Source organism: Dama dama, chromosome 4, assembly GCF_033118175.1.
Source record: "Dama dama isolate Ldn47 chromosome 4, ASM3311817v1, whole genome shotgun sequence".
Lineage (NCBI taxonomy): Eukaryota > Metazoa > Chordata > Mammalia > Artiodactyla > Cervidae > Dama > Dama dama.
Genome location: NC_083684.1, coordinates 63351942 through 63424030, shown reverse-complemented (window position 1 = coordinate 63424030; position 72089 = coordinate 63351942). Strand labels below are relative to the sequence as shown.

Here is a 72089-nt window from a genome sequence, read left to right as displayed (position 1 = left end):
GATACTGAGACAACACAATCACAGCACATAAACACATGTATATGCACACAGACACACGTACATCAAAGCTCAAGTATACACACTCACAGATGCTGTGTACAGATGCGTGCACACACAGACACATGCATACTCAAACACAGAAGTGCACATGTGCAGATACAGACACACACAAAGCTGTGCACACACACACACACACACAGACATGTGTAAACATGGCACACACATACATGTTCACAGTGAACGCACACACAGAGATTCAAAAGTACACACCCACACAAAACATACACGGGGGCACATACACATATTCACAGCCCCACGAGTACACACTCATATACACAGATGTATGTTCAGATGTAACAGACAGGTACACACATGTACACATTAATTCAGAAATACATGGAAAGACAGGCTGCAGGCAGATACTCAACACCCACATGTGTGCACACAGACGCCCAGACACACAAATGCAAGCACGCACACAAACACGGATGTGCGCGAATATTCACGTGCACACACATCTATCACAGACGCCCAGGACGCCCTCTGGCATGGTGTAGAGACCCCCGCGTGCACACAGACTGCCCCATGTGCCCAGGCCCAGCGGGGCACGCTCTGGCGGGCGCATGCCCACTCCTGCCTGCCCGCTCCAGTGCCCCGGCGCCTGGCAGAACCCCCGCCCCCACCCATTCATCTCTCCGTGGACCGTGGCCAGAGGCTGGACCGGGGCCAGGGAGTGGGGGCTGGGCCCGCGGAGGCGGCGGATGCAGACAGCACCGGGCGGGGGAGAGGAAGAGGCCGGGTGACCTTGGACGCCTGGGGAGGCTCGGCCCCGCGCAGGGCTGCCCTGGACCCCGCCCCGGGATGAGGAACTGATTAATCTGATGAATTAATTGCCCGCGCCGCCCCGATGACTCCCGGAGGCCCTCTCCATCAGCAGCCCCTCTGGATGCGGCTGGGGCAGAGCCAGGGCGGTGGGCTCGCCAGGCCCTGGGGTTTGGGGCCTAGGCCCTGCAGCCCTCACCCCCGGCTCATCCGCGCGGGAGTCACTCTGGTCATTTGATGAGCCCTGGAGGGGGTGAAGGGACTCACCCGCCCTGAGCCTGGTGGAGAGGATGCACCAGGACAGCCCTAGGAAGAGGAGGGGGCGGCCAGGGGATGGACAGACAGACACACACAGTCACCAGGGCCCGGGAGGATGCACAGAGTCAGCCCCGGGGACAGGAAATAGTCCCACCCATGACAAGCGGGTCCCGTTGGGGGACAGAGGCATACACACCTAGGCTGACGCACACAGCCCGGGACACACCCCCGGGAGAAGGTCAGTTAGAAGAGACAGCTCTTTCCCAGAAGAACGCGGGTTGGCCACCAGCCCCCCAGACATAAACAGATGCACACGGTTACACACACTCAGGTGCAAAGTCTACACACGGTCACAGCCCTGCCCGAGGACTCTCTCTCACACACACACATACAGGCTTCATCGGTCACAGTGACCTCCCAGCCAGAGGGCTATGCTCATCCCCACCCCTCCACCCCGGAGAGTCGTGCATGAAGCTACAGCCTGAAACAGCAACACAGGCTCTCCAATACAAAGCGAACGCCCTGGACCAAGAGTCGGGCATATACAGCCACGCTGTCACCTACAATCAGATCACACACAGCCATGCACACACACACACACACACACACACGCACACCCCATAGATCTGTGATACTCCTGGTCACACACATCCCAGACCAAGATTTCTCCATCTCGGCACCATTGACGTTGGGGGGCCAGATGATTCTTCATCGTGGGGCCATCCTGTGCAGTGTAGAGTGTTTGAGAGCTTCGCAGATTTGACCCCCCAGATGCCAGGAGCTCCCCCACCCCAACCAAAAATGCCGGCATCGCTAGATGCCTCCTGGGAGCCAAAATCACCCTGCCCCCCAACCCCACACCTCCCCAGCCCTCGGACAGAAACTGTCCTAGGTTCATGGAGGCCTGCCCTAGGCAGGGGGTTGAAGAGGGAGCTGTCCAAGGTGCCCCCGAAGCCTCAGGGTAGAGCCAAGGGCTCCTGAGCTCAGCCTCAGGCCCTGGGGTACGGTGTGGACCTCACAAAAGAGGGCAGGATCTTAATCACATGTCCCAGGAGACAGAGAAACAGATGGACAGACAGACACATGCTGTTTGCTAGAAGGATCTTTCCAACACTCAGAGCGACCTCCAGGACGAAGTCCCCGCCCCTCAGCCTGGCATCCAGGGCCCTGACATCGCTGTCTCCTGCCTCCTCTCCCCTAGTGCGACCCAGCACCGCATTTCCCATTTTTCTTTCCCCTCTCTCCCTCCCACTATTCCCCATCAAAACGCTTCTCCTTCTCCAGGCACCTGGTATATGGGGCCTCTCGGAGGAGAGATGGCCCATCCAAGCCAACACAGCCTCTCGCTCTTTTCCCAGGGCTCCGTGGATCAGAGGCGTCTGCCTCCCCCACCTGCTCCTCCAGGGCAGGGCCCAGCTCAGACCATCTGCGTCCCCAGCACGCCCAGCTGAGCCCTGGCTGAGGGCGGTCTCGGGAGATGAATGATGAAGTTATCTCCAGTGGGTCTTGGATGCCTGGTCTGTGTGTCTATAAATTTGGATGTCTGCCTATCTGTCTCTTGCAGTTCCCAGACTCCAGGCTCAGGAGGACCCTGTGTGCTGTGTGATCTTGGTAAGTCCCTTCCCCTCTCTGGGTGTCAGTAAATGGAGGAGAGGGTCAGGTTAGCTGGGCCTCTCCCTCTCCCTCTGTCTTAGTCCCAGTCACCGCCCCTCCCTCTTAGTCGCGATCACCTGGACTGTGTCTCAGTCTGCTTTCCTCACCAGATGGGAGCCTCTCAGGGTGGAGCCTGGGTCTCCTCACCTGCAGCATCACCCCATCCACAGTCTGACCCATAGGCGGCCTCAAAACATGTTTAATACCTAAAGAAACAAGCTAGTGCACACGAGGTCCCCTCTGCTTGGAAAATGCTGAATCCCTACTCTTTCTAGTCCTCTTTTGTTTTCCCACAATGCCTGCACTACCTCCCTTAGAGCTCAGATCACACTATGGTGACTGTGTCTGTCTCCCCTATCAGACTATAAGTTTCTTGAGGGCAGAGTCTGAGTCTGACTCAGGTTTGTGTCCCCAGCATCTCCCAGCACTGGGCCTGGCCTGGAAGGCCTTGGGAAATATTTGTTGAATGAGTGAATGTAAATAGATGCCCACAACATGCTTTGCCAACTCTTGAACTCCTATGCATTCTTCAAAACCCCAGCTCAAATGCCCCCTCCTCCAGAAGTACTTCCCTGATTGTTCGAGGTGGACAGTTCCCACTGTCTCTGCTGGGTACCCTCTGACTCAGCTGTGACAGCGTCCAGGTGTGTCTCCCCTTCCTGACCAGGAGTTCTCCAAAGGCCTGAATCTTGGTTGTGTCCCCCAGAGTTGGACTTAGTGCAGAGAACTGTTGGTGGGGGGGCTTGATATGTCTAGAGATTGGATAAGAAAGCCCTAAGGAGCCTGAACTGATAGATCAAATGTCTGTCCCATCATTTCCTGACTGGGTGACCCCTGGCCAGTCTAAGCCTCAGTTTCCTCAACGGTAGAAAGGAGAAAAATGGTATTTCTTTCCTCAGCAGGTTTTTGTCAGGGATTCCATGAGGACATGCAAGCAAAATGTTTAACTCAGCGCTTAGCAGCCAGAAATGCTTGCTGCTCTTAAGAGCACCTTCTTTTTAAAGAAACATCTATTGTTATCCCAGGTTCGGTGACGGTCAGGGTGGGGGAAGGGCGGGGCAGGTCTGGGTTGTAGGTTGCTCTATGCCCAGCACCTACCCCTGAGTCCGGGACTCAGCATCTGTTCTGCTACTACTAAGCCAGCATAACCAGGCTGCTAAATGAACAGACTGGGGAGCCTGGCTGCTTAGGTTCAAATCCCAGCTGTGCCACCGAGCTGCACGAGTTACTTCCTCCACCTGGGACTCAGTTTCCCCACCTCTAAATGGGGCCCATCGGGGACCGTCATCATGCCTCACTCACTGGCTTGAGGGAGAGAGGATGAAAGAAGGTCACCCAAGCAAGCAGGCTCTATATGGCTCCTGCTAGTCAAGCGCCTGCAAACAGCTCTACTTGTGTTGGCTGGTGGGATGGTTATGGGGCAGGGACCAGCCTGGAGGTGAATCTAGTGGTGATGGGAGGGACTATGCGGGTCTCTGCTATTCCAGATGGGTGACCTTCATGTGCTGCGCTAGGGCGCTTCAGTCATGTCCAACTCTTTGCAACCCTATGGACTGTAGCCTGCCAGGCTTCTCTGTCCATGGGATTCTCCAGGCAAGAATACTGGAGTGGATAGCCATGCTTTCCTCCAGGGAATGTTCCCGAACCAGGGATCAAACCAGTGTCTCTTAAGTCTCCTTCATTGGCAGGTGGGTTCTTTACCCACTGAGCCACCTGGGAAGCCCAAGAAAGGGCTAGTCTAACTGCCACTGCAGAGCCCCCAGACCCCTCTCCCTCTTGGCTGACCTTCCAAATCCTTATCACTGATGTCCGGTGTCTGTATGCTGAGCCTAGAGCCCTGAAACTTTCCATGTGCTGGCTGTTCATTTCCACTGGTCCCTTGTGGCTCAGCTGGCAAAGAACCCACCTGCAATGTGGGAGACCTGGGTTCAAACTCTGGGTTGGGAAGATCCCCTGGAGAAGGGAAAGGCTACCCACTCCAGTATTCTGGCCTGGAGAATTCCATGGACTGTATAGTCCATGGGGTTGCAAAGAGTTGGACACAACTGCATGACTTTCACTTTTCCACCGCAGGGCCTTTGCTTCTGCTGTTCCCAGGGGGATCTTTCCAAGGCTGACTCCTCCCCTCCTTTCAGTCTGAACTCCACTCGGCGGCTCAGATGTTACCTGAGCTCCCAAGGCCAAGTCTTCTGCCTGCCGAGTCATTCTCGTTTCTTCTGTGCTCATCACTCTCTAAAATCACCCGTTTACTTTTTAGGTTTTGTTTTAGTTGGTGGATCTCTCTCCATCCCACTAGAATGTAAGCTCCAGGAGGGCAGGGACTCCACTGCTGTGTTTATAGATTCCCAGTGTTTAGAACAGCGACTGTGTACCCAGTAAATACGTGTTAGATGAGCTAACAAGGGAGCGCCCACAGTCTAGACAGACTGGGTGCTTGAGGGACCCCCTAGAGAAGGGTCCCCATGCCTGTGTTCATCCTGCCCCTGCTTCATCCAATACGGCAAAGGAACCACCCCCAAATCACCAGCTGCAGCTATTTTTCTAAGTGGATGTGGGGATGTGTGTGTGTGTGTGTGTGTTGGCATAAAGAATTTAGGGGGGAAAAAAGTAAAGACAGAGCAATATCTACAGATGCCAGGGAAGTAGAGTTAAGTGGAAGAAAGCCAGTTGCAGAGAAATGGCTTTTCTTTGTTTCTATCTTGGGAGAAACATCAACAAACTAACCAATCCTTTACAGATGCTGAACTCTGGGCATCTGACTGCAAGTGAGAGGCGACTGGGGAGGCTGAGGACCCTGGCTCTCTCTGGAGACTGGAAGGTGGGGGCGAGACGTGGCGGGGTTTGCTTTTATGCATTCTTGTGGCGGATGGTTCACTGGTATGCTCTCCTCCCGTAATCTGGAAACCATCAAATGAATGAAAGAGAGGAGGAGATGCAATCTGGTGTGACTTCCACTGGCTTTTTCTCAGCCTCAGCCGTCAAGCAAGCGGTGGTGGGTAGGTGGGGCTGTCTTTCCAACCCTCTAATCCTGTCTCAGCTCAGCGGCCAGCCACTCTGCTCTGTCCCTCTGGTCGCAGTTCTCTGATGGGACAAAAGGCCCAGAGGTGGGAATGGACTTGACCTAGGTCACAGACCACCTCCTGGTAACACCAAGCTCCCAGCCCTGCATGTGTGAACAACAGTGATTTCTAGGGTTCTGAAGAGTCAAAGTAGAAGGCAAGTGGGAAGTGATCTTGAGAGTAAAGGAAGAGAGAGAGGAAAATGGAGAGGTGAAGAGAGAAGGCCAGAGACAATTCAAAGGACAAGGAGGAGAATGAGTAACCTGGGATGGGGCGTGAGTTCCCAGAAGCGGGTGAGGATCAAGGCACCGTGTGAGGGGCTGGAAAGAGACAGAGACACACGGGGTGTGACAGGGACAAGCAGTTCCAGAGGCCGAGCGGGCCAGCTGTGGAATTGTGCTGAGCCCAGCAGCGATGGAGAGCCGGCGACCCAGCCACGGAGATCAACGGGATGTCACCCCGAGCCACGGAGCCTCCGGAAATGGCCGAGACGTGAGAGAGCCCGAGAGAGACAGGCGACAGAGACAGAGAGACACAGACAGGCAGGCAGAAAGTCAGACACGGATTCAGACGGGCCAGGTGGGAGGGGGTGATCCCCGCCCCCCGCCCCCGCCGCCAGCATCCCGTGTGACTCTGGCTGTCTGCAGGTGTGGCTCCGGGTCGGACCGGGTGACAGGTGTTTATGTGGCTGTGCCTGCCTGGCGTTGTGTGGGTGGGAGGCTGAGAGCCGCTGTCTCGCTGAGACTGTCGGGGGTTCTAGGATGTTCCCGACTGTGTGTCCCTGCCTCTGTGATTCTGGGTCAGGGGAGGGCCTGGGGGTGATTCTCCAGAAGCACTAAATGAACCCTGGCCCCTGCCTCCAGCCTCCTAGCTCTCCCCTCCCCTCCTTAGGGGGTCATCTCTTGGACCACCCCCAGGTCGCCTGCCTGCTGGGAGATACAAGGTCCAGCTACACAGCTTCTAAACAGAGACTGCCAAGTTCACCACCCCCCTCCCAGCCTCTCCCCTTCCATTCTTCCCTTCCAGCCCTACAAAAGACCAGCCCCCAGCCCCCCTGCTCAACTAGGAAGACTGACATTAACCCTTTGACCCCGGGTTAACCCTTCCCCTCCCGCGGTCCTCAGTCTCCCTCTGTCTTGCCGGGAACCCAAATATTCAGCCAGGGCTTTCCACATCTGGAGTCCCCAGCCCAGCACCCCAACTTCTTGGATCTTCAGCCCCATCTCCCCTTACACATAAATGCCACCCTCCAAATACTAACACTTTCTCCCAACCTAGACGACCCAGCTGGGGAATTTCAGTCCCTTCCCAGCTGAGAGACCAGCCCCACCCCCTTCTTATGCCTGTCTGGGACGGAGGTCTCTGGACACCCCTGCCCCCACCTCTTACTGACCCTGGGAACCTGGGAAGATATCATCCTCCCAACCTTCCCCCAGAAACACCGACCCCAGCCCGCAGGCCGGGACCCCCAGGGGACCTTCCCAGGCAGAGATGAAGACCCCCGACGGGGCATCCCTCTGCCTACCCCCCACCAACTCAGTTCAAAGATCCTGCCCAGGGACCCTTACTTAGCGTCTGATCTCCTCCCCACCTCCCCCTCACCACGATCCCGAGCCGCAGACTCCCGCCCCCAGGCCGGGACCAGGTGTCCGCGACCCTCTCGCCGACCCGGAGAAGCAGACCTCCGCCCCTAGGCCCAGGATCGGGCCCCAGGACGCGGACCCCTGCCCCCGGGCATGGAGCCAGACGTCCGAGGACCCCTCTCCCAGCCAGAGGATGCTGCCCCCGCCCCCCGGGCCCAGACCTCGGCGTCCGGGGGCCTCCTCCCCCCCGCCCGGGGATGCTCTGTCCCCCGCCCGGGACCCTAGAGTCCCGGCCGAGCCCCCCGCCCCCGGCGCTGCGGTACCTCGGCTGATGACGGCCAGGCCGGCCAGGGCGGCGGCGGCGAGAAGCCGGAGCCGGGCCCCGGGCGCAGGGGGGGGCATCGCGGCAGCGGCGGCGCGAAGGGGGAGGGGAAAGGGGGGGCCGGTCCGGGGCGCGCGAGGCCTGGGGGGAGAGGGGGGAGGGGGAGGGGGACCCCGCCTGCGGCTGCACCGGCCCGGGGGGCGGCGGGGGCGGGGGGAGGGGGCTGGGGGGGCGCGACGAGGCGGCCGGAGCTGCTGCAGACCCGGGGAGGGGGCGGCGCTGACGGGCAGGAAGGCCGACCAATCAGGGCAGGCGGGGGGCCGGGGAGGCGGGGCCGAGGGGGGGCGCTTGTTGGAGGGAGAGGCCTTTGTTACTGCGGCCCGGCCCCTACCCCCTCCCGCCCCGGCCGTCCCCGCGGCTTCCCTGCCTCGGATCCCTAGGACCCCAGGCCGGGACACTCCCTGGAGCCCACCTTCCTCCTGCTTCAGGCCCCAGCCTCCTCCTCCCGCAGACCCAGAAATCCCGGCCCCCCAGACCCTGGGGACTGTTCCCCCGGTCCTCGCTGCCCAGACCCAGGAACCAGAGCCCCTAGTCCCTTCCCCAACCCACACCCTAAGAGTCCTGGTCCTCAGCCCCCTTCTCCCCAAGCCCCAGGAGTTCTGACTCCCAGCCCCCCTAGACCCTGCAGTCTGGTCCCTTAGTCCTCACTGCTTCCCCCAGACCCAGGAACCAGAGCCCTCCAACCCAGACCCAGAAATCCTGGCCCCAGCCCCAGGAGTGCTGGCACCCAACGCCTCCAAATCCAGGAGTCTGCTTCCCCAGTCTCCCCTCCCCCAGACCCAGGAACTGGAGTCCCCGGTGCCCTCCCCCACGCAGACCCAGGAATCCTGGTCCCCAGCCCCCTTCTCCCCTAGCCCCTCAGGAGTCTGGGCTCCCATGCCCCCCAGACTCTGGAGTCTGGTCCGCTAGTCGTCAGGGCCCCCAGACCCAGGAATTGGAGCCTCCTGTCCCCGTCTTCTTGTGGAAAAGTGTTCTGCTTCTCTCTCTACTTTCATGAATAACAGAGACTCTGGGGTGAAATTTCCTTTGGTTCCCCGCGACTCCCCCCAATCCCTCATCCCCAGGATAACAAGGGAATGGCGAGAGACTGGGGGACCTGACCTTGGGAGGTGGTGACTCAAGGTTTAGGGATGAAAAAGCCCCACTTCTCATTGTTTCACTTCCTTGGCTGTATGACCTTGGAACAGTCCCTTCTTTTCCCAGAATCTCGGTGTCTTCCCTGTGAGATGGAGTCTTTACATCTCAAGGTTATTGAGAAGAACAAGAGAGATCCTGGGAGGTGCTGGCTCTCCCTGGAGCCCCAAAAACCTGTAGTTAGTTCTTTCCTCCTGGTTCCACTATGCATCCATTTACTAGGCGCAGTCCTCTCTCTTGTCTACCAGGTGAGGTGTTCCAGTCCCTGTACCCCCTACAGGCTCTGAGGCAAGAGAACCACCCCTGAGCCTACCATCTGTCTGGGGCACTTGGAGGCAGGAGTTATTGAAGTCACCCTCTAGGGGCTGTTTTACCACAAAAGCAGGAAAAGTGAAAGTGTAAGCCGCTCAGTCGTGTCCAACCCCTTGCGACCCCATGGATTGTAGCCCACTAGTCTCCTCCACATATGGAGTTCTCCAGGCAAGAATATTGGAGTGGGTTGCCATTCCCTTCTCCGGGGAAATCTTCCAATCCTCTGTTCCTCCCTGATCCCCCCCACATCCAATCTGTCTGCAGGAGCAGCTGGCTCGGCCTCCAGAACGGATCTCTGCTGTGTCCTCTTCTCCCCACTTTGCCCTGCTCTGGGCTGTCACCTCTCCCCTGGATGGCTGCTCTGACAGCAGCAGCCAATGCCCCGGTCTCCTGGCCTGCACCTCTGTCTCCAACCTCAGGTCAACAAGCACGGAACACGCAAACCGCCTGATGCTACCGCCCTGCCTCACCCGCTCGCTCAGCTTCAGCTGCTCTGCCGTTCACTCTGCTGCTTGAACAAGCCCATCTCGTTCCAACCCCAGGGACTTTGCACTTGCTGTTTCCTCTGTTGGAAGGCTCTTCTCATCAAACTGGCCTAAGACTCTTTCTTAGCGTTCGGGTCTCACCCTTAAGCAGCTTTGGTTGATCCTGCTATCCAAAGTAACCCCCTGCTCCCAATGCACCCGCTCTCTGCCACACCGGTTTGGTTTTTCTTCCTGGCCTTTGCCATTCCTTTATGTCGTGTGTTCACTTGTTTGTTTCTAGTCACTTCCCCTCCCCACTCCTGTCTCTCACTTCCAGAATGTAAGCTTTGCTAAGGCAGAGTTTTGTAGTTTTGTTTGTTTCATTGAGGTATAGTTGATTTACAATATTATATTAGTTTCAAGTGTACAACATAGTGATTCAAAGTTTTTATAGATTATACTCCATTTAAAGTTATAAAATATTGGTTATATTCCCTGCGCTGAACAATATAATCTCGCAGCTTATTTCTTTTATACATAGTAGTTTATATCTCTTAATTCTCCACCCCTATCTTGCCGCTCCCTTTTTCTCTCCCCTACTTCCCACAAGAAACCACTAGAGAACTACTTGTTCTCTGTATCTGAGTCTGTTTCTCCTTCATTATACTCATCTGTTTGTTTTATTTTTTAGGCTTCACATATAAGTGATAACATAAAGTATTTGTCTTTCTCTGTCTGACTTATTTCACTAAGTGCAATACCCTCTAGGTCCATCCATGTTTTTGCAATAGGCAAAATTTCATTCTTTTTTTATGACTGAGTAGTAGTCATATATATACATACATACATACACACATATATATGTGTGTGTGTGTGTGTGTATATATATATATATGTTTCCCCAATGGCTCAATGGGTAAAGAATACGCCTGCCAATGCAGGAGACACAGGAGACTCAGGTTTGATCCCTGGGTCGAGAAGATGCCCTGGAGAAGGAAACAGCAACCCACTCCAGTATTCTTGCCTGAAATATCCCATGGGCAGAGGATCCTGGGGAGCTGCATATCCAAAGGGTCACAAAGAGTCGGACACGACTGAGTGACTAAGCACACATACATATACACGAATCTATATATATCTTCATCTTCTTTATCCATTCATGTGTTGATGGATGCTTAGGTTGCTACCATATCTTGACTATTGTAAATAATGGTACTATATATATTGGGTGTACATATCTTTTCGGATTAGTGTTTTTTGTTTTCTTTGCGTATTTCCTGAGGAGTGGAATTGCTGGATCACATGGTTGTTCTTTATTTTTTTGAGGAACCTCCAGACTGTTTTCCATGGTGGCTGCCCCAGTTTACATTCCCCCCAATAGCGTGAAAGGGTTCTCTTTTCTCCACACCCTCTTCAACATTTATTATTTGTAGTTTTTTTTTTTTTTAAATGATGGTCATTCTGACTGCTGATTTTTATTATTATTCACAGAGTGTCACTGTTGTGCTAGGGGGTTCACAGTCAAGACCTGAAGCTCCCTGAAGATGATGCTTAGAAGTCTCAGGGGTATGGAAGATGCTCCATTTCAGCCCTAACAAGTGAAATAAAAATTCTGATGGCCACAGGTATCATCTTTTCATCCATCAAATGGGCAAAGTTCAAAGGACCCAGGAATGCACCAGGTTGGCAATGACAGTTGTTGACAGAGTGAAATCAGTCCCCTTTCTCTGGAGGACAAGGTGGCATTACCCCTGAAAACTACGTACATGACCCTTGACCTTGAAAGTAAACATCCAGAATTTTCTCCTGCAAAAGTATTCTTGTACACGCCCAACAGCTAAGGGACTGGATCATCAGTGTAATGTTGGCTGCAGTTCTCAGAGGACAAACTAAATACTCCACAAGGGGCTGGTTCGATACATTACTGCATTGATGGGAAGCTGTTAGAAGACTGACATTGATGACACAGACTGTGTGGCATTCTGCAAGCGAAGGGAAACAAAGTACATAATGCAAAAATGTAACACACAAGTTTATATGTCCATCCTAGTCCTCTAGAATAGGCTTTTTTTTTTAAGTTTTTTTTTTTTTTTTTGATGTGGATCATTTTTTAAAAGTCTTCATTGAATTTGTTACAATATTGCTTCTGTTTTTTTTTTTTTTTTTTTATGTTTTGTTTTTTTGGGGGCCATGAGGTATGTGGGATTTTAGCTCCCTGACCAGAGATCAAACCTGAGTCCCCTGCATGGGAAGGAGAAGTCTTAACCACTGGTATACCAAGGAGGAAGTCCCTAGAATACAGGCTCTCTTAATCTTGGTATCACTGATATTTGGGGGCTGGGTGAGTCTTCATGGTGGGGGCCCCCCCTGTGTGTTTCAGGGTGGTGAGCAGCGTGTACGGACCCCACCCTCTAGATGTGGGTAACACGCCTTCTGCCAAAGTCATGACAACCCAGAGAAGGGTAACCTGGCTCCCAGTTGAGATCCACCCTTCTGGGAGGAAACACCAGACACCAGAACAGCGTTTGTCTATGGTGGGGGCCGGGGCGGGGGCGGGGGTGGGGGTGGGGCTGCACTCCAAATGAAGAGAAGGGATCCTGATGGGGTCCACTCCCAGGGCAGGCAGGAGAGGGCAGATGCCCCTCGGGCTGTGACCCCCTGGGAAGGACCCTCCCTTTTTCTGAACCTGAGCATCCTCATCCTCAAGGGTAAGGATGGGGGACCAGCTCCCATCTCACAAGATTGCTGTGTGACGGCAGGGAGGCTTCTGAACCTCTCTGGTCCTCAGTTCACTCCTCTGGCAAAGGGGCGCAATGACTGGGGCACAGGGCTGCTGGGCTGAATGAAGGACGGCTGAGGGCGTGGAAGGCACTCCGTCCTGGCTGGCATCATTGTCACAGTTGCTGCCATCACCTCCTGAAGGGACAGAGGAAGTGCATGCAAACCTGCCTCACCATGTTCTCCCCTTCCTCTCCTTCTGGGCATCTCCCCTTCATCCTCCTGTCTCTGGTTTATGTCCTTGTCTCCGCCTCCTTGTCATCCTCCACCACGGTCACCATCCGGCTCTCTCTCTCCTCCTTCCTTTCTGTCTCTCCCTCACTGTTTCTCAGTCCTTCCTTCTGTCGCTCATCTAGCAAATGTTTTCCCAAGCCCCCTGGCTGCCACACTCCGTGCTGAGCACTGCAGGGACCTGGAGATGAGACAGGCCTCTCCCAGTCCAGACAGTCCTCTCCAAATTAACCCGGGGCGTGGGGTGGGGGCAGGGCAGGGCTCAGAGGTGGGCACTGAACAGCCTAAACCACCGAGACCCATCATCCCTCAGAGGAAGATGCTCTAGTCCCTGTCTGGACTCACCTGCATCTCCTGCACTCCCAGCTGGCCTCAGGACAGGTGTGCAGTGAAGGGTTAACTCAGTAGGCCTGAGTTGTCCAAACCCTGCCCACCCCAAACAGAGGACTGGCTCTTTATAGGCTCCTGGGAGGGAACCTCTAAGCCCTTGGAATGTCCGGCTAGGAGTGTCTTTGTTTATCTGGGGGCCTCAGGTCACACCAGATAATCTATGCTAACAGTGTGATTTATGGAGGATGCCTTGGGTCATGTGCTATCAGCTTGACCTCCTGGGAAGGGTGGTGATGCTGAAAACTAAGGGCTACATAACCAACGTCCAATAAAAAAAAACCTTGGATATCAAGACTCAGGTGAGCCCCTGGTTGATGACACCCTGTGCCTGTTGTCACATATTGCTGCTGGGAGATCACGCAGACTCCCGACTCTGCTGGGACAGGACCACTGGGGGCTCCTGCCTCTTTGGGACTCTGCCTGTGTGCTTTTATCCTGTGGTTAGTTTTAATCTTTTGGCTACAATAAACCATAACAGCTTTGCCAAATCCTTTCAGTGAATCTCGAAAACCCAGTGAACATCAGCAAATGTCTGCTCAGAAGGAGGTGAGCTGTAGGCTCCTGGGGGCCTCTTCGTGGGCACCGCCCCCCCCCCCCCCCCCCCCCGACCATGAACTTCATGACTACACTTCAAGCTTCTGATTTTTTAAAATTTTTTAACATTTATTTGGCTGCTCAGGGTTTTAGTTGCAGCATGTGTGATCTAGTTCCCTGACCAGGGACTGAACCTGGTCCCCCCTGCATTGGGAGCGTGGATTCCTAGCCACTGGACCACCAGAGAAGTTGAAGCACTTGATTCTTATCCTGGTTCAGAGAGGCTGTGCCTGGCCCCGTGGCACGCAGCGTGGGATTGAAGCCCTGTCTGTCTGACCCCTTAGCACCCTCTCATGTCTCTCCCTTGACTCTGGAGGAAGAAGTCCGCCTCGTAACCTCTTCTTGGAAGATGATCCACTTTCCAACCTTGTCTTGATTCATGGAGCTGCTACGGCCCTGCTCACCATGCCACCCACCCATGGGGACTTTTCTCTTTTCCTGAACTTGATCTCCGTGTCTCCACGATGCCCTCACCGGTGGGATACGGAGTCTGTGAGGTCCAGCTCAAGGGTGTTGCCACGTGTGTTGTTACGATGAGAAAAACAACTTTTGAGGAAAACAATTTTGTTTTCCCCAGCTGCTGCCTGGCCATTTTACAGTACGATAACCCTGCTCACATCCGGAGTCTGAACATTAGATAAGGACTTGAGTGTAGGCTGCTCGCTGTAAGTTCACGCTTTGTTTTTCCCCAGACACCTTTTAAAATAACCACATAGAGTCGGACCAGAACCAGTTAGTGACCTAGTGACCTGGCCCCAGTTGCCTTGGGAGTAATGGGCGCTCCTACCTTGCCATCTGGGGCTCGCAGATGCCCTGGGACGGGGACTGCCCCTCCAGGCTCAGCCGCGCCCCCTCAGGGCTGGGATCTGTAAGTTACCATAAATCCCGAGCCGCTACTCGCTGGGTGCGGGTGATGCTGAAACCTCCCCTTCCCCAAAGTGGGAGCTGGATGCTGAGCAAGCCACCAGTCAGCCCCGTGTGTCTGTAGCTTCTGCCTCCTCATTCAGCAGGTCAGAAGCTGCATATGCTCAGCGCAATACCCCAGCTCTGGCTTCTCCTTGGTCCTGGAGGGTGGGCGGAGTCAGCCAGGCCTCAGCCCCTCTTGATTCTCCCGAGTGGGTTGGGTGAAGGTGGAGGCCTGTGTGCAGGGAGCCTCACCTAAGCCCAGGCGGTGGCACTTTGCCTGGCTGGTTTCTCCCTGTCGACTGCCCCCTGCCAAGACACACCGCTTGCCCTGCCCTGGCTGGAGCGCGCCAGCCCCCAGCGCCCCCTGTTTACGACGATCCTGTGGCTTCCCGTGCCTGGACGGCCATCACCTCTCCCGGGTCAGGTGACAGGGCCTGAATCTGACCCATCTCCGTGTCCCCACTCCAGGGCCTGGCACACGGGAGGCCTCCAGGGGAGACCTTTGCGGAGGCACGAGTGAATGATCTCCTGGATCTCCACTGGAAGCCCGTCCTCATCCCGCCAGCCCTGAGCCTCTTCCTGGCTCCTGGGGCTTCTGTTTGCACTTGGCAGGCGTTGGCATTCTGGGGGCAGGCAGTGGGTTTAGAGAAAGGGAGTCCCACCCCTCCACGTCTGTGCTTCTGATCAAATTTACAAATGAGAGGCCCAAGTATGGCTTCTCTTGGACCCGCATTGTTTTTTTTTTTAAATCTATTTATTTATATTTAATTTTATTAATGATTATTATTTGGTCGCGTAGTATGTGAGATCTTAGTTCCCTGAGGAGGGATCAAACCAATGCCTCCGGCAGTGGAAGCCCAAAATCTTAACCACTGAACAGACAGGGAAGTCCCCACGCTGCTTCTTTGATTACTAAACGTGTTTGGATACAGAATCCAGAAATGTCCCTCTGAAACCTGGATCTCTGGATTCCTCTAGCTGGGGGCGGGGGGAGCGGGGAATCAGAAGATCTGGCGATAGAGATCTCATTCTCGCTGTGTGGGAGGATGGGGGGAGGCATGGGGCGGAGATGTCTGCTGCAAGGCGCCCCTTTAGGAGGAGGGCACCCCCTGCCTGCCCACCACGTGCCCTCCCCACTCCCCCGTGGGGCCCCAGGCACTTGTTCTGTTTGTTTTGTTACCTGTCTGATTCCTGCGGCCTTGACTTTGCCACCTCTACACGGAGCCTCATTAGCTCAGGGGAAAGTGACCAGTGACTTGGACAGCCGCTCCAGAGCCCCAGGGCCCTGGGACCCAGGCGTCCTGATCAGGGTATGGTCTTGCTGTGTGGCCTGGGGAGCTGTGAGTCTCGGTTTCCCCGTCTGCCATGTAGGGGGTGGGGAGGATCCCCAGTGTCCCTGCAGAGACAGACCTTTAGGATCTCACTTCTGCGGGTCTCTGTTTCTCTGCAGAAAGCTGGGGCTGGACTTGGCTACGGTGGTCACTGTCCGTCCGGTTCACAGGGCGGCCTGTGGTTGCTGCCACAGTAACGGTCCAGGGCTCCGGTGTTTCACCTGTGCTCCTGGGTGCCCCCTGGGTGCAGAGGCCGGCCCAGACCTCGCTCCTCCAGGGCAGGGAGAAGGCTTGTCCCCAGGGCCTGATGGGAGGCCTTGGCTATGTCCGTCCAGTCAACGCGAGTGCGGAGTGGGGCCTCTGCTCACAGGACCTGAGATGCAGCCGCTGCTCCCGCCCCGTGGGTCTGCTGCCTCAGCTGCTGTGAGCCAGGGTCTTCATCTGCCCTGGAGTTTGTGCGTCCTCGGTCTTCTTTCTCTCTCACGAGCCCTAGACTGTGCGAGAACCAGATCCTGGGGTCCCTCTGCTGTGGGCAAGCCCCTTTCCCCCTCGAGAGCCTCCCAGAAACAGAGGGACCCAGCTGGCTCCTTGAAGCCTCCTTCACGGGCTGAACTCCTTCTCCCCACCCCGATCGGTATGCTGAAGCACTAACCCTCAGCGCCTCAGAGTTGCTTTTGGAGACAGGGCCTTTAAAGAGATAATTAAGGTAAAATGAGGCCACATGGGTGGGCCCTGGTCCAGTAGGACTGGTGTCCTCATTAAGAGGAGATTAGGACACAGACATACACAGAGGGACGGCCACGTGAGGACGCAGGGGGAAGATGGCTGTCTGCAAGCCAGGAGAGAGGCCTCAGGAGGACTCAGCTCTGCCCACACCTTGATCTTGGACTTGTAGTTTCCAGGATGGTGAAAAAAATATTCCTGTTGTTTAAGCTCACCAGGCTGTGGTGCTTTGTTCCGGCACTGCAAGCAGCCTCACACCCCCCTTCTAGAATGTACTGTCCTTTCCTGGCAGGGCGGTGGCTGCAAGGGGGTGAGCCTGCCTCCTCCACGGGGCTGGGGCTGGCACCCTCCAGGGTCATCACCGTCTGTGGCACAGGGGGGCTCAGCTGCTGGAAGGGGACCTCGGCTTGAAGAAGCAGACCGATGCTCAGACAAGGCTGAGCCCTGATCCTCCTTGCTGGTGGCCACACATCAGGATGAGCCGGCCTGTTCTCCCGGAGTGTAGACCCTCTGGGCTCCGGCGCTAGCGATGCGGTTTCCAACTCCGGGCGTCCTGGAAGGCCTCCTCTCTACCAGCGCCCTCTGGAGGCCTCCGAGTGCAGCGGCCCAGCCCAGGGTCTTACCTGCTACAGAAGCGGGCGAGGGTTCAGCTGCAGACTCCTGGGGTGTTTTTGGCTCCTCCAGCAGCTCTGGTCTCTTGGGGATCAGGGCCGCGCTGGCCTTGGGAATGTGACTCTTCTCCCACCACTTAAGCATCTTCATTCTAGAGCAGTGAGCCCTGGGGTTAATGCTAAGCTCAGTACCCTCTGGTTCCCAGGAGGAGGCCTGGGCTGGGCTTAGAGGACCGTTTCCCTCTGCTGGTTCTGTGACCGGCACTCTCCTCCCCTCGTCACATGGGGATACAAGTTCCTATTCTCTCAGCCTGGACCCTCTTACCAGCCTTCTTGATGGGCTCTTTCCCTCCAGCCCCCCTGCCTCCCTGGCCTCTCCCCTCCATCTCCCCTCCACAGCACCCTGCCTGCAAAGACTGAAACCTAGACTGATGCCGCTGTCTCCTTTTTCTTTCCTGTGACCACTGCTGGGAGGAAATATCACAGGACAATGGGCGCCTGGTGCCAATAACAGTGAATAGTCTCCAGTCATCTCTGGGCCTTTGCAGCTGCTTACCAAGGGTTTTCCTTGTCCTTGTACAGACCCCAAGTATTCTTCTCAATTGCTGTTCTAACCACACCTAACACCATCACTCCTCTCAATTCTCTACCCTCCGTTCCTGCTTCCACCCACATCATTTCCAGCAGATGGCTTTGCCGTATTCCTTCTCTCTAACAAGGAGCCAATCACAAATGGCTACCCAATCAAAATGTCACCTCAAGATGAACAAGAAAAAGAAGAGCTGCTCTTGGGTTATGAAACTAAGGATAACTGGTTGGCTTAGACAATGTCATTTCAGTGGCGTGGTGCTGAAGAGCAGATTGAAGTGGACTGATGAATGTGGGAGTGATGAGAATCAGGAAGTGGGTGTAAGCTAGTCTCTCTCTCAAAAAAAAAGAGAAAAGAAAAGAAAAACACTGGATGGTCCATAGAAGGAGTTTGTGGGGCTGGGTGGGAGAGATTTGGACATGCTTATATAATTCAGAGAAAGAGCCAATGAAGGAAGAGTGATTGAGCGTTTGAGAGACAGAAGGCATGATCAATGGAGCATGCAGGAGATGGATTCCCAGGGCAGAGGAGGGAGGGCTAACCTTGGACACGAAGAAAGATGCATTTCTCTGAAAAAAGGCGAGGAGTAAATCATCAGTGCCGATGGTAATAACGTTGTGGGTTTGGGGAGTTGCTTTTTTCCTGTGAAGTTAGGGAAACCTTACTGCTAAGAGTGAGAAGGGAGGAGATAAGAAACTTAGGAGGGGGAAGGAAATCCTTTGTAGTACTGACAAAGGGCTGACTCGAGGTAGGCTGAGGGAATCCTGGGCCGTACCGATGGACAAGGAGATACTGAAGGGGCAGGGTTCCCTTAGTATCTTACTTGAGCAGGTCTCTCTAACCTAGCACTTGTTTACTTTACTTACAAAATACAGGAGAGACAGGGTAAGGTGGCGGGGGGGGGGGGGGGGTGGAGAGAAAGAGAAAGAAGGTTTAACACATATCAAATGAGAACCCTGGGACTGCCCTGGTGGTCCAGTGGTTGGGAATCTGCTCTGCAATGCAGGGGACGCAGATTCAATCCCTGGTGTGGGAACATAAGATCCCACATGCCGCGGGGAAATTTAGCCCGTATTCTGCAACTGCCGAGCGCCTGCCAGTAGTTCTGGCAGAGAGTTTGTATGCCTCGATGAAAGACCCTGCATGCTGCAATGAAGACCCAACACAGCCAAGTAAATAAATAAATGCATATATATTTAAAATCCCAAAACAAAATGAGAACCCTGATCTGAAAGGAAATGGCAGAGGCAATCTGTGAGAGATGTTTGAGAATTTTTCTAGAAATGATAAAAGACACCAAAGCAAACTTGGACTGCAAGGAGATCGAACCAGTCAATCCTAAGGGTAATCAACCCTGACTATTCCTTGGAAGGACTGAAATGCTGAAGCTGAGGCTTCAATACTTTGGCCACCTGATGTGAAGAGCCAACTCACTGGAAAAGACTCTGATGCTGGGAAAAACTGAGGGCAAAAGGAGAAAGGGACAGTAGAGGATGCGATGGTTAGATAGCATCAAAAAGAGCTGGACATGATTTAGCCACTAAACAACAACATGAAGACCCCAGAGTTCCCCAAGACTAACTTTTATATTCAGCATCAGCATTTTATATTTAACATGTTTTGTTGCCTTATGACCATCAGAATTTTTTCATGCCCACCTGTCTTTAGTTTGCTCTCTGATATTTGTGGCTTGTCTCAGCGTGCGCACACACACACACACACAGTTATTGTTTAGTTGCTCAGTTGTGTCTGACTCTTTTGTGACCCCATGGACTGTAGCCCATCAGGCTCCTTTGTCCATGGGATTTCCCAGGCAAAACAGTGGAGTGGTTGCCATTTCCTTCTCCAGAGGATTTCCCAACCCAGGGATCAAACCCACGTCTCCTGCATTGCAGGCAGATTCTTTACCACTGAGCCACCTGGGAAGCCCATACGTATACCTCTACAATATATTGTATTTATATAAATGCTGCATTCAACAAGTGTAGAGTGCATATTCTATGCAAGTCCACATGGAATATTTATTTATAAACACTAAGCAAAAATTCTGCCACAAAGAAATAAAGAACTGAAATCATGCATAGTATATTCTTTGAACTTACTGGATTTAAATAGAAATAAGGAAAAGAGGATTATTAGAAAATATTGATGTGTCTTTGAAAAAAAACCTCATGGATGGAAAAAAATCTTAACAGAAATTAGAGGTATTTGACTATATTATAATAGAAGACTTTATATTAAAATTTGTGAGACGCAGCTAAAGTCATGCATAGAGGGAAGTTTATAGCCTTTAAATGGAAAACTGGAGAAGAAGATGGCTGATGTAAGAGTCTGTATCAAGAGGGAAGACAAAACTGAAAGAATCATAAGGAAGGAAATAAAGTAAATGTAGTACTTTACATGTAGCAATGTAGTAAAGCAGTACTACAGGTACTTCATGTACTACAGGTACTACAAATGTAGTACTTTACTGTAAAGTACATTTACATGAGTAAATGTAGTGGACTTTGGGGAAAGCTTGCTGGTGGATTTTAGTTTGATACTCACGCAAGGAGGACAAGGAAGAAGAAGAATAGCGCTGTTGCAATGGATCCGTACACAACGCCCTGGATCAGCCCTTTCGCCAGCACATTAGAAAGTGAATTCTTATCTGGAATCAAAAAGAAGTGAGAGCAAGTTTTCTCCTACGGCTATAAAGTCTGAGCCTCTACTCTCTCCGCTGGCTCTGTGAGAAAGGTTCAGTCGTGTCCGACTCTGAGACCCTGTGAACTGTAGCCCGCCAGGCTCCTCTGTCCATGGGATTCTCCAGGCAAGAATACTGGAGTGGGTTGCCACTTCCTTCTCCAGGGGATCTTCCCGACCCAGGGATCGAACCTGGGCAGATTCTTTACCATCTGAGCCACCAGGGAAGCCCTGTATCCAGCCTCATTCTGGTCCCTGGGTGTTGTCATTCTAGCCCAGTCACCAGACCCCTGCACACTTACCTGGGGGTATCAGGAAGATGCTTGAGGTATGGATTCCGTATTGGTTCCTCCCCTCACAGTGGAGGCCTGTGACTATTTCTGGCTCCCCGGGGAGGCTGATGGTGCTGTTGACCCAAGGGGCAGCTATGTTGGAAGTCACCTGGAAGTTCTCATTCAGGCTGTTCAGATCCACAGGCTCACCTCCCATCAGCCACCGCACGGAGGGAGTGGGGACCCCACGGAAGGAGCAGCTGCACTGCAGAGTCTTCTTCCAGGAACAGGAAAAGTAGAGCAGCCTGGCCGGGGCTGCGGGGAAGGAGGGCCGGGAGTCAGCAAGCATCCTGACTCCGTCTCCGCCTCCTCCAGGCCGCAGTCCTCTCCTTGTCTGTGACTTCTGGGAGCCCAGGAAGCCCCGAGGGGCTGCGACTCAGACTAGTTCCCCTTTCATCCTCTCTCCTCATCCCCTTCACACCCAAGCTCAGCGCTTACTTCTGGTCTTACAGCTCCAGAAGCTAGGGGGAGGTGTGACTGCTCCCCAGACCACTCCTGTCCCCCAGCCCAGGACGAGGGTCTTTCTCTTGGGTCCATGTCCCTCCCAGACTCTGAATCGTCCCTCGCCCACCAGCACTCACAGGCCACCTGGAGCCTGACCATGCTACTTCCAGGCAGGTGAGCCGAGGAGATGTTCAGACAGCACCCAGGGGTGGTATGGCGGTCCTTGGGTTTCAGGGTGAAGCGCAGCACAAGACGGGAGGGGAGGAGTTGCTGGAGCCGTCTGTGCCGGCGGACACGGTGGGCCCTTTCCAGGACGGGAAGAGGGATTTGGTTTCTTTGCAGGTGCCTCTGAAGCTACAGGCCAAGGTTACAGGTCCCCCAACTGCCAGAGTTCCTGGGACATGGAGCTCTGCTTTCTGGGTCAGGTCTGGAAGAGAGAGACCCCAGACTTGGAGACAAGGGGCCCTCGTGGACACCTCAGTGATGTTCAGTGTTCCAGCTGGCAAAGCACTTTCCCACCCATTAGCCGATTTGGTGAAAAGGGCAAGTTGTCCAGTCGTGTCTGACTCCTTGCCACCCCCATGGACTGTAGCCTACCAGGCTCCTCTGGGATTTCCCAGGCAAGAATACTGGAGTGGGTAGCCACTCCCTCCTCCCCGGGAGCTTCCCAAACTAGGGGTCCAACCCAGGTCTCCTGCATTGCGGGCAGATTCTTTACCATCTGGGCCGCCAGGGAAGCTGATTTGGTTCCGCTCCCCTAATCTGACCACCCCCTCGAAGCTGGGATTGTGATTACTGGGTGGCTTTTCATAAGTGTATCTCCCTTCTCTACACGGAGCAGGCACACCTGTGTCTAGGTGACCAAACTGAAGAGAGTTGCTTCAGGTAGCAGACTTTCAACCAGAACCCTGACTTTTCAAGACTGAAGATCAGCAAATTTTCTGAGAATCTACATTGTCTCTGAGAAGAGCCCGGCGTGCTGCAGTCCATGGGGCTGCAAAGACTCAGACACGACTTACCAACTGAGCAACAACAACATGATTCTTTACCTGTCTCCCAGCCTAGACTTTTTTGGGCCAGCTCCTACTCTGTCTCCTCCCCGCCAATCCATCTCTCCCCTTAGGCTCTGCCCCTTCCGTGATGATCTATGATCATTTATGCCTCCAACTCTTACTGGCTGGATGCTACGGGCAAGTCACTAACCCCCATTTTGCCATTCCTATTTGGGGAGCAGAGGGTCTTATCAGTTGTGTCTGTCACGTTGTATGATGGTTGTAAGAATGAAATACCTAAGGTTTTGTAAAGCCCGGCACCAGGTGAAACAAAAACCACACACTAACCAAGATGCGATCTGGAGTTCCTTCTCTCTAAACAATCCGCTTCATGAGACTGAATTTCACCTGAGACTAGGAGTTCGATACTGTCCCTCAGGAAAGCACTCCTGTGTTCTCCTAGATTGGTATAGAGTGGATATGTCCTAGTGTCTCTTTTGAGTATGCTGTGGGTCAGGTGGGTACATTCTGGCTCTTCAAAACTCCAAACAGTGTGAGGTGTGTCCTGGGTGTTACCATCGAGGGGAGTGCTGGGTTGATTTGTAGCTACAGAGGAGCTGATAGTTTTACTGAGTGGGGCGCCCAGGGTAGTGGAGCTGCTTGGGGATTCTTCAGGAAATTCAAATACGCAAGAGATGGCAGAGCACCAGCTCTCTTCCACCAGTATCTTCTTGACTTCTAGTAACCCTGTGCGGAGAGATTCAAGTTGAAAAATAGACTCATCTCATCCACTAGTATCCTGTGCGTGCTAAGTTGCTTTAGTCATGTCCAGCTCTTTGCGACCCTGTGGACTGTAGCCAACCAGTCTCCTCTGTCCATGGGCTTTCCCAGGCAAGAATACTGGAGAGGGTTGCCATGCCTTCCTCCAGGGGCTCTCCTCCATCCAGGGATCAAACCCATGTCTCCTGCATTGGCAGGCAGATTCTTTACCACTAGCGCCACCTGGGAAACCCCTCTAGTATCCTACCTGTGCATTAAAGGATCAGTCTTATCCTAGGAAGACTTGGCTCTTGCCCAGCTGCTGCGAGGAAAGCGCTGAGCCCTGATAATGTTCTGTCTGGTGATGACCAGTGTCTTGGTTTACTTGGGGCCTGGGGCCACACCAGACAGTTATGCTAACAGAGTGATTTACGAGGGAGCCTTGGGCTACGCAGAATCCACTTGAACTCTGGCGGGGCTGGAGGTGAAGGTCAGCCAAGGGGATGGTCAGCCATGCTTAACATGCTGAGCCCCAGTAAAAACCCTGGACGCCAAATTTCAGTGTTTCCCTGCTTGGAAATACCCTGCTTGTCGCCACACTTTGAACAACAAGGAGAAGAGGAGCTCTGTCCACACAGAGAAGACAACTGGAAGCTGGCTCCTGGTCCCTCCTACATCCTGCCCTAGATGTTCTGCTCTCTGCCGATTTTTACATTTTTTAAATTAGTTTTTTTTTTTTCTTTTTTTCTTTTTTGGCCGCTTGGCATGTGGGATCCTAGTTTCCTGACCAGGGATTGAACCCTCGCTCCCTGCAAAGGAAGCTCAGACTCTCAACCACTCTTAGCCAGGGAAGTCCCCACCTCTGCTGATTTTAATCTCAGCAGAGCAAAATGTCCTTTTTGCTCAAAATGTCCTTTATAGCAAAATGTCCTTTTGCTATAATAAGCTGTAACCATGAATATAACAGTTATGCTGAATTCTGTAAGACCTTGTGAGTTATTGAGCCTGAGGTTGGTCTTGGGGATTCTCAAACTGTACCATCCCAATCTAGTGTGCTGTGTTTTAAAATTTCTCTTGTTTTTGGTAGCAACTGTATCTCGTATCTTTGGTCACATTGCATCATTTCTATATCTTGGTTTCTTGATTAGAAAACAGGGTAAAATAATACCAAATGCTGCAACGTTGTGAGAATTAAAGATATTAGCTACAGAGGCACGTGGCACTCTGTAGTCATAATTGCAGGCTATAACGTAGCCACTGACTCTCTGAACAATTATTTCTTCCCCTTCCTTCTCTGTTTCCTAGGTGACTGCTCTGTCATGTACAAAATGGATGGACTGGTAAACATCACGGTTCTTGAGACCACTTCTAGTAATGACATCTAAAATGATGGTAGTGATGCCAACCTGTGTAAGTTTCTCTGTTTTTTTTTTTTTTTGGGGGGGGGTGGTGCTGCACTGTGTGGCTTGTGGGATCTTAGTTCCTAGACCAGGGACGGAACCCATGACCCCTGCAGTGGGAGCCTGAAGTTCTAACCACTGGACCGCCAGGCAAGTTGCTCTGTGTAAGTTTTTATAGATTTCCAAACACCTTCACAGGAATCAGTTTAAGCCATTCTAGACTTCCCTGGTGGAGAAGGCAATGGCACCCCACTCCAATACTCTTGCCTGGAAAATCCCACGGATGGAGGAGCCTGGTAGGCTGTAGTCCATGGAGTCGCTAAGAATCAGACACGACTGAGCGACTTCACTTTCATTTTTCACTTTCATGCATTGGAGAAGGAAATGGCAACCCACTCCAGTATTCTTTCCTGGAGAATCCCAGGGACGGGGGAGCCTGGTGGGTTGCCATCTATGGAGTTGCACAGAATCAGACACGACTAAAGTGACTTAGTAGTATCAGAGTTCCCTGTGGCTCAGATGGTAAAGCGTCTGCCTACGATGCAGGAGACCTGGGTTGGGAAGATCTCCTGGAGAAGGAAATGGCCACCCACTCCAGTATTCTTGCTGGGAAAAGCCCATGGATGAAGGAGCCTGGTAGGCTACAGTCTGTGGAGTCGCAAGGAGTCGGACGCGACTGAACAACTTCACTTATATTAGTTTTACTACTCCCCTAGACATATGAGGAAACTGAGGCTCCAGAGAGAGTAAGGGCCCTGCCTGAGATTATAGAATAGAAGCCTCAGGTCTGGATCCAGGCTTTCTACTTGCAAAATCCAGTCTCCAGGTCAGGGGATCTTGACCCACTTGACCGCCACGCTTTTCCTCTCCTCTAAGATTAGACTTAATGGCACCCACCGAACAGCTGATGATGGTGAGAGAACAGATACATTTATCATTTGGGTTCTAGAGTTACTGGGGCACACCATTAAAATGGAAGTAGGTGGGACTTCCCTGGTGGGCCGGTGGTTGAGAGTCTGTGCAGGGGGTGCTGGTTCAATCCCTGGTCAGGGAACTAAGATCCCACATGCTGCATGGCCAAAAAAAAAAAAAAAGGAACCAGGAATCAGAAAATGTGGACACTCCACTAGTTAAATTTCTAGTGACTTGGGGCCAGTTGCTTAGTCTCCCAAAGCCTGTTTCCTCACCTGTGAAATGGGGATTATAATTCCTCAGGGTGGAGAAAATGGAACACGTGGTGAGTCACAGTGGCAACCCCAGAATATGCACATGGAAGATGTCTGTTATGTATGATTTATCATGCACTTAATTCTTTAGGTCCTCACCTCTTCACCTTACCCCAGTCCAGCCCAGCTTCCACTACCCCCCGCCCACACCCACCCCAGCCCTTCCTGGGCTTTCTCAAACATCCCCCACCCTGCCTCTCATTCCACCTACCCAGCCATAACAGTGGTGGTACCATCAACACCAACAGGATGGCATGGACATGAGAGGATCAGGACCTAACATGCTGCCAAATGTTGGCCTCAGACCCACACCTCCTGGAGGGCAGGATCTGGAATGAATGAGGAGAGGGGCACAGTATAAATGCACTGTTTACTAGGATCTCGTGAATCTGCAATCATCCCTGAGGTTTGTCCATTGTGTTAGGGGCCTCAGGGGACCAGAGGCTGAGCAGCTTCAAGGACAGGGACAGGGAAGGGTCCCCATGACTCTCTATGGAGTCCAAAGACCACGTTCGCTTTCTTTTCTTTCCTCTAGTCTTCACTCCCAGCCCCTTAACCCTTTAAAGGGTCTCACAGGCCTGGCTGAAGAGCTTGGGCTTTTCCGCAAGTCTATGGGGAAGTCATGGAAATCATGGAAAGGTTTTGAACCACAGAGTAGGGGGCAGGTATGGGAGTTATTACTATAAAGGTCTCTCTGGGGACTTCCCTGGCGGGAAACTCGCCTGCCAATGCAGGGGACACGGGTTCGATTCCTGGTCTGGGAAGATTCCACATGGCTCGGAGCAACTAAGCCTGTATGCCACAACTACTGAGCCTGCATTCTAGGGTTGTGTGCCCAAAGCCTGTGCTCCACAATAAGAGAAGTCACCACAATGAAAACCGTTGCACCACAGCGAAGAGTAGCTCCCACTTGCTACAACTAGAGAAAATTTGCTCACAGCAACAAAGACTCAGGGCAGCCAAAAATAAACAAGTAAATAAGGAACTCCTGGGAACAGACAATTAAAAAAAAAAAAGTATCTGTGGTCTGCATTGAGGAGGGAGTAATAACTCAAGAGAAAGATGATGTGACCTGAGCTGGCCCTGTGCCTATGGGGGATGGAGAGGATGGGGTGTTTTTAAGAGATGTTTGAGCCATAAAAGACATTCCTATGACTGGCAAGATAAGCTCCAAACTCGCTTGCCTTGCATTCAGGCTGTCCATGACTTGAGCTTGCACTTGCCCTATCTCTGCTCCCCACCTTCCTGCCACACTTGAGAAACAGCTATGTATCTATATACAGCACACCTAGTCTATGCAGTCCCACCTCTGGATGTTTCCTTGGGCCACTTCCCTTCTCATGGCATCCTCCTGTAACTCTCCTCTCTGCCCATGTAACTTCCTCCTGGAAGCCTTCCTGGATCCCCACAAGCACAAAACTCTCCTTTTTCAGACTTCAGCACCTCTATATATTCACCTCTTTTAGAGGACTGTCTCAGGCAGAACCCCAGAGTTGCCTGCTATCTACCCTCGTGGGAAAGACTAGAGATCTCTTCAAGAAGACCAGAAATACCAAGGGAACTTTCCATGCAAGGATGAGCACAATAAAGGACAAAAATTACATGGAGCTAACAGAAGCAGATGATATTAACAAGAGGTGGCAAGAATACACAGAAGAACTATACAAAAAAAATCTTCATGACCCAGATAACCATGATGGTGTGGTCACTCACCTAGAGCCAGACATCCTGGAATGTGAAGCCAAGTGGACCTTAGGATGCATCACTAGGAACAAAGCTAGTGGAGGTGATGGAATTCCAGCTGAGCTATTTCAAATCCTAAAAGATGATGCTGTGAAAGTCCTGCACTCAATATGCCAGCAAATTTGGAAAACTCAGCAGTGGCCACAGGACTGGAAAAGATCAGTTTTCATTCCAATCACAAAGGTAATGCCAAAGAATGTTCAAACTACAGCATAATGCCCTCATCTCACACACTAGTAAAGTAATGCACAAAATTCTCCAAGTCAGACTTCAACAGTACGTGAACCGTGAACCTCCAGATGTTCAAACTGGATTTAGAGAAGGCAGAAGAACCAGAGATCAAATTGCCAACATCTGCTGGATCATAGAAAAAGCAAGAGAGTTTCAGAAAAACATCTACTTTTGCTTTATTGAGTATGCCAAAGCCTTTGACTGTGTGGATCACAACAAACTGTGGAAAATTCTGAAAGAGATGGGAATACCAGACCACCTGACCTGCCTCCTGAGAAATCTGTATGCAGGTCAAGAAACAACAGTTATAACTGGACATGGAACAACAGACTGGTTCCAAATAGGGAAAGGAGTACGTCAAGGCTGTATATTGTCACCCTGCTTACTTAACTTATAAGCAGAGTACATCAAGCAAAATGCTGGGCTGGATGAAGCACAAGCTGGAATCAAGATTGCTGGGAGAAATATCAATAACCTCAGATATGCAGATGACACCACCCTTCTGGCAGAAAATGAAGAGGAACTAAAGAGCCTCTTGACGAAAGTGAAAGAGGAGAGTGAAAAAGTTGGCTTAAAACTCAACATTCAGAAAACTAAGATCATGGCATCCAGTCCCATCACTTCATGGCAAATAGATGGGGAAACAGTGGCTGATTTTATTTTTTTGGGCTCCAGAATCAGTGCAGATGGTGACGGCAGCCATGAAATTGAAAAACGCTTGCCCCATGGAAGAAAAACTATGACCAACCTAGACAGCATATTAACAAGCAGAGACATTACTTTACCAACAAAGGTCCGTCTAGTCAAAGCTATGGTTTTTCCAGTAGTCGTGTATGGATGTGAGAGTTGGACTATAAAGAAAGCTGAGCACCGAAGAATTGATGCTTTTGAACTGTGGTGTTGGACGGCAAGGAGATCCAACCAGTCCATCCTAAAGGAAATCAGTCTTGAATATTCATTGGAAGGACTGATGCTGAAGCTGAAACTCCAATACTTTGGCCACCTGAAGTGAAGAACTGACTCATTTGAAAAGCCCCTGATGCTGGGAAAGATTGAAGGCAGGAGGAGAAGGGGACGACAGAGGATGAGATGGTTGGATGGCATCACCAACTCAATGGACATGGGTTTGAGTAAACTCTGGGAGTTGGTGATGAACAGCGAGGCCTGGCATGCTGCAGTCCATGGGGTCACAAAGAGCTGGACATGACTGAGTGACTGAACTGAACTGAATTGACTGACCCTCCTGTACGTGTTTGTTTTATTTTTAAATTTTATTTATTTTTGGCTGTGTTGGACTTTCACTGCTGAGCATGGGCTTTCTCTAGTTACGGTGTGCAGGCTTCTCCTTGCAGTGGGTTTTCTAGTTGCAAAGCAGAGACTCTAGGGCACACAGCAGTTGTGGTGCGCAGACTTAGTTGCCCTGTGGCATGTGGGATCTTCCTGGACCAGGGATCGAATCTGCATCCCCTACCTTGGCAGGCGGATTCTTAACTAGAGGATTACTAGGGAAGTTCTATATGTTCTTACTCTTTCAATTTGTTTTGGTGGTGAAGTTAACACTTCAAAAATAAAAACACCTATTTCCCTTCCTCCTTCTAGGGCTGGTCATGTGATATAGTTCTGGCCAATTAGCCAAATACAAGAAAAACGCTATTGAATTATTATCACGAAATAGAAGCCTATTCAGTATTTACCCCATTTTTTTTTCTGCCATCATAGTTGAGCTCTGAAGTTCTGCTTTTTGCATATAATACTAACTAATGAAATTTGAGAGCCTGGTTTTAAGAAAACATAAGTATTCACAATAAAGGAAATATAGGATAGAATTAAAGATGTCCTGGGCCCCTGCAGCTATAAATCAAAAGATATTGTTTGTGTTATAAGAGGGTTCAAGGAGTCTGATTTGATATTGTGCAAGACTGAGGATGTTTATAAGAACATAATTTTTCTCCTCTGCAATATACAGTTTCATATGAATATTCATGACTGTTACTGACTTGTTCTAGGCTATTACAAATCCGCCCTTGGAAGAACAATTTAAATAAAGTGGTCTTGTGAGACTCTAAAGACATTAGAAATTATTACATGACTTCTGAAAATGATATCCAAATAAAATGGAATTTGGACCAGTTGTCTTACTTGATAATTTCTTGCTCTGGTAACAGTAGGTTGTAACTGACACCTCTGTTTTCTCAGATTGTATACCTATCTGTAGGATTGTACTCTCTTCTCCCAAGTGGACAGTGCAAAATAAAAACCATGGACTCTGTTGTTATATTTATTGTTAAGCAAATATTTTGAGAGAGTTGCCTGCTTGAAATACCAAACATCTGAGGCTATCTGCTGGAGACTTTTGGGAAGTTCTGGTTTTTTTATATTAGTGCCACTACTTTCTTCTCATTGCTTTTCCTCCTCTTTTCCCCTGAAATATAGATGAGATGCTGGAGGTGGAGCAGCCCCCTGGTAACCATGAGGAACCCTTATAGATCAAAACCACAGACTGAGGATATTCTTGATGATAGCATAGGGATCCTGGTTCTCTGACAGCCTTGTGGAGCCACTACACCACCCTGCATAGTTTACCACATGCTTCTTCATTTGGTTACTCCTCTCAGTGGCAAACTGATGAAACACCCTACCAGGAAATCTATCCAAGAATGAGCTCCTTGAGATAAGACTCTACATCAGATACATCTTTGTGTCTTTCCCAGTGCTTAGAAAGTTTCCCTTCTGAAAAATATATTCCTTATTAGCCTTGATGGAGAAGGCAATGGCAACCCATTCCAGCACTCTTGTTTGGAAAATCCCATGGACAGAGGAGCCTGGTAGGCTGCAGTCCGTGGGGTCGCTAAGAGTCAGACACAACTGAGCGACTTCCCTTTCACTTTTCACTTTCATGCATTGGAGAGTGAAATGGCAACCCACTCCAGTGTTCTTGCCTGGAGAATCCCAGGGACAGGGGAGCCTGGTGGGCTGCCATCTATGGGGTCGCCCAGAGTCAGACACGACTGAAGCGACTTAGCAGCAGTACAGTATTAGCCTTGAAATGTCTTTAGGATCTGTGGTTATAGCCACTCTTTCATTCCTGGTATTTGCAATTTGTGTCTTCTCTCATTTTCTCAGTTAGCTTACGTAAGGTCTATCAAGTTTATTGAGTTTTTGTTTTTTTAAAAAACAAGATTTTGAAAAAAAAAAAAAAACAAGATTTTGGTTTTAACTGATTTTTCCGTATTGCTTCTCTCTTTTTAATTTAATTGATCTTTCTCTTATTTCCTTCATTCTGCTCATTTCAGGTTTAATTTGCCCTCTTTCTCCTCTCCCTCATTGCAACGGTCCTCATTGCACCTTTCCCCTCTCCTTCCTCCTCCTTCTTTTCTTAAAGTTACAGGTGTTACCATGGATTTGAGGAGTTTCTTTTTCTCTAGTCTAAGCACAGCTTTAGTGGCATCTTATAGCTTTTGATATGTTTTAAAAATACATTCAATTCTAAATACTTTCTAATTTCTCTTGTGCCATGGATTGAATTATGTCCCCAAGAAGATATGCTGAAGACCTATCCCTACATATCTGTGAATGTGACCTAATTCGAAATAAGGTCTTTGCAGATTACCTGTGTAATCAGGTTAAAGGTGGGCCCTACTCCAACACAACTAGTGTTCCTATAAGAAGAGGGAAATTTCAATGCAGACTCATTCATCCAACACACATGGATAAGGCCATGTGAAGATGAGGGCCAAGGAACTAGAAGCCAAGGAACTCCAAGGATTGCCAGTCGTCACCATAAACTAAAAGAGAAGCAGGGAACAGATCCTCCCTCAGAAGGAAACAACCCTGCCAGTACCTTGATTTTGGACTTCTAGCCTCCTGAACTGTGTGAACGTGGGTTTTATTGACCAGCACATAATGGTCCCTCAGACTTGAAAATTCTAATCTTGTCCAAGTCTCATTTCCTTCCTTGGACTTTAGCACTTCCATGGGTTGTCTCCATGGGCAACCTTTCTCCTCCCTCTAGACAATCATTTCCTTTTCTAAATTTACTTCCTTGTCAGGGGTTTGGGAGAGTTCCAGCCTGGAGCTTCCTCAGTACAACACCATCTGGCTATTTCCTTCAAAACTGAGCAGCCTCCTTGATCTTTGCTGAGAGCATCAAGTGAAGGACTGACTTACAGAAACGCTGACTGGAGGACCTACTTTCCAGAGGGACGACTTGTTGATTTAACACCCCACAAGGAGCCAGATGAACTGACAAATGGGATATCCTTGTACACAAAGACTGACTCTGGGAGAAACGACTAACGTGGAGGAAGTCTTAGCTGTTCTATAACCAGCTCATCAGGCAGCCTGAAAGTCCCCAAGCCTCACCAACGCCCCATCACTGTGGAGGTCCCCCAGGGATTCCCACCCCACCTCCCCGTCCTCACCAAGCTCTGCTCGGCAGGAGTGCCAGGGAGCATACGCAAGTCCATCCCCAGCCAGTGGGGCCTGATGATTCTCGTGGGAGCGGCTGGGACCCTGAGAAGCCGCGAGGGGGAACCAGGCAAGTCTCCACTGTCTGAGCCAGCCCCAAACAATTGAACAACCGTCCCTACTGGGCCCCTTGGGCTCCAGCGGCCCTTGGGAGAATCCTCTTTCTCAAGCAGGGGTTCTAGACCCCTGCTAGACCTTGAGACTCCAGGTCTAATCAGCTTTAAGGACACTCCTCCTTCAAGCCGGTACATGGGGACAAGCAGGTGATGGTCAGATTGGAAGCCATTGCTCAAGGATCAAAATGCCGAGTGTGCTCCCCTTAGGGTCAATCAGAAGTCACCTTGGTACCCTCTTGTTTCCTGTCCTGTAATCAAGGCCTCTATCGTGAACAAAGCAAGACCCAGCTTTCCAGTTTCATGCCCAAACCCGTCACTGACCTATTCCTGTAATAGGGGCGCATCCGGAGTGCCAGCCGTTAACTATGACCGTATCGGTCCTGCTCAGCCATTGGTCCTCATTGCAACAGGCCACGCCCCCCAAGTGAGCAACCGTTAGTAGTCCCGCCCAGCCATTGGTTGGCGCTGCAGTGGGCCCCTCCCCCAAGTTAACGACCGTTAACGACCTTTAACGTTAGTGAGTCTCCAGTTAGGGGGTCCCTGTCAGTCTTTGGTTGGAATTGCAGTGGCACCCTCCCCTCCCCTTTCCCTCTATAAAAGGAGCCTGAAATTCAGACTGAGGGAAGATGTTTTTATCTGCCGCACTAGTCTGCCATCTTCTTGGTCTGATAGATTTCTGATTAAAGTCTTAGCCCTTCCTCCAACAACTCCAGATTTGTTGGCCTGCCGTGTGGTGAGCAAAACAAATTTGGGCTTGGCAACAATTCTGACCAAGCCACCCAGGAGTCTTGCTGCTTGTCACCAGCGGTCCTGGTTGGGGAGTTTTCAGGTAAGGCCGTAGCAGCTGCCAGGAACACTTTCCTGAGAATTTTCCTTTCAAAATTCCCTGCAGCAGCACCAGCTTGGCAGTTGAAGCAAGGAGTGGACCTGTGAGAGTCGTCTCCATACATTAGGGTAAGTGGCTCCAGTCTGTACAGCCGGGAACATTCTCCCTTCTCAATTCTGACTTTTCCTTAAGGGAAAAGCCAATTGGTTTTGCATTTGATTGGGGTGCTCTGCTGGAGATGGTAATTGTGAACGCTGCTTGACTCGTGAACCGGTTGGTTTGCTTTTGTTTGCATTCATTCATGATGGAATCTGCTTGCCCTTTTGGTATTGGGATTTGCTTGTGCTTTTTGTGTTCTGTTGTTTCCTTAACTTATAAATGTGGGGAAAATATCATCTGTCCCTAAGGAAAGCCCTTTGGGGGCATATATTTTTAAAAAATGGACAAAATATAGCTGTGAGTCTGTGACTAAGAAAGAGATGACATTCTGTTGTAATAGTGTGTGGCCTCAGTATACATTAGGATCAAGAGAGTGATGGTCCTTGAATGGGTCACTTCATTATTATATGATATTGCAGCTAGAATTGTTTTGCGAAAGAGCAAGTGAAAATAATGAGATTCCATATGCAGACGCATTTACACTATTGTATCAGGAGGAAAAGGAGTCAGACAGCTGCTGCCTTATGGTACAGAGGTCTGAAGGGAAAACCAGGGGAAAATCTGTTTTACCAGAGAAAGAGGAAGAAAGTGAGACTGAGGACACATTATTTCAAAACTTAAATTCCCCTCTGGCCAACTTGGCTCCTCCATTGCCTGAATAGACTGCACTGACAGTTGTCCCAACCACCCCCATGTCGCCAACATATTCACTTCTGTCAAAACTTCCTGTTTCTCCTACTTATAGGGATCAGATAGAAGTTTCTATGTTAACCCCTGGGGCACAGGGGCCTGGTACTGTGTCATCATCTAAGACAGGACAGTGTACCCCATTTGGATAGGGAGCCACTTCCATGTGTGCATGCTCATTCATTCAGTCATGTCTGATTCTTTGTGACCGGAGGGACTGTAGCCCACCAGACTCCTCTTGTCCTAGGCAAGAATACTGGAGTGGGTAGGCATTCCCTTCTCCAGGGGATCTTCCCGACCCAGGGATCAAACCCATATCTTCTGCATTGCAGGCAGACTGTTTACCTGCTGAGCCATCGAGGAAGCCCATTTGGACCTGAAGCCACTTCTAGAGTAGGGCAGTTTCTCTTGTTGTGATATCCTGTAGGAGGTCTCAGTGCAAATGGTCAACCAGCTGAGTTTCTATTCCCAACTTCATATTTGTTTAATTGGAAAAACCATAACCCTGCTTATCCAGAGGACCCCCTCTGCATGACTGAACTTTTCACTTCTGTCTTTGCCACTCACCATGCTTCTTGGACAGAATATGATGCTTTCAGGGAATGAAAGGAGGGTGGTCATTGACAGGGCTAGAGAGGAAGTGCACCAGCTCCATCTGGTGGATCCAGATGGAACTCCAGGAGCAAATCTAGGAGAAGTTCCCACTGCTGAGCCTAACTGGGACTAGAGCATTATAGGAAGTGTATCTTAGCAGGTCTTTCAAAAGGAGTACCCAGCCAAAAGAGCTTAGATAAAACTTAGCATATACACCAAAAACCCAATGATGATTCATCAGGGTTTCTAGAAAGAGAAACCACACTGATACAGGCCCTGAGGCTCCTGAAATATGAGAACGGTAAACAAGACCTTAATTAGGCCAAGCACCCCAGATATAAGAAGCAAATCACAAAAGTTAAATGGTGCATTTGGAATGAACTCTTCGTAAGTAGATGTTGCTTTTAAAGTGTTAAACAACAGGGAACAATGAGAAAGAAGCAAGAGGATGCAAGACTGAAAGCCACTTACCTGGCTGCAGCAGTGGATTCCCAGAGACAGAGTAACCGGAAGAGAGGAAAACAATGAAAGACAGACAGGAACCTCTCATGTGATAGAGAGAAGACTCTGATGATGTCCCAGGAACCCCAGGTAACTGTGACAGTGGGGACAAGCTGAATTTCTGATAGATACAGTGCAACATACTCTGGTAAACACCAAGATGGCCCAGAGGACATCTCAGTCCATCCAGTCACAGGAGTTTCTGGAGAAGTGTAAAGTTGTTCTTTCTTACAACCTCTGGAATGCCGATTAGGGGACCTCAACCTGAAACATAGCTTCTTATATATGCCAGTATGTCCAATCCCTCTTTTGTAAATTAAATGCTCAAGTAAATTTTTCACCAGAACAGCTTGACATCAGGCAATTGTCAACATTTTGAGCTAGAATTTTGTGCAGACCGTGAGGTCCAGTGTCTGGTTTCTTTGCCTAATTGTACGGCATGTGGTAGGTGCCTGTATTTCTGTGGGATGTGTGAACTGCATGCATACAGGGGTGGCTTATGTCAAATCTGCCTTGAGCACAAGATGACCATCTCACTGGTGATGACAGATGGGAGAACCCTCAGACTTACAAACAATGCCCCAGTAAAGAGATGACACTTTTCTTATCCTCTGAAAAATTACCAGCATCTGGCTCCAAAAAAGAAAGTTGTCATTCATTCAGAAAGGAACACACAGCTGGGGTCCATTCTCATGCCAGAATCCTATTCTCATTCCTTGTGTTCCATTGTGGTCAAGAAATATTGCAATAATCTCCGTTTAACTGTTTAACTGGGCTCTTTGCCTCCAGTCTTAACCTCTTCTACATACACCTCAGGGCTTCCCTGGTGGTCTAGTGGTTAAGACTCTGTCTGTCAGTGCAGGGGACATGGGTTCAAGCACTGGTCCGGGAAGATTCCACATGCCTCAGAGCAACTAAGCCCACATACTACAAGTACTGAACCTGTGCTCCAGAGCCTGTACTTCACAACAAGAGAAGCCCCACTAACTGCAACTAGAACAAGCCTTCAAGCAGCAATGAAGACCCAGTGCAGCCAAAAATAAATTAATTAATTAAGCTTAAAAAAGTACACCTCAATAACTACTCCTGGGGTCGTCTTTCACTATGTATCTAGTCACTCTATTTCTTTGTTTCAAACCTTCTAACAGTTATTCATTCACTCAGTTATTCAACAAACATGTTTTAAAGTCTATTTTAGGAACCATTCTGGTGCTGGTGATACAAGTAGAAAGCAAGACAGACAAGATCCCTGTTTTCATGGAACTTATATTTAAGGGAGTTGGGACAAGGTCCCACAGATAAGGTCCCAATGTCTTGTGATGGCATTCAGAGCTTTTATGTCATTTCCCTCCCTACATCTCTCGATACCTCTTTTCAGTCACTTTCTACCCAGGTACACCTCAAGTAAGGATACTCAAGTTCAAAGAGAAGGGGTGGGGTTGGCAAAAGATCTTATCCAAAGACATAACCACTAAGCATTCAAGCAAGGATTCAGTCTGTGTGTGATGGCTCTTGTGTATATATTTCAGGTACTAGGTACATAATAGGGGCTCAAAAACTATTTCTTGGTGGACATATTTCACAATCTCACATTTATTTCTCATTCTTTTGAAGGAGCTCCCAAGATTGGAGCACCTGTCTTCTGGCTAATCCAAACAACATATCACAGAGTTTGCTTTCAGGGATTCAAAGACCAGGTCCCGGGTAACCCTATTCAATGGATAACCAGTGAGGGGGCAGGTGGGACTGGAGAGGGCTTCGTGGGCCGAGGATACTCTGGGGGCTCCGAGTTTGTTGTAGACTCCAGGGTTCCCGGGGTCTCTAAGGATTCTATGGACTTTGGTGACTCCAAGGGTGATGGGGACTTCAGGTATGAATGTTGTTTTCACAGGCTTTGTCAGCTTCAGTTTATCCTGCTCTTCCTGGAAGTTTGGGGCGATGGGTCCTGCAGGGCAGGGCAAAGAAAGAAGGATGTTGGAACAGGTCTAGAGGTGAGGTACCCAAATCTGAAAAGGACAGAATTCTGCCCCTTTCTTTGAGCACTGAATTTAAAGGCAGTGTGGAGCAGGGATTGGCTTCACCTTTCATCAAAATCCCCATGGTTGGAGCCTGCCACCCTGTGTATTCTTAGCACCACGAGCCATCCAGCTATTCCCAGGCTCCCCTGGGAAGTTCTGCCTGACTTCTCCAGGGAAGTTCAGTCTCTCACCCCTCTGGGCAACCATCACCCCAGCCCAGCCTTGTTACTGTGATGCTGCCTTCCCCACCAGCCTGACTGCTCTGAGGGCAGGGCCTGGGCCTGGTCCATTTCTGAGACCCCAGCATGGAGAACAGGAGACACTGCAGGAAATACTGGTGGAATTTAACAGATGTCTGGTTTACCCACAAAGGGACACCAGCTCCCAGTGCAGGGTGTAAGGAGAGCAGCAGGGCACTTCTGGCCCTAGGGAATCGTAATGACTAAAGAACAGTGAGACCGGCTACTCGGGTGCTGACCCCTCTAAGCCCTGCTGAGGATAGGGGGTACAGGGGGAACAAAGGGGTAACATGGGCGTGGCCTGGTCTTCAAGTCTTTCAGGCTGACCTGGGCCTGTAGCACCTACAGGCTGTGCTGACTGCAGCCTGCCAAGCGCTCAGAGACCAAACCCTTTGATTTCCACTCTGATGCTACAATTGCTGTTAGGGGTTCTCCCAATCCTCTTCTCAGTGGGGACTCAGTGTGTGTGTGTGTGTGTGTGTGTGTGTGTGTGTGTGTGTGTGTGTAGGGGGAATGAGTTGCTGATTTTAATGATCCTTCAAGTTACTCCTCTTAATTTTCATCTGTCTTCCCCTCCCTGGGTCTTAGCGTCACCATCTATAAGATGATGTGTAAGCATGCTCTGGCATTCTAGAAGTCCTATAAGATTGAGGATGGTATTAATACTGCCTTTACACACTGTATGTGCCTCTCCTTATGGGTCTTATGATTGTTAATCTGATAGGCTGGATTCCAGACACATGGGGTACCTACCAATATCTAGTGCTCAGGAGATGGGGTGACTCTGGATTTTCCTGGTTCCTTGGGCCTTAGAGACTTCTTGAGTCCTTGGTGGACTCTTTTCTGCCTTCATTGCTGCAATTTTCTTTGCCTGCTTCATTCTGATATGTTTCACTCTAAGGAAAAGACGCTCTTGATCAGTTCTGGCTCCCCACCTGCAATATGGGCTCTGATCTCGCTGAGAAGTGTTGGTTTAGAGCCTGGGTTGTCTGGGGGTGAGCCATGTAGCCTCTCTGGGGATTGCTTTCCTATTGTGGACAACAGGGATGCATGCTTGTCAGGCTGTAGGGCTCAGATGAAGTCAGCTATGAAAGGGCTGTGCAAACCCTGAGTGATTCTTATTGGTCTTCAAGTCCAGCTGACTATACTTAAAACATAACCCCCCAGGGATTTCACTGGCGGTCAAGTGGTTAACACTCAGCACTCCCACTGCAGGGGTCACCAATTCAATCCCTGGTCGGGGCACTAGATCCTACATGCCATGCAGCGTGCCCCCCCCCCCTCAAAAAGCCACCCAGTTTGCCCTGCTGCCTCACTCCTCTTCTTCCTCACCCTGATGGACAGTTATTCCCAAGTCTCTCTGCCCCTCAACACTTGCCCAGCTCAGGCCTGGCTTAGATGGCGACACCAGCCTCTTGCCTCTCCCTCTCCGACTGTGCCCACCCCAAGTCCACATCTTCCCTCCCAGCTGACTCCTCCATGGTCCTCTACTAAGGATTAAGTCCAAGACGTCTGGACTGACCAGAGGCTCCCCTGCCCAGCTCTCTGCCCAGCCTCTGGCCTCTCTGCCCTTCTCACTCCAGGCTTCCAGCCAGTCTCAGGAGTCTTTATGAACCAACCCCAAAAACCTTTATCAACCTCGTTTTTAGCTGTTACTTGTCATTCTCAATGCACCTGATGTTGCACAAAGACACCAGAAGTTCCTCAGAAGTGTTCCCGGGGTCTCTGCACGTGACTTTCCACTAAGTGAGCAAGTGCTCAGCCCTGCTGCCACTTGAGACAGCTTCCCGGGGACTCTGCTGGTTTCACTTCCTCCTCCGCTTTCTCTTTCTTGAAGTTCTTTGAAAGCCTCGGTCCCTTGGGCCTGTTTTGTGGCTCCGTGTAGTCCCGATGGCCCTGGCTCGTGAGGACCCTGTTTGCTGCCAGACCCCGAGTTCCTCAAGGGTGGGGGGGGTCCATCCAGCGCCACAGGCCTGGGGGTAGCAGGCTCTGGGAGAGGCTGAATGGCGAATGTTTTTAATTGGAGGATAATTGCTTTATGATGTTGTGATAGTTTCTGCTCTACAGCAACGTGAATCAGCTGTATGTATGCCTATATCCCCTCCGTCTTGAGCCCCGCTCCTTCCCGCCCCATCCCCCCCTCCAGGTCATCACAGAGCACGGAGCTGAGTTCCCAGTGCTATGCAGCAGCTTCCCATTAACTAAATACTTTACACACGGTAGGGTATGTATGTCAGTGCGAGTCTCCCAACTCGTCCCACCCTGACCTCATGCCAAACAACGAGCAAGACAGGAACGCAAGCCCACCCATCAACAGGCTGCCTAAAGCTGTACTAAGCTTACGGTGAATCTTAACCTCGGTACTCACATGAGTGGGATGAGGCAGAGGAAGAGCAGTGTAACTCCGATGGCTCCGTAGAACACGCCCCGAACCAGCCCTTTCATGAAAGTCTGGGCAACCAAAGAACTCCTTCCTGGAGGTAGAGAGCTCGTGAGATGGGGTTCTCCCCAGGGACCTCCCAGCTCCCTCCCCTGGCCCCAGGGCCCACTCCCTCTTCCCCACCCTCACGGGGCCCTTCCACCATCACCTGACTTGAGCAGGATGGTCAGGGTGTGGGTTCCCTCTGGGTTCCTGCCCTCACAGAGCAGGCTCATGCCTGTTTCAGGCGGCTCGGTCAGATGGATGGTGCTGTTGGCCCAGGGGCCGAGCGTGGCAGAAGTCACCCGAAGGCCTGTGCGGTTCATGACCACGGGAGCGCCCCCCACCCGCCACCGCACGGAGGGCGTGGGGGTCCCCCAGAAGGAACAGCTGCACTGCAGAATCTTCTTCAAGGAGCAGGAGGAATCAAGCAGCCTGGTGGGGGCTGTGGCGGAGGGAGGGTCAGGAGTCAGCAAGCCTTCTGACTCCCTGTCTGCCTCCTCCAGGACCCAGCCTTTCCCTTATTTGTGATAACCCAGGAACTTCAGAGACTTTCTGGGGCTTCCCCAGTGGCTCAGTGGTAAAGAATCTGCCTGCCAGTGCAGGAGACACGGGTTCAATTGCTGGCCCTGAAAGATCCCACATGCCATGGAGGAACTAAACCCGTGAGCCACAAGTACTGGGCCTGTGCTCTAGAGCCCAGGAACCACAACGACCAAGCCCATGAGCCAGAACTACTGAAGGCCAGGCACCCTAGACGCTGTGCTCTGAAAGGAGCCACCGCAGTGAGAAGCCCACTCACTGCAACTACAGAAAGTCAAAGATAAATAAGTGAACAAAATTATATCAATAAAAGAAATATTTTTTGGACATCCAGAGGAGTCAGGCCTCACAGACCAGTTGCCCTCCACCCTTTCTTCTCATCTGGCCTGAACCGGAACACTCACCTTTCCAGACCGATGGCAGAGGAGTCTCCTGAGGCTCTGCATTGCCTGCGATCCCTCATCCACCCCCACCCAGGCTAGACTTCCCACCCTCAGCTCCTCTCTTCTTTGCGTCTCCAGCTCTGGCCCTTCCAGCTCCACCTGTGGTCAGATTTTTCTCTCCATCACTGTCTGGATGCTCCTGGCAAGTCACTCCTTCTCTGCTCTTTCTAGTCTGGAAAACGGAGAGACTCCCTGAGTGAGCCCGTCTCACACTATCATTGTTGGAGAGGCTCGCAGTGAATGCCTGAGATTTGTTGTGTTCCCGTCTCTGCGCATGGCCGAGCACCACTCACTGAGGAGACAGAACCCATTTCTAGATTTTTATCTTCCCCATCCTGGTGGCCGTGGACTGAGCATTCATCTTAAGTAAAGACTGCCATGCAGGTTTCTGAGTAAGAACACCATGAAACCGCCTCGCTCTCCATAGAACAGGTCAGACACGTGGTCCATCCGGTAGGATTGTGGATTAATAAGGGATAGTCATGCTCTCCAAGGTCTCCAGTAATGAGGAATTGGTCCTTAGCATTTCCATGTACTTAGTCATTGGAGTTGTTTGAGGTTACTGGAGGAAAGGGGTCATTTCCCCACCGAACAGTTGCCCTTGATCTTGGGCTTTCTGTTTGGGTCACTTGAGGGGATGAGGAATTTGCAGGCCTCTCCTCCACTTCCCTTGCTGACCTCCACATTATTCATTTTTACCATCCGGGGAAGCAGGCCATGGAGAGCTATCAAAAGAGGCTGAAAAAAACTTACTAACTTTGGAACTTGGAGCGTGCTAGCAATATTCAGATGGCTCCTGTGCTCAAATATCTTCAGATCCCCCTGATGAGCTCCCACCCTCGCCCTCAACTCTACTCCCTGGCCCAGGCCCACCCTCACCTCCCCAAACCCCCCACTCCTGCCAGAATCTGGCCCGCAGATGCTTAACCCACATTGGTTCCTTGGTGCCCTATACCCTTGCATGCCTACTTGGTTGTGTCCAGCTTTTTGCAACCCTGTGGACTGTAGCCCACCAGGCTCCTCTGTCCATGGGATTCTCTAGGCAAGAATACTGGAATGGGTTGCCATTTCCTCCTCCGGGGGGTCTTCCTGACCTAGGGAATGACCCTGCGTCTCGGGCATTGCAGGCAGATTCTTTACCACTGAACCATCAGGGAAGCCTACCCTAAACTCTTAAGTGCTCTTGTTTCACGTCACCACGGCCCAACCCAGCCTGGCTCTGGAGCCTTGGCTTCCTCAGACCCCTCCAGCACTACATCTCTTCCCACTCACCCAGGTGGAGCCCTGGCGGCGCCATGAGCAGCAGCAGTTGTTCTCGGCACAGGAGAGGCCCGGGGCCTTGACCACGGCTGGCCCCGAAACCCGAGCTGTGTGGTTCAGAAGGGGTGATGTGATGAATAACTGGAAGAGGCTGTGGGGTGGGGAGAGCAGAAAGAACTCTTAGCCAGCCAGGGACTTCGGCCTCTTCGGTCACCCTGAAGGCACGTCCCCTCTGAGAAGCAGGGATTCTGAGGGCCTGCAGACAGGACGGCACCACCGTGATCCTCTGTGATGCCCCGAAGTCATGTTTCCTTCCCCCCTAGTCTGTCACTCCCCTCCCCAGCCCCCTTGGGAGGGTTTGTAGTCCCAGGTCTGCAGGCTTCCTCTAAAGTTTACGGGTACCACATAAACTGTTGTGGTACAGGGAGCTGTGTACCACCGGGAGACAGGATCAGGTCTGGGGGTTCAGAATGTCCCCCTGGGGCCCTGGTGAAAAATAGCTTGGAGGAGGAGTAACCGCAGGTCCTGTGGTCAGGGGAGAGAGCTGGTGACTGGGGAAGAATGGCAGGCTAGAGCTGGTGCACAGGCTGTGAGAGATGGAGAGGATGGGACTGATTTAACATTTGGGGGGAATAAAACTGGACGGGGGTTCCTACTGCTGATGGGAAAAGTTCCAAAACTCCTTGTGTTGTAACTGAGGGTCCCCACAAGTTTGCTTCGCCCTTGTTTTATGTCCCTGTGTCTTTCTCAACTTTTCCCCGATGTTCCCCTTTCCAAATTTCACCCTAAACATAGCTCTCCCATCATCAGGGACTCCACTGTTTCCCAGCTTTTCCTCCTGTAGCTCTCCTCTGTCCACATTCAAATTCTTCTTCAATTTCACAGCTGAGTTCAACACTTCTTCCTCCATGCAGCCTTTCCTGATTGCCCCACCCAGTCAGAAGTGGGTAATCTCTCACCCAGTCAGAAGTGGGTAATCTCTCCCTTCCCAGAATTATCAAGTGATTAAAAAAAAATTTATTTGGCTGCATTGTGTCTTAGTTGCAGCACGCTGGCTACAAGGCATGTAGTTGCTCCACAGCAGGTGGGATCTTAGTTCCCCGACCAGGGATGGAAACTGTGCTGCATGCACTGGGAGGCAGAGCCTTAACCACTGGACCACCAGGGAAGCCCCTATCGAGTGATTTTATTTGTTCTTTTCTGGAGAAGTGATTTTCTTCCTCATGACAGAGTGACTTGTTTTTGTGTAGATGCCAGATAGTAACTTACCCTTATTTTCATTACTCACAAATTCAACCTGTTTAGGGGTGCAATATTGCCAGCTAAAGCACTACTGGCCTCCTTTGCAGTTAAGAGGGGACCGTGTGACTTTGTTTTAGTGGAAGTGAGCTGGGGATTCTTGGGAAAGTTTTTGCTTTCCTCCTATTGTCTTTTCTTCCTTCCTGTCACTTCCTTCTTCCTCCTAGAATATGGATGTGATACTGAAGGTGGAGCAGCAGTTTGGTAACCATGAGGAAGAAAGCCACTCATGGTGATGTTCACTTAAGGATGCTTTAGCGGAACAATTCAAGAAGCCTAGCTCCCTGACAGCCTTGTAGAGCTGCTATGCCAACCCTGCACAGCCTAGTTCTGCACATCTTTTTTTAAAATTGATGTATAGCTGATTTAATGTTCATTTCTGCTATACAGCAAAGAGATTCAGTTTTATATCTGGAGAAGGAAATGGCAACCCACTCCAGCATTCTTGCCTGGAGAATCCCATGGACAGAGGACCCTGGTGGGCTGCAGTCCATGGGGTCGCAAGAGTCGGACACGACTTAGCAACGGACATGATATATATACACATATATATATGGTGGTGGTTTAGTTGCTAAGTCGTGTCCGACTCTTGTGACAGGCAAGAAGACTGGAATGGGTTGCCATTTCCTTCTCCAGGGGATCGTCCTGACCCAGGAATTGAACCCAGGTCTCCTGCATTGCAGGCAGATTTTGTTACCATCTGAGCTATGAGGGAATCCCTATATATGTGTGTGTGTGTGTGTGTATATATATATATTCTTTTCCATTATGGTTTATCACAAGATATTGAATATAGAACCTTGTTGTTTATCCATTCTGTACTCTCAATCCATCCCTCCCTCACCCAGCTCCCTCAACAGCCTATATCAACCTTGACAATCCTATATCAAATAGACCTTTGTGCCCTCTGCAGAGCTTAGAAATGAACTTGTTTGATAGTCACTGATACAATGTCCACATCAATCTCATCTTCCTTGAAACTATTGCTCCCACACACACTTGTTTTTTTTGAAAAGCACCGACTTCAGAGCAGGAACCCTGGGTTTGAGTGCCGATTATGTCGGCTATGACACATTCATTGGGGAACACAGACAACTCCTCTTCCTCTCTGGGCCATTTCTGCAATAATTCTGCAATAATTCCTGGGAAAGAGGCAGAATGAAGAAATACGTCTGGGCATGGCCTTCCTCATTAGCATTTTAATCAAGCATTACCAAAGACATCATGGGTATTTCAGGTTCCAGGGTTATTTTATGTCCTCAGACATTGGGTTGGTCTCAACTGATTTCTGGTAAAATATCCCAGCAGCCACCACTATGGAGCTCATTGGCTTTTGCCATAAACTCTGGCCTGCATAAGGATTACGAGACTTCTTTCCAGTAATTTTATAGACAGGGGCTAGCAATAATCCCTGATGTAGAATATGTGTATGTCCTCCAAAATCCAAATAGGCCAATCAGACACTGGGCTTCTAACTTCTTTTTTCCACCAGATACCCTGTACTTTTCAAATTAACAACCTGTGTGGGTTTGGGCAGTTTTATTGGTTCCCATTTATTATGTCCAATCAATTTTGGTTGAAGGGAGGATTTATAAGTCTCTTGTTTAATAATACTAGGAAGGGGAAATGTTCCCCTGTCATACAGAGTATCTATTTATTAATATACTGAGGTAAAGGAGGAGATCCAATGACTTTCCATGAAATCTGTTTAAACATTCCAATCTTCATCTAAACTCCCACAGTAATCCCATCAATTCTTGAATTTCCATAGCTTCCCCATTCAACTATAACTCCTATTAGGTCTGACTAGCATCCAGTCCCATCATTTCATGGCAAATAGGAGGAGAAAAAGTGGAAGCAGTGACAGATTTTATTTTCTTGGGCTCCAAAATCATTGCAGATGGTGACTGCAGTCATGAAATTAAAAGATGCTTGCCCCTTGGAAGGAAAGTTATGACAAACCTAGACAGCGTATTAAAAAGGCAGAGACATCACTTTGCTGACAAAAGTCTGTATAGTCAAAGCTATGGTTTTTCCAGTAGTCATGTACAGATGAGAGAGTTGGACCATAAAGAAGGCAGAGCACCAAAGAACTGATGCTTTCAAATTGTGGTGCTGGAGAGGACTCTTGAGAGTCCCTTGGAGATCAAACTAGTCAAGGCCAAAAGAAATCAACCCTGAATATTCATTGGAAGGACTAATCCTGAAGCTGAAGCTCCAATACTTTGGCCACCTGATGCAAAGAGCTGACTCATTGGAAAAGACCCTGATGCTGGGAAAGACTGAAGGCAAAAGGAGAAAGGGGAAGACAGAGGATGAGATGGTTAGATAGCATTATTGACTCAATGGTCATGAATCTGAGCAAACTCTGAGAGATTGTGAAAGATAGGGGAGCCTGGAATGCTGCAGTTCATGGGGGTCACAAAGAGTCAGACATGACTGAGTGACTAAACAAGTTTTAGAATCACAGAGTGTGAGGCTCCCATGTTAAGGAGTCTCAGAAACATGTCTTCTCCGTTTTACTGCTAATGTGCATATGGCTTTGAGTACCCCACTGGAAGTGGGGCCAAGGAACCCAGGCCCTTTAATCAATCTTTATCTTGATTAGGTTATGGGACCATCACCATGAGGTGATTTGCAGTCAGATTCCTCATTGTCTTATCTGTCTTGTGTCTTTTTAAATTCCCCCAAACTAGGGTAGATAGAGCAGACTTGACTGAGGTCCTTCAGTGCTGGGGGATGATCCAGGGCTCCCACTGGTCTACCCAGTCTCCCAGAGTGCTGCACTGAGACCTTTGTTTTGACCGCATCAATGTCCACTTTATCCCAACTCTTTTTTAAAATTAATCAATTAATTTTTGGCTGGGCTGGGTCCTCGTTGCTGCATGTGGGCTTGCTTTAGTTGCACCACACGGGATTCTCATTGCAGTGGCTTCTCTGTTGTGGAACATAGGCTCTAGGCCCACGGGCTTCAGTAGTTACAGCGCACAGGCCGAGTTGCCCCTCTGACATGTGGAATCTTCTTGGACCAGGGATGGAACCCGTGACCCCTGAACTGGCAGGCAGATTCTTAACTATTGGACCACCAGGGAAGTTCCTATTTATCCCATTTCTTAAGAACTGTTTAAAGATTTCCACCCTGTCGGAGTTTGACTCTCCCCTTCATCTTTCTTCATTCTCTTGTGAATCACTTTAATGTTTTGTGCTCCCTGTGGTTTCAACATAACTCTTCCCTTTAGTAGCAGCAGCCCGAGGCTAACAGCTTTATCTTGGGCTGGACAGAACCCAAACTGGGCTCTGTGTCAGGATCCAGCCCGGCCTTTTCCTTTTCTTTCGCCTTAGCTATTAAAGATACAAATAACCCAGGATCATGCATTTAGCTTGTTCTTGTTATGTTGCATTTTCTTATGCATCCAGTGAGTCAACTTCTTGGATGTTGTATCCATCATTTAAAAAAAAAAAAAAAAAAAAGGTAACTTTTAACCTCCTGTAACTAATTACAGAACAGTTGTATTTCAGGAACTCTTGAGTAACCCTGGGGCCACCCAGGAATCAGAGTCATCATCTCCTGTCCTCATATCCTTCCTTTTCCCAAATGATGTGCTTCAGTGGGTCCTGTTTGTTCTAGTAGATTTCATTTCTATGCCAGCAGCAAACGAGAGAACAGTCTGCAAGATGCCTCATTCCTGACAGCAACCGAAGATTTCAGGGGTCCCTAAAAGCCCCTCATTTCTGACATCTTTTGAAAGTTTGGGGGCCCTCAGGACTACCCTCAAGTTTGATAATTTACTGGAAGTACTCCCAGAATTCACAGAAGGAACTTCCCTGGTGGTCCAGTGGTTAAGACTTAGCACTTTTGATGCAGGGGGCATGGGTTCCATCCCTTGTCAGGGAACTAAGATCCCAGGTGCTGCAGGGTTCAGCCAAAAATAGGAAACAAAAGAATCCTCTTCCAGAATTCACTGAAAGCTGTTTTAGGTTACTGTTTTTTGCAACTAAAGGATACAGATTAGAATCTGCCAAGAGAAGGAGCACAGATGGCAGAGTCTGGGAAAGTTCCAACCAGACAGCTTCCTGTTCTCTTTCCCACCCCCCCACCCCCCAGGAGTCAGAGACAGAGCAAGGTAACCATTCTGGAGTTAATGCCTGACAACAGGACTGGAAAACTGACAACCAGAGAAGCTCACCCAAACCCTGTGTCCAGAGTTTTTTCTGGGCCTTCATCATGAGGGCATCTGTCCTCACAGCAGATTTTATTCTCCTGCTCCTTCTGAAGGTGAACTGATACCACAGGATCCAAAGACCCCACTGGAAATCATGTTGTTAAACTGTCTTGTGTGGCCAGCTCCTGCCCTTAATCACAGTTGAAGACTCTTCAGTATGATGCCAGGACCTCAGGCAAATAGAGACACTCCTATCAGGCAGGACTTCCCAGGGTTTAGAGATTATACCTCTTGGAATCCAAGGGCAAAGGCCAGACCTCTCTTTGAACTCCATTAATTTCCTTATTACATAGAATGATGTGTGCTAAATTCAAGGTAGCAGTTATTGCCAGATTTTAGTTGTAGATATGGTTGGGGAAGGAGTACAAAGGGTGAGTGTTTTAAATTTTAAGCTGAATGGTAGAGGCATACTCTTTTGTATACCATTTTTATACAGTTCTGTAAAGAATCTGCCAGCAATGTAGAACTGGGTTCAATCCCTGGGTCAGGAAGATCCCCTGGAGAAGGGAATGGCAACCCACTCCAGTAGTCTTGCCTGGAGAATTCCATGGACAGAGGAGAAATGAAAAATTGATCATTTCATTTACGTAAAAGTTTTATTTATTTATTTTTGTTTTGGCTGCATCTCATGGCATGCAGAATCTTAGTTCCCTGACCAGGGATCCAACTGGCATCTCCTGCATTGCAGGCTGAGCCACTTGGGAAGCAAAGATGGATTAGTGAGCGGAAAAAAAAAAAAAAAAAAGAAAGAATCACCTAATTAGGCCATAATGAGATTTTAAAAACCTTTAACTTAAACTAGTGTTTATTGTTTACTATGTATCTGTCAATTTCACATACATATAGTCTCATTTACATCCCCATCAAGAACCTGAGAGATTGAACATACAGAAACAATAGCCAGACTATATATGACCCTCAAGTCTCAGCCTTATGACATATGACTCTGATCCTCAATTACTGGCAACTAATCCAAGAAACCAAACCACTACTGCAGTGACAGTTAGCCTAGAACAGTCAGAGTTTGGTCCATAAGTATCAGGTTCCTTATCATTTACCCCTGTTTCCAGCTCAGAACCAACCAAAGAAAACCAAATATGCTCTCCAACCCAACCACAGAAGGTGCTAACCCTCCAACTTTCTCATGATTAAAATCATCTCCCAACACTGCTGACACTCCTTCACTTTTTTCCACTCTAAAGGACTCCCACTGCCTTGCCCGCCTTTGCAGTCTTTGCCGAATGCAAGTGGTGGTGGCTGGCTCTCTCACTACAGAAAACTCTGAATCAACAGCATGTTTGTTCTCATATGGGTGGTTTTCATTTATTTCCACAAGTCCTATGGAATTAAGTGTTGTGATTTCCTCTTCATAGAGGAGAAAATGGAAACTCAGAGAAATAAGTGACTTTCCCAGAGTCGCTGAACAAATACAGTTAGAGATGAACTTAAAACTCATTTCTCTTTTTCCACAACAACTTTCAAGAGTGTAGAGATTATCAGCTCCCCAAATTCTCTGGCCAACTGGCACTATGGGTACTGTACAAATTACTATTAAATGTTTAAACAGCCTTGCCCTATTCTCAGGGCTTCCTAGGTGCTCAGAGATAAAGAATCCTTCTGCCAATGCAGGAGACGTGGGTTAGATCCTTGCATCGGGAAGCTCCACTGGAGAAGAAAATGGCAAGCCACTCAGTATTCTTGTCCAGAGTATCCCATGGACAGAGGAGCCTGATGGGCTACAGTACATGGGGTCGAAAAGAGTTGGACAAGACTGAGCACGCATGCAGCAATGCAGCCCTCATCTCAGAAAAAGGAAAAAGTCAGTCACCTAAAATTTAGGAAATATGTCTCTAAATCAAATAAAATCACGTTCAGAAAGAAATCAAGAATCAAGACCTCAGAGTCCACTTTGACTTCTCTTTTATATGGCAGAAAATACTGTTGGTATTTTTTCCAAAATATATTCAAAGTCTGGCCACTTCTAATCAGCAGCACTGCTGCCACCCTAGCCCAAACCACCATCCTCCTCCCCAGACAGCTGCCATGATCTTCTCATTGGCTTGGATGCTTCGTCTGTGTCCCGTACACGCTACTCCCTGCATGGCAGCTGGAGGGATTCCATCAACACCTCAGTATCATTCTGCCCCCTTCTCTTCTCAAAACTCCCCAAATGGTTCTCATCTCACTCAAGAGTAAAAGGCAAAGTTCTACACGATGTGGTCCATTCCCTCTTTCCCTTTCCCTGTCTGATCTCATCCCCTACCACTCTATAGAAACTCTACATCAAAGAGCAGTCTGCCCCTTCTCAGGAACCTTTCTCCAGAAGCACATGCCATTTTTGGTTTTGGCCATGACACACAGCCAGCATGTGGGATCTTAATTCCCCCAGGAGGGATCAAACCTGGGCCCCCTACATTGGAAGCACAGAGTCTTAACCAGTGGACCACCAGAGAAGTCCCAAGAAGCACATGCCTTTGTGATGGCACTCTTCATTCATTCTTTCAGTCAACCAACATGTTTGAGCATCTCCTTTATGCCAGGTACTACTTTAGGGTTTTAGCAGTAAGCAAGAATGACACAATCTCTGTCCTCAAAAATGAAGCTGACCATGAGCATAACTTGATAGCTGTAAATACAATGAAGAAAAAGAACCCAGGAAAACATGATAGAGAATTATGGGATGGGGACAATGGGGAAACAGTTCAGATAGGGAGGTCAAAGAAGCCTTCTTTGAGAAAGTGACATTTGTGCAGAAACCTAGAGGAAGGAAAGCCAGGCCAAGCTGGGGGAAGGAAAATTGCAGGTTGAGGGAATAACAACTGCAATGCTTGAGGAGTTTAGTATGTTTAAGAGAGAAAAAAGTGAGCTGCTGAAGTCAGTGAGGGAGGGGGTAGACTGGCATGAGACAAGGTCAGATACCAGGTGAGCTCAGCTCCTATAAGGCATAAGGAGGAATATGAATGCAATTCCATTGGAGTGAATTAAGAGGCGTGACCATGAACTGATCAATTTGGCTTTGCATTCCCTCTGGCTGCTGTGTGAAAAATGGGCCACATCAGGGGTTAGAGCAAAAGCACAGAGGCCAGTGGGAGACCACACAGCCAGCCAGAAAATGTGATGATGGCTTAGCCCAGGGTGGCAGCTGTGGAGATCCTTACTGTACTGAGGATAGATTCTGGGGTGAAATGATAGTATTTTCTCTTCTTCACACCCTACAACCATTCCCTTTTTGCACTGCCATTTTTATTCCCTTTTCCATTCTCCAATTTAAAACTCATTTGGGTGTTGGGATGAGCCCTGTCTGGGTCCTGGCCCAGGCTTGGCCAGTAAATCACTAAATAACCTTGGTCAACTATTTTACCCTTTCTGGTTTTTTAATTTCTTTTTTTTTAAAATCTGTATGTATCTATCTGACTCCATGGCATCTTGGTTGCGGCTCATGGGATCTAGTTCCCTGACCAGTGATTGAACCGAGCCTCCCTTCATTGGGAGCATGAGTCTTAGCCACTGGACCACAAGGGAAGTCCCTCATTTTATTTCTTCATCTATAACATGAGTGAGCTTGACTGTTTGAGATGTAATGATCAGCCAAGCTCTAAAATTCTGATTTCTTCTTGCTCCTCTCTGCCGGTCTTTAGAGATGAGCTGAATGACTCCTCATGCACCCTCTTTTTTCCCCTCTCCTTCTATTTCCCTTCATCCATCACCTCTCCTCTCAATTTTACCTTTGTCTCTCATTCCAAGGGCCCCAGGCAGTTCTTGGACCTCAGCACACCTCTGTGTGTATATTTCCAAAGCAGAGTGCAAGTGATGCAGCAACCTTTCCAGACTTGGTAAGGGCGGGACTGACTTTTGGATGACTGACCTACTTAGGAGCCTGGAAAACGAATTTTCTAGAGAAATCAAGGACTAACAGTGAAACCGATTAGCTGGCTTACACGCAGGATAACTGTGTGACTAATGACTGAGTGCCTTGTAGGGGGATTAGCTTATTAGGAAGCTGATTTACAGGGAGCCTAATTGGACTGATTAACAGGGCAGGCTGTGAAGGGGTGGATTATCCGATTAAATGATTTAGGAGGGGACTCACTGCAGACTCATCAGGGCACTAGCCTGGTCCTCCGTTGATAGAGAGGCTGACGGTCTTACTGGCAGATTTGTGATCCCCTGGCTGCTCTTCAGGCCGAGCGGGTGACCCACTTGGTGGCAGGCTGACGAATACAGAGGCAGGCTCCTGGTGAACTGACTGGCTAGCTGTTGAGCTGGCTCTCAGGGAGCCTCCCAACCTGATCCAGAATTGGCCTCGGGGGCCTCTCAGGCCGGACAGCCACCTTGGGAGGCCTCACTCACCTCCGGCTGCCTAACTGCTCAAGGTCACAGTGACTGACAGAGATGCCCGACTCTCATGGAAGCCCAGTTTGGCCAGTGCCAGCGCAGGTTCTCCACTCAACAACTGACAGGAGAGCCAACAGCCCGAGTGCAGCCGCGTGAGGCCTCGTGAGGCCCCACGACGCCCTATGTATCTACAAAAGGAAGGCTGTGTGGAAACCACCCTAGATCCTGGCTGCGTGCCTCCTGATCATGTAACGTAAGCGTCTACCCGGCAGCCAATCAGCAACTGGACGGGCCTGCCTCCCAGCCAATCAGTGACTGAGTGGTTTAGTATGGCTCCTGAGAGGGAGAGTTGATGCTTAGAAAGTGAGAATGATTAGCGATGTATCCTTGTTTATAATGACATAATTTGAAATTATTTGAAAACCAAATGAATGCCATTCAACTCAAACAATCCATACTATGCTTTGCTTCTAGTGTGTATGCAAAAAATGTATGTTTTTGATGGTTTGTGCTTCAAAGAGAAGAGAAACCCTTCTATATTGTGTTGCAACCATTTATATCTATTCTCCATTAGAAGATGGACACCGTGATGTGAAATGTACAACGAACATCTAACTTGAGGTGTTTGTTATTCATGTCAGATGTCCTTGGAGGTCACCATGACGCAAGTGACCATGGAAAAAGTCATGAACATTAGTTGACAACGTTGAAATAAAGACATCTTCTGTGATAACCTAGAAATGTATGGGAAACCCTTCCCGAAAAAGTCATATAAGTAGTGTATGTCTGTTTACTAGCGTCTGTTTTGTAAATCACAGAAATCACAATTCTCGGATTGTTATATCAGGAAAATAAACAGCTTTCTCTACACTTGTAATTTGTATTTTAATCAATGCTCACACAATGAATTGTAAAATGTTTTATTTCAACTATGTGTGAAATTAGCACATGCTAATTAATAAAAAGTGAATGGTTTTTATTATTGATTTTAATGAATGAAGTGTTAACCCACCACCAACATTAACCTCTCCCACCTTATTAAAGGTTGCAGGGAGGAGATCATAACAATAAACTATTTGGTAGCACAGAGGGCTGGCATCTGTAAAATTAGTTTCCTTACTGGTTTTAAATCTCTAATAACGTCATCTTTTCCCCCTCTCTGTAACTGCAGGGACATTGTGATGGTTCTAATAAGAAGGATCATACAGAGTACTGTTGAGAGCTTCCCTGAACTGCTCCATGCTGTTGCTGCCTCAGCATCTGTCTGGGGAGCAGGCAGCCTGCAGGTCCTTGAACTCACACCAGCCAGTCCTGTGAGCACCTGCACTAGATGACCCCCTTTGTTGAGACCAGCAGTCTTGCTGAACCCCAGGTTCTACTTCACAGGTCCCCCTTCAATGCCACCCTCACAGAACTCATCAGAATCCTGCTCCTTTTGGTTTGAATGGACCCATCCACACTCAGCCTGGGGAGCCCAGAGCACTTCACTCAGGGTCACTTATAAAGGTCTGAATCCCAATTACTGCCTCTTTCTGTGTCTGGTTCTCACCTTGACCTCCCTAAGAAATTCCTTCCCTAAATCCTACCCCACAGAGAAGTCTCAGGTGTGCTGAGTGTAAGGGCTCGACCTCAGGGCTCCTGAATGTGGGTTGTGAGGGAGAAACATCAGAACAAACAGGGAATATGCTAAAGACTCATTTCATGGCCCCACTTCAGACCTGCAAATTCATAACTTCTTAGAGTGGGGACCTGACCTCAAGGGATTATATACACTGAACTGGTTCAGAAAGAATCTTTATCCAAGTGGTTTCCACCTGGTTTCCTCTCAGGATCATGTGACCAGTGTTAAGCGATAACCTCCCTGGTGCCCTCCCTATGGATTTCTTTGTTGGTCCTATGGGAGCATCAGTGTGGTTTGTAGGAAGTGCTCTAGGGACTTCTAAGGGGAGGCCCGGGTTAAGGATGTGGCTTCTGGTCCATTTTTGAGAGATGAGGCCGGGCTTCAGTCTGACGAGAGGCAACAGGGTTGGTCTAGCTGGATTTGGACAGGGGAAGTCAGTCAACTCACATGGTCTGTGTGAGCCTAGGGTTAGGAGCTCTCTATGAGGAGAGAACAATCAAGATATAAGTCCACAGGCTGGTCTCCAGGTAGGAAGTGATCCTGAATCTCTCCTGAGAGAGGACAGGAGAGGTGGGTCTTTTCAGCTTTTCAAGGTCCTTCTGTCTGTAGGTGAGGTGGTTGCAGGTTAAAAAGCTGCGCGGATGCCTTTGAAGGTATTTTCTCAAGACGCAGAGATGTGTTTGCTACATAACATCCCCAGAGAAGATGCAGAGCAGGAGGAAGAAGAGGAGGAAATGGCAGCTTCTCAGGTACGTGTCCTGTCCCAGGTCTGGGTCTGTGTCTGCTTTTCCTCCTGAAATGCCTGGACTGAGAGAACCTACAAACCTTTATTCTCTACTCATATTTTTTGGGCCTGGGATGTTTGTTTTCAACTATTTATTTTCCCTACAATTGTGAAGACCAGCTCTTCTCCCTGATGTCTCAGAGCCTTTTCTCCATTGTCTGTATCCCAGCTTTCTATAGAAGATGAATTCTCAAAGTGAATTAGTGATGAATAATCAGAGTGAATTAGTGACTTTCAACTGGTGAATATATTCCCTTTGAAAGAGATCAAGATGGAGAGGCACTGGTATCCAAGATTCCCATTGGGATGTTGTTCAGTGTTGGGCTCTTAGGGAAGTAGAGGAAATGCAGTGATGAGTTTACATCTGGATGCACCTTCAGCTCTTCAGAACAGAAAGAAAATGCAGTTATAAACAGAATGAACTCAGTGATCCAGAATTTTTCAGAAAATTTTGAAATGAAATATAATAGTGTAATGTCTATATTATTAAAATGACTCACTCTTAAAATATACTCATAGGATACAGAACAGGGGAGGTATATATGAAGTGAAATTTTTAGAAACTGACATTTTTTCAGGGTCAATTCAGATCACTACTACCATTTATACCATTACACTACATGTTACCTCAGTCAGGTACTTCTGTGAGATTCCAGCACTATGATGTTCACATTTTTTTCTCTTTATCTTTAATAGAGATTTCGGATGATTTAGTAAGGGACATGCCTAAGCCACCAGTTATGGTAGAAATCCATACCTTCTTAGTTTATCTTTGCTTAGACTCATGAACACACCTGTGTTTAGCAGGGATATTGGATTTTGGGAGTGGAGGTTTCCTCACTGAAGCCCAGGTCCGCTAGTTTCCATCACACTCCACCCTCATGTCTCAGACATAATCGTATCACCTCTTTTTATTTTTCAAAGCACTTACAATAATCAGATGCCTAATGTTTGTGCAACTGTGTTAAATTTCTAAAATATAGTTCAACATAATGATACAGATGTTGAAAGAAATAAAGGACTCTAATTTAGAGTCCTAATTTATTACATATTGATATCTGTGTTTGCACATTAGTGTATTTAAAAAATACAGATTATCATCCACAAAAAATGGTAAGATTTAACCAATGAAATATCATCTTGACTTTATTGAATAATTTTTATCAATTATATAAATGTATAAAATTGTATATAGTTCCCATTTTAGTGTAGGTGTGTGCATGAAAATGTTAACATTATTTGATCCATTTTTGGAGTATATTCTTGATGTTCTTCCCAATTACCTACACTTGTGTACACATTTATTAGAGTTGTCTCTGTATATTTCTCTGTTCTTTTTATTTTTTCTTTTTTGTACTATGAAAGTATGATAACTCATTTACAGGAGACATGTAAAACACAGAACAAAGTTACATATAGTTCCACTATATAATACATTTGTCTTTTTAAGTAGATAAATTAAGATTTTTAGTTGGAGTTTCAATATCAAGCTCTCCAAAGTTAATAGAATATTCATTCTAAAATGAATGGATTATGATTTATTAAAATTTATTTAATTTAATTTCTAAAAGTAGAAGGATATAGTTAGACCTGAAAAGCACCATGAACCAGTTCAACATAATTAAGATTTATATAATTTGGACACAACAGTAGGATACAAATTCTATTTGACTTCCAATAGCCTGTAAACTAGGAGACACTGGAACATATGTGCTAAGTCATTTCAGTTGTATCTGACTCTTTGTGACCCCATGGACTATAGCCTACCAGGCTCCTCAGTACATGAAATTTTCCAAGCAAGAGTACTGGAGTGGGTTGCCAGTTCCTTCTCCAGGGGATCTTCCTGACCCAGGGATTGAACCCAGGTCTCCCGTATTGCAGGCAGGCGCTTTACCGTCTGAGCCACCAGGGAAGCCCTGGTGTTATAGTGTTATAGCAATATTATTGATCTAAATTATTTATGTGGCTCATTCAAGACTATGTAAAAACTTTTAGAAAGATATATGGTATATACTAAATATCAACAGGACTGTTTTTATGCTTACTATTCTATTAAACCTGTAAAATCTGTAAAACAAGTATAGTTCAATATTAACTATGAATTCTTACCTGGCTGCTCAAGTCTTTGCAATCCCATGGACTATACAGTGCATGGAATTCTCCAGGCCAGAATACTGAAGTGGGTAGCCATTCCCTTCTCCAGGGGATCTTCTCGACCCAGGGGTGGAACCCAGGTCTCCCACATTGCAGGCAGATTCTTTACCAGCTGAGACACCAGAGAAGCCCTACCTGGCTGTTCTACCTCTGTGCTACTCACAGTGGCATTCATGAACCTGAGATTCAGTTAGAAATGAGCTTGTTACAGAAGAACAACTCTGCCCCCCCTCCAGAATTCCTGAGTTAGAATCTCCTTTTGAAAAATATTCCCAGTTTGGGGAAAACTATTCCCAGTTTGGTTGATAGACAATTTATCCTGTATAACACAAGAACAACACTCTAAATAAACATGCCTCTATAGATCACATCATACCATGGTTTTTCTCCCAGATGAAAAGGATCTCTACAGTGGTTTTGTGAATCGTACACCATCTTCTTTTTTCTGGGGTTAGAAATATGGTAGAGAATATTAGTGTGGAAAATTTTATTCTTGTGTAGCACCAGACATTCTCCTGAATCAAAACCATTTCTCTTGCTGGTTTCATCTTGGGTCACATAAGGAAGTCTTCCCACAGTCATATGGCATATGTACTTTGTATTTCAGGGATGGCTGACATTCCAGGATGTGGCCATAGACTTCACTCAAGAGGAGTGGGAATGCCTGGACCTCGGTCAACGGGAATTGTACAGGGACGTGATGTTAGAGAACTATGGGAATGTGGCCTCCTTGGGTGAGGATAACTTCCTTCCAGAATCCCTTATTCACCCACTTGGTTATGGTTCCTTCATTTCTAGAATATCTCCTTGAATCTTCTGCTTCTTATAATAGAGTTTCAGATCCCTGCTTTCTAGGAAAAGAATGGGAGTTTGTGAGATTAGAAAGACTTCATGATGATTCTTTATTATTCCAACCTTCCTCTTTCTTGAGATAATCTGCCTCCTTCTGTCTAGATTACTAGGAATTTTATAAATTCAGTGGTATAAAATAGCTGTATCCTCATTTCCACTACTTACTTTTCCCTAATAGTACTAGACCAGAATCTCAGGATCTGTTCTTTATGTTTTTGTTAGTGTTTATAGGTGCTTTCAATAAAGTATTTGGGGAAATCATTTTTCTAGGCTGTGTTAATATGCTACCACATCTTGTCTTCTCACCTGAATACATATTGAATTGTAAACTGATGAATCTCCTTTCTCTGATGAACAGGTCTTGTGGTCTCTAAGCCAGACCTGGTCACCTTTCTGGAGCAAATGAAGGATTCCAGGAATATAAGGAGAATGGAGACAACACCCATATACACAGGTATGTCTGAATGGATGGATCCTATGACTCAGGTGAGAAGTCCAAGGATCAGTGAGGAAGTCATCCTCTGTCATGAGGTTTGGGAAGATCTGCTTCAGTGGAAATGGTTTTGAAGAAGTCTGGGTTTATTTCTGTTGCTGTCATAGATGGACATCACCTGCCACATTCTGTCTCTTTAATCATTCCTGAGTTCATCTCCAGGGATTACTTTTCTCACTCAATGAGAACTGAAATTCTCCCCTTGGCCTGTGACAACTGCATGAGTTGGCTGCTCTTTCATTTCTTGGGGATCCTAGGAAAACTGTGTCCATTTCTGAGTAACTCTATGACACTGCTTTCAAAGTGTGTTTCTACATCTAGACAGAAGTGTTTGGGTGGAGTTGTAGACAAACTGCCAAAGTTCTAGAAATACTGGGGACAGACATTTGTTTTCTGCTTTAAAATTTCTAATCCACTGGAAACTACAAATATGGCCTTATAAATTTCATACACAAATAATTTCTTCACTGCATAAAGCCAAATCTCCCTAAAATGAGAAAATGCAAATCCCAGGTTTATGTCAAAGTTTCTCTTTTCTTTATATGAACTCATGTTAAATATCTTAAGAGTATTTGCCCCAATTCCTCAATGTTAAAATACTTTAATATATTCATTTAACTCAAAGAACATCAAAATAAATTGGCAGGAGAGCTTAGAACATTTTCTACCATATTTTTTCTGGTTGTTTCTCACTCTTAAGCTTTTTAGATTATGTGAAGAAATCTTTAAAAAATTTTTATTGGAGTGTAGCTGTTTTACAATGTACTGCTGTATGGCAAAGAGAATCATATATATGTGTGTGTGTGTATATATACACACACACACTTCTTTAGCTTTCCTCCCCACTTAGGTCTCCACAAAGCACTGAATAGAGCTCGCTGTATTCTTACCACATTTTTAAAGTCTCACTTCTTATTTAATTTCATAAGAACTACTACTTTTATTAAGTTTGTCTTGTTTGTTATGAAGCATCCCAGGACTTTATCCTATATATCCTCACTTTCTGATTAGTTCTATATCAATATCGCTTATGATTTTTAGATTCAAACATCTAATAGAATATGCTCAAGTAAAAACACATGTGGTAAAAAGCGGGTTAAAGAATTAATAGGCACCTAGTATTTGTGAAAATGTTTGGTATCTCAATTTAAGATTACTTAAAGCAAAAAGTAATCATTAGATTAACTATCTATTCTTAATTTAGTTGTTCTTGTAGGTTTTTATCTGGGTCCTTTCTCTACAACATATTTCCTTTTCATTCTTCATCTCATTTTGTGAAATTTTCTGTGCTTGTGGTCTCCTTTCCGCAGCCTGCAGGATCATGTTAATAGTTCCTCTTGCTCCTGGTGTCTGCCCCCTGGGGGGTGAGGTTGGTCCAGAGGCTTGCACCCTTACCCCCTTGATGGACTTTGGGTTGCTGTTACTGTGACCCAAGCCTGCCCTGGATATTGAGGGGAGCCTCCCCTTGGCTCTGTGGCTGTCACTGCCCTGTCTGTGGAGGGTCTGCTCCCTGGTTGGTGGAGTAGAAGCCCCCAGATCTGTTTCTTCACTGGGATTCTGATCTGTGGTGGAGGCAGGTGGGATTGGAGCACACCCTCTGGGAGAGAAGCCCCTGAGGATTGCTGCTCTGGGGCCGTTCCCCTCGGGAAGTGTTCTGTGCGTCACCTTCATGCCTTGTGCAAGCTCTCATATGACCCTGGTTGGCACTGCCCTTGGCCCCACTTCAACCATGGGCACGCTGGCACATGGCCCTGGTGTCTCTCAGATGTTGTTTTCACCAGGTCACCAGCATAGATCCACTGAAGTCAGGGCCCAGGATTGCATTCATGGAGCTGGACCTGCTGTGGTGCCATGGGGGCAGCTCAGACTCTGGCTTGGTCCAGCTCCCTCAAGTACAAGCTCACAGAGTCTACAGTTGCTCAAGCTACACCTTTCAGGACTGTGGGAGTCCTTATTGTCTAATCAGGCTTTCTGTAGGTGCTGAGTTGACAAAGCCACTCGTAGGGGTATAAAATCGTGGTCTGTGCAGCTGTGAGATTTCACTTTTTCTTCCTTAGATGCCCGACCCTGGGGCTCAGCTGTGCTTTCCGCCCCTCCGTGCGCTTGGGCCCCCCACAGGCGCCTGTCCCTAGGGCTACCCTGGAGCACAGGAGTCCACCCTGGTGGGGAGGGTCATGGGGGAGGAGGTGGCAGCTGGGGTCGTGAGATCACCCCACCCGGTGGGAGTGCCTGCTAGTGCCTGGCCAGGAGGAGCTGGCATAGGAGGAGAGGGGCTGCAGTGGTGGTTCTTCCCTGCGGGCCTCACTCGACGACGCTGCTCTGCGCTTTGGTGGTTCAGGCTTCCCCCCTCAAGCAACCCGTTTGCAGAGCTCCTCCCTCCCGTCCCTTCAGGTGTCTCCTCACTGCCAACCGCAGTCCTCTGCCTGGGTCTGCTCTCCAAACCCCACATTTGAGGACCCAGCCCTTGTGTGCAATGGTGGACACCCTCTCAGGCTTGGGGGAGCAGGGCTGGGTTCAGGACCATCTGCGGAGGTCTCACTCTGTCCTGCCTGCCTCTGACTGGTGCTGCCTCCTCTCCCCATCAGAGAACGAGGCTCCCTTCCGTCCGGGTGAGCTCCCCTCTAAGGTTGCAGGTCCCGCCCCACTTCCTCTCCTCTTCCCTTTCCTTCATTTTCTTTGGTCCCACCTGACTAACAGAATCTTCCTTGTCCTTTTAGGTGTCCATGGTCCTCTGCTGGTGTTCAGTAGGAACTCTGTGAGAATTACTCCATTTCTAGACGTATTCTTGATGCATTCGTGTAGAAAGATGGATTCCATGTCTTCCGAATCCTCTGTCATCTTGACTCCTTCCTTCTCTGTTTCATTCTTAATCTAGCTAAGGGTGTATCAGTTTTATGTAAATTGTAACCTATATTCACTGAGAATAGTAAGTAGAATAACTTGTTATTTGCCCTTTCAGCTGCATCTTCTTTACACACCCAGTGTGTGATGCCAAGAAATTCAGGCTTCAAAGATTTACGTCCAATAGAAAATAAAAAAATTATATGAAATATTTCACCTTGTAAATTTACCTTTAATGAAAGACTGGGAACATACGAGGGCATATGAAGGGCAGAGAGGATGTTATGATGGACATAACCAAACTGGGACAGTTTCTCATAATGTAAACATTACTGCCAAGAGAAATCAAGGATGTGAATCAAACTGGGAAAAACACCCATTTCAGTCATTCACATCTGCAGAGAAGTGTATGTTTGTCAGCAAAGACCCACATCATTTTTTGACATATACATGTTCCATGAAAGGAACTGTGGAAAATCTGGAAAGTCATCTAGTCTCTACTGCAGATAATCATTCAAGCCACTCTGAATGCAGTATTCAATTAAACATACTTTCAAATATGTCTGAAGACCAGAAATTTAAAAATGAGGGAAAAGATTCCCAGTGTAATCAACTTGAGGGCTCCTTTAGCAAGGGTTCAGTATTCTTCAAACAACAGATATTTTCCCCCTTTTCCAAAATCTACAATGTTGATAATAATGGGAGAGACTTTATTCAAACATCAATGATCAATGCACATGGGGATGTAGTTAATGTGGGACAACTTTTCATGTGTCGTAAAATGATTAAGGCTTTACACAAGAGCTCTACCCGCAATAATTACAAGAGTCTTTATGATGGAGTGAGAAAGTATTTATTCAGTGAAACTGGACATAACATTGACCAAGGCTCAAGTCTCATGAAACATCAGGGAAATCAATTTTTAGACAATGATTCTGGAAGTAATAAATGTAGGAACATCTTTTATCAAAGAGCAGATATTTCTCTGTATAAAAGTGTGGATATTGGAAAGAAGGCTTATAATTGTAGTGAATATAGTAAAGTTTCTTATCAGTCTTGTAAACTTACTCAACAGCAGAGTATTCAGAATGTGGAGAAACATTACAAGTGTAACACATGTGGGAAAATAGTCAAAATTATTAAATCTAAGTAGCCAGAGGAAAATCCATACAGAAAGGAAGCCTTTCAAATGTACAGAGTGTGGCAAAGCCTTTATCTGTCCCTTGTGTTTTACTCAACATCAACGGACCCATACTGGGGAGAGACCGTATACATGTAAGGAATGTGGCAAAGGCTATACCTGTTGCTCAAATCTTACTCAACATCAGGTAATTCATACTGGAGAAAAGCCTTACAAATGTAGAGAATGTGGCAAAGCCTTTAATAGGCGTTCATATCTCACTATGCATCAGCGAATTCATACTGAGGATACTCTATACAAATGTAGAGAATGTGGCAAAGCCTTTATCTGTGGCTCACATCTTATTCAACATCAGCAAGTTCATACTGAAAAGAAGCCTTATAAATGTACAGAATGTGACAAGTCTTAGGCGGCATGGAAGCCTAACTCAACATCAGATAATTCATACTGGGGAGAAGCAGTATATATGCACAGACTGTGGCAAAGCCTTTAAACACAGCTCAAGTCTTACCCAACATCAGCGAATCCATACTGGAGAGAAACCTTATAAATGGAAGGATTGTGGCAAAGCCTTTAGGCACAGCTCAAGTCTTACTCAACATCAGCGAATCCATACTGGAAAGAAACCTTACAAATGTAAAGATTGTGGCAAAGCCTTTAATTGTAAATCACACCTTACTCAACATGAGCAAATTCATCCTACAAGGAAGGCTTATAAATGTACAGAATGTGGTAAAGCCTCTAATCAGAAGTCAAGTCTTTCTAGACATCAGATAATTCATACTTGGAGAGAAACCTCATAAATGTAAGGATAGTGGCAAAATCTAACCAAATTTCAAGCCTTACGCAACATCAGCGAATTCACATTGGGCAGAAATCATCCAGATGTAAAAAAATTGTGGCAAAGCCTTTACCCAAAGCTCAAGTGTTGGTCAACATCAGAGAATTCATCCTTCAGAGAAACTTAAAAACCTAAATATAAGGAAAGTGGCAAAGGCTTTAATCAGAGCTGTCACCTCACTCAACATCAGAGAACACATAATTGGAGAGAAACCCTAGTAATGTGATAAGTGATGAAAGAGATTTTTCCTAAATACACACTTTTGAAAACATGAGCCTGTGTTTATACAAGAAAGATATGTGAATGATGTAAAAGCAGATGTAGGAAATTTTTAATCAGTAGTCAAATCTAAATAAGTATCAGAGAATGTGCACTAGAAAGCATTTCATCAGTTGCTCTTCTCTGCATTCACTCTAAAGGAGAATCACTGTATATGAACTTATGTTTTTGATGGTTGATGCCTCAAATATAAGAGAAGCCCTTGTGTATTAGGTGGGCATGATTTATATTTATTCTTCATTAGAAGATTTAGGACACAGTAATGCAAAATGTACAGTGAACATCTAAATGGAGGCATTCTGTCATTGAAGTCAAACATCCCTGGAGGTCACCATGATGTCAGTGATCAGGGAATGATTCTGTGTGTTAAAGTAAGACAGGTTTTTTCCAAGTTTTCACTAGTTATGTCACTTGTTTTTTAAGGATGAAACAATGACAGTTCACTGAAATCTTGGTATATCTTTGTAATATCTTTATAATATCAACAGAATATTAGTTGACATGGCTGAAATAATGACATCTTCTCCGATACCCTAGAAAAGTACTGGACACCCTTCCTGGAAAAGTCATGTGATTAATGTAGGTTCCTGTTTATGAAAAATTAGCCTCCATTCTGTACACCGTAGAAATACTTTTCTCAGATCATTATATCAAAAGAATGAGTATCTTTCTCTATGCTTGTAATTGATTATTTTGATCAAGGATCCCACAGTGAACTGTAAAAGGTTTTATGTCAACTGTATGTGCTATTAATATATGTTAATTAATAAAACTGAGTGGTTTTTAGTGTTACAGTTGATGTGGAATGAAGTGTTAACCCACCACCAACTTTAACCTGTCCCATCTTGTTTAAGGTTGCAGGGAAGAAATTGAGCATAAATTATTTGCTAGCACAGAGGGATGGCATCTATAGAAATTAGTTTCCTTTCTGGCCTTAATCCTCAAATAATGTCACATATTTTCCATAATTTCTACAGTGTACCTTCCCCACCCCTCTCTGTAACTGCTGGGATGTTGTGATGGCTCTAATAAGAAGGATCGTACAGAGTACTGTTGAGAGCTCCCCTGAACTGCTCCATGCTGTTGCTGCCTCAGCGTCTGTCTGGGGAGCAGGCAGCCTGCAGGTCCTTGAACTCACACCAGCCAGTTCTGTGAGCACCTACACTAGATGACCCCCTTCTTTGAGATCAGCAGTCTTGCTGAACCCCAGGGCTTACTTCACAGGCCTCCCTTCAATGAGGTCACCAGAATCCTGCTCCTTTGGTTTGAATGGACCCATCCACACTCAGCCTGGGGAGCCCAGAGCACTTCACCCAGGGTCACTTAGAAAGGCCTGAACCCCAAGTACTGCAGCTTTCTCTGCCTGGTTCTCACCTTGACCTCCCTCAGGGGGCCCTCAAGGCTTGCTGTTAATTCACTAAAGACCTTGAGTAATAAACTCATCTGTATCAATTTCCATTGTGCTTTTTTGTTGAACTGAGACTCTCCATTCCTGCTGGAGGTTCCTTTTAACAAATGTAAATTTAAGAAAGTCACAAAAATATAATTAAAGCCATATTTATCAAAATCTGGAATCACTTATACAATTTTATGCTATATATTTCTTTGCACATGTTCTGTGTCTCAACTTATGGGACATAGTATTTCATGGCTTTGACCTACACTGAATGCAAAATGTAAATATATGAAGGTGTATTTTAAGAGTGTGAAACCTAAGAAGAAAAGCAGTGTGGGTATATGTGTTTATACACATGTCTTTTGCAGGGTTCAGAAATGTTAAATCAAAACTGGTCATTTCATAACTTCTGATGAGTTACTGACTAAAAACCTTAGAGTCATAAAGTAAATCTAATTCGTTTACTTTTCATTGAATTCATTTCTCCCATATTTCATGAATCCTTGTTTTGAGATTCTTTCCATGCAGATCCTGTTTTGCTTGCTGATCTATTAATTATGAAAAATTTATTTTGTGGGTTTTTTTTTTTTTAGTTCAAAATTTATGAACTTTACTTATCTGCTCAAGGATTTTAAGAATAGCTTTTATTAAATTTCATGGAGGTCAGAAATTAGTTTCAAGATGAGATTAATTTCCCCATGAGCATATTAATTTGATTTTGTTTAATACGTTCCATTCCTTCCTTCTTAATTTGAGAGGAACACTAAGAGAATCTTTTTTTCTGATTGTTTCTTTCATTTCTTATAATTGACTTCATCAGGGTTAAACAGTTTATTGTGACAATTGATCAGGAGAAAATCTGGAAACTTCATAAGTGATCGTGTTGCTTAGGCAATTATAAAGATGTGAACAAACACAGTGAAGCTGATGGGTACATTATAGAGTATCTGTAATTAAAAGAAAAATATTTCAGGGGCTTCCCTGGAGGCTCAGTGGTAAAGAATCTGCCTACTAAGGCAAAGAGTTGGACATGACTGAGCAACTGAACAACAAAAACAAGGCAGAAGACACAGGTTCGATCCCTGATCTGGGAAGATCCCTCACCAGTTCAGTTCAGTCGCTCATTCATGTCTGACTCTTTGCAACCCCATGAACCTCAACACGCCAGGCCTCCCTGTCCATCACCAACTCCTGGAGTCCACCCCAACCCATGTCCATCGAGTCGGTGATGCCATCCAACCATCTCATCCTCTGTCATCCCCTTCTCCTCCTGCCTTCAATCTTTCCCAGCATCAGGGTCTTTTCAAATCAGCCAGCTCTCCGCATCAGGTGGCCAAAGTATTGGAGTTTCAGCTTCAGCATCAGTCCTTCCAATGAATACCCAGGACTATCTCCTTTAGGATGGACTGGTTGGACCTCCTTGTAGTCCAAGGGACTCTCAAGAGTCTTCTCCAACACCACAGTTCAAAAGCATCAATTCTTTGGTGCTCAGCTTTCTTTATAGTCCAAATCTCACATCCATACATGACCACTGAAAAAACCATAGCCTTGACTAGATGGACCTCTGTTGACAAAGTAATGTCTCTGCTTTTTAATATGCTGTCTAGGTTGGTCATAACTTACCTTCTAAGGAGTAAGTGTCTTTTAATTTCATGGCTGCAATCACCATCTGCAGTGATTTTGGAGCCCCCCAAAATAAAGTCTGACACTGTTTCCACTGTTTCCCCATCTGTTTGCCATGAAGTGATGGGACCAGATGCCATGATCTTAGTTTTCTGAATGTTGAGCTTTAAGCAAACTTTTTCACTCTCCTCTTTCACTTTCATCAAGAGGCTTTTTAGTTTTCTTCATTTTCTGCCATAATGGTGGTGTCATCTGCATGTCTGAGGTTATCGATATTTCTCCCAGCAATCTTGATTCCAGCTTGTGCTTCATCCTGCCCAGCATTTCTCATGATGTACTCTGCATATAAGTTAAATAAGCAGGGTGAAAATATACAGCCTTGACGTACTCCTTTTCCTATTTGGAACCAAGAATCTGTGGCCAGAGCCCACGTGCCACAACTCCTGAGCCCACACACCTGGGACTCCTGCTCCCCAACAAGAGATGCCACGGCAATGAGAAGCCCACAACCGCAGCTAGAGAGTAGCCCCACCTCAGTACAGCTCAAGAAAAGACCACACAGCAATGTAGACCTGGCACAGCCAAAGATAAATAAATACAATGAGTTTTTAAAAAGAAAAAGAATTCAAAAGATCGAGGCTGTAATCTGAAGTAAGAGAAAATACACAGGATGAAGAATTCTTCGTGTGGAGAGAGGGTACCTGCTGTCTTGTTGCACAACTGAGACCCTAAATTGAGGAGAAAAATCTACCTGTTTTATTGCTGAGTTCTCTCCAGTTTTTGTATTTTCCTTGTAGGTATTTTTGCTACACGAGTTACAGTCTCGAGCCTTCCTTGTCTGTGTTATGACTACAGAGTTCTCAGTGTTCACACGTATGTGTGTCATCCGTGCAGGACTCGATCGGATTTTATGAGTGCTTTTGAATTTTTCTCATGCATTGAGAAATTAATTTTCACTGAGAAATCGGTGCCACTTAGGAGATTTGAATGCAAATTTCTGATCACTTAATTGAGATAAAAGGGGAAAAGCATCAATTGTAGAGGTTTCATTCAGGCAGTTATAACTGACCAAGATATGCAAAAACATGCTTTTTCTAAAATTTTTATTTATTTATTTATTTTTGGCTGTGCTGGGACTTTGTTGCTGCACAGGCTTTTCTGTGGTTGCGGCATGCAGGGGCTCCTCTCTAGTTGCAAAGAGGGGAGCTACTCTTCCTTGAAGTGTGTGGTCTTCTCACTGCAGTGGCTTCTCTTGTTGCAGAGCACAGGCTCTAGGGCACACAGGCTTCAGTAGTTGCAGCTCCTGGGCTCAGCAGTTGTGGCTCCCGGGCCCTAGAGCACAGAATCAATAGTTACAGTGCAGGGGGTTAGTTGCTCCGAGGCATGTGGGATCTTCTTGGATCAGGGATTGAACCTGTGTCTCCTGCATTGGCACAAGGATTTTTTTTACCCACTGAGCCACCAAGGAAGCCCCAGATGCTGTGTGTGATGCTGTTTTTCTTAGTGAGGAACACACAACCCATTGAGAGCTCACATGAGAGCTCTCTGGAAATGCATGGCGGAAACTGCAAGGAAGCTCTCTTTGATCCCTCCAAAGTCTTAGGCTGCTAGTGGAGGGGGGGGGGGGGTGTGTTCTGATGAACAGATGACAGAGATGAGAATGTGGCAAATACAGTAGGTTTCTGAGAATCCAGGAAATCAAATTCTGTCCTCCTGAGTTAGGAGAGTTTCTGGGTAGCACAGAGGACTAACACCACTAGACAGAGGTTATTATACTTTCCCAGACTTAGATCTGGGAAAAGGGGAAACAGTGACAGACTTTATTTTCTTGGGCTCCAAAATCACTGCATACGGTTACTGCAGCCATGAAATTAAAAGACGCTTGCTCCTTGGGAGAAAAGCTATGACAGTTCCTTTTAGTCGCTCAGTCGTGTCTGACCCTTTGTGACCCCATGGACTGCAGCACACCACGTTTCCCTGTCCATCACCAACTCCTGGAGCTTGCTCAAACTCATGTCCATCGAGTCAGTGATGCCATCCAACCCTCTCATCCTCTGTCGTCCCCTTCTCCTCCCACCTTCAATCTTTCCCAGCATCCGGATCTATTCCAACGAGTCAGTTCTTCGAATCAGGTGGCCAAAGCATTAGAATTTCAGCTTCAGCATCAGTCCTTCCAATGAATATTCAGGACTGATTTCCTTTAGGACTGACTGGTTTGATCTCCTTGTAGTCCAAGGGACTCTCAAGAGTCTTCTCCAACACCACAGTTCAAAAGCAATAATTCTTCGGCACTCAGCTTTCCTTATGGTCCAACTCTCGCATCCATACATGACTACTGGAAAAACCACAGCTTTGACTAGACGGACTTTTGTCGGCAAAGTAATGTCTCTGCTTTTTAATATGCTGTCTAGATTGGTCATAGTTTTTCTTCCAAGGAGCAAGCGTCTTTTAATTTTATGACTGCAGTCAGCATCTGCAGTGATTTGGAGTCCAAGAAAATAAAGCTTGTCACTGTTTCCATTGCTTCCCCATCTATTTGCCATGAAGTGATGGAACTGGATGCCACAATTTTAGTTTTTTGATTGTTGAGTTTTAAGCCAGCTTTTTCACTCTCCTCTTTCACTTTCATCAAGAGGCTCTTCAGTTCCTTTTCACTTTCTGCCATAAGAGTGGTGTCATCTGCATATCTGAGGCTACTGTTATTTCTTCCAGCAATCATGATTCCAGCTTGTGCTTCATCCAGCCCTGCATTTTGCATGATGTATTCCCCATGTAAATTAAGTAGCCAGGGAGACAATATACAGCCTTAAGGTCCTCCTTTCCCAATTTGGAACCAGTCCGTTTTTCCATGTCCAGTTCTAACTGTTGCCTCTTGACCTGCATATAGATTTCTCAGGAGGCAGGTAAAGTGGTCTGGTATTCCCATCTCGTTAAGAATTTTCCACAGTTTGTTGGGATCCACACAGTCAAAACAAACATAGCATATTAAAAAGCGGAGTTATCACTTTGTCAACAAAGGTCTGTGTAGTCTAAAGCTATGGTTTTTCCAGTAGTCATATACGGATGTGAGTTGGACTATAAAGAAGGCTGAGTGCCAAAGAATTGATGCTTTCAAACTGTGGTGCTAGAGAAGACTCTTGAGAGTCCCTTGGACTGCAAAGAGATCAAATCAGTCAGTCCTGAAAGAAATCAACCTTGAATATTCATTGAAAGGACTGATGATGAAGCTGAAGCTCCAATACTTTGGCTACTTGATGCAAAGAGTCGATTTACTGGAAAAGACCCTAATGCTGGGAAAGGTTGAAGGCAGGAGGAGAAGGGGATGACAGAGGATGAGATGATTGGATGGCATCATTGACGCGACGGACAGGAGTTTGAGCAAGCTCCAGGCGACGGACAGGAGTTTGAGCAAGCTCCAGGCGACGGACAGGAGTTTGAGCAAGCTCCAGGCATTGATGATAGATAGGGAAGCGTGGTGTGCTGCAGTCCATGGGATCGCAAAGAGTCGGACACGATTGAGCAACTGAACAAGAAAGCATCTGTGAAAACTTACCATTGGGGGTACTTTTAGAGGGAGAAATTTATAAATTTCCATCTTTCTGTGGATATTTTTCTATTTAGATTTTCTGTAACTACTTGGGAATGGGTCCATATTGGTAAAATATATTTTAGTGGAAAACATCTTTATCACCACCTAGACTTCCAAATTAATTGGCATTGAGGTGGACAAATATATACAATGTTTTTGTGTGTGTGTGTGTAATAAAGTTTTATTAAAGTATAAAGGAGATAGAGAAAGCTTATGACATAGGCATCAGAAGGGGGCAAAAGAGTACCCCTTTTGCTAGTGTTAGCAATGGAGTTGTATACTATCCAATGAATCAAAAGAATGTCTGGAGGTTGTAAAGACTTCACCAGACCTACTCCCATAATTTACATTTTAAGATAACAGAGTTGGCCAGAAGGTTTAATCCAAAGATCGTCCTCAGGCAGGATACATCCTTGTAAAGACCAGACCTACTCCCATAATTTATGTTTTAAGATAACAGAATTAGCCAGAGGGTTTAATCCAAAGACTGTCCTCAAGCAGGATACATTATTGTTATATAATCCTAAGGAATGTAGAGGAAAAAAAAGTAAAAAAGTTTGTCCTTTCTTCCTCCTTGAATATCCCAGACCTCTCTCTCCTTGGGGACCCATAGACTTCTTATCAACCTGCCTAGGAAATGACTCTCTCATTCCCCCCCTTTTCTTTTAGGAGAATTATGTTGCCTAGGGAAAAGGGGCGTCGTTCTCATTCCATAACTGCTTCCGAGCTGACAAGGGGCATTGTCCCTAAATTGGTGAGGCAACATATTCTCCTAATCCTCATAGTGAGGATGTCTGATCCAGGAGCTCCAAGTAATAGTTGGAGGAGGCTGTGGCACTCATAGGAGCTCGGACAACTATTTCTAAATTAAAAGCTTTTAGACGGTTAGAAAACCCCATTATACAGTTACAGATGTAAGGCAAAATAGTCATTAAACCAAGTTAAAATCAAAATGAAAAGTCACATTATGTCCATAGTTACATCAGTCCATCTTAAGGTTGTTAGATGTCATCAGTTTAAGAAGAGGTATCACATGCGATTGTTGAAGGTATTTGCAGACTTGGAGAAAGTCCTTTCCTTGAAGTGGAGATGTCCACCATGGGACGCCTTCCACTGATGAAGAGGGGAGTGCTCCGCAGACCCAGCAGTTAGACCGATTGTGGAATGTAGCATAGGAGTGAGCCCAGGACAGGAAGGCATTGTCTTGAGGATCAAACGGCAGACTCAGGATTTCTGGAGTCAGCAGAAGTAGGCTCACATAGATTATCAGGCCCATCTGAAACATACAAAGTCAGAGCATAGAAAGTAAAAACATAAAATGACATCACTTAGTTCTGGTCAGGGTGCACCCTCTTGACTCGAGTGTGATGTACCCACGAATGAATCCCTGGCACTTTGACAGCTGTGGGAGAAGAAAGAATAACCTGGTAAGGGCCTTCCCAGAGGGGCTCGAGGGATGGGGCCCCAGACCCCAGTGTTTTTATGAGGACCTCGGTTCCTGGCTCAAATAGAGGCTTGCTGGATTCAGAGGCTGGGTCAGGAGTCATCTCCCGGAGTTTGGTTAATGCCTGTTGAAAAGCTGAGAGCTGAGTTACATAATTAGTTAACTCCAAGGCTTCAGGATCTATAACAATGTCTGTGCATAAGAAAGGCCTTCCATAAATACATTCAAAGGGGGACAGTCCCTCCTTTTTTGGGGCAGTTCGAGCCCTCATTAAAGCTATGGGTAGGACTTTAATCCAGTTGTCCTTGAGTTTCTTGAGTTAATTTGCGCAGATGTCTTTTGATAATGTCATTAGCTTTTTCAGCCTTTCCTGAGGATTGGGGTCTCCAGGAACAGTGTAAGTGATACTCTATTCCTAGAGCTTTAGACACCCCTTGAGTTACAGCAGCTTTAAAGGCGGAGCCATTGTCACTCTGAAGGCTCCGTGGCAGCCCAAACCTGGGGATAATTTCATGGATTAAAATCTTTATAACCTCCTTAGCTTGTTCACTACGACAGGGGAATGCCTCAATCCATCCAGTAAACGTATCCACCCAAACTTGTAAGCAAGAATATCCATTAGCTTTTGGCATATGAGTAAAATCAATTTCCCAGTCCTCTCCAGGATACTTTCCCTTTCGTTGTAATCCAGGTTTTGCTAGCTTTTCAGTCTTTGGGTTTTTTTTCTGACAAACCTCACACCGTTTGATGATGTTCTTTAGAGTTTTCATTACATTTTTACCTTCAAACAAACGAGAAGCCATCTGGTAAGTACTTTCTACACCCAAATGAAAACTCTGATGTAAACCCTTAAGAATTTTCCACTGAGCATTTTCAGGAATTATTAATCGTCCATCCTCGGACTGTAACCATCCTTTATCAGTAATCTTTGCTCCTCTTTTTTCATGTCTTTCTAATTCTTCCTCAGTATATTGTGGTTTTTCTTGTTCCACAGGACCTGTCCAGATCAAAGGCGTCTGTAGGGAGGGGGTTTCGTAAAGTGCCGCTTTTTTGGCTTGAGAGTCAGCTACTTTACTCCCATCCCTGCTGTGCCCTTTGCAATGCATAACCGCTACTTCTTTAGGACGATAGCAATTAAAAGTCTCTCGATCTCTCTGAAATGCTTAATAGTTTCTCCAGTTGCTGTTTTAAACTGTCTTTCTGAAGAATGGAACTGGAGGAATCAACCTGCCTGACTTCAGACTATACTACAAAGCCACAGTCATCAAGACAG

General features: G+C 47.6%; 2 protein-coding genes across 2 annotated transcripts in view; both read right to left on the bottom strand.

Annotated features, from left to right (window-relative positions):
• The window catches only part of IGLON5 (IgLON family member 5), a 14178-nt gene extending 6401 nt beyond the window's left edge, over window positions 1-7777 (bottom strand). Inside the window, exon 1 of the mRNA XM_061136353.1 lies at window positions 7699-7777. Coding sequence (XP_060992336.1) covers window positions 7699-7777 — 79 coding nt within the window. The remainder of the gene's footprint in view (window positions 1-7698) is intronic.
• Window positions 7778-37995: 30218 nt separating this feature from the next.
• Window positions 37996-42811, bottom strand: SIGLECL1 (SIGLEC family like 1). The gene is given in 6 exon segments (XM_061140600.1): window positions 37996-38071; window positions 38073-38132; window positions 39605-39710; window positions 39825-40100; window positions 41914-42157; window positions 42686-42811. Coding segments are annotated over 6 exon segments (888 nt in total).
• Between the last annotated feature and the right edge of the window lie 29278 nt (window positions 42812-72089).